The 72089-nt window shown below is 34.4% G+C and overlaps 3 protein-coding genes across 4 annotated transcripts; 1 reads left to right on the forward strand and 2 right to left on the reverse strand.

Annotated features, from left to right (window-relative positions):
* The first annotated feature begins 4961 nt into the window (after window positions 1–4961).
* Window positions 4962–31189, forward strand: LOC144433330 (uncharacterized). Its single transcript, XM_078121639.1, has 6 exons — window positions 4962–4985; window positions 5292–5474; window positions 9471–9647; window positions 12906–13077; window positions 29912–30171; window positions 30795–31189. The coding sequence occupies exons 1-6, from the start codon at window positions 4962–4964 to the stop codon at window positions 31089–31091; spliced, it is 1113 nt and encodes a 370-aa protein (XP_077977765.1). The 3' UTR covers window positions 31092–31189.
* LOC144438943 (uncharacterized) lies at window positions 14609–20510 on the reverse strand. Of its 2 annotated transcripts, XM_078128184.1 has the most exons (6): window positions 20331–20510; window positions 19565–19744; window positions 17317–18724; window positions 16979–17141; window positions 16129–16308; window positions 14609–15954 (listed from the first exon to the last, which is right to left on the reverse strand). In XM_078128184.1, the coding sequence occupies exons 2-6, from the start codon at window positions 19740–19742 to the stop codon at window positions 15703–15705; spliced, it is 2181 nt and encodes a 726-aa protein (XP_077984310.1). In that variant the 5' UTR covers window positions 19743–19744; window positions 20331–20510; the 3' UTR covers window positions 14609–15702. The 2 variants fall into 2 exon arrangements, with proteins under 2 accessions (XP_077984310.1, XP_077984301.1); XM_078128175.1 differs by lacking the exon at window positions 20331–20510 and having other exon boundaries at window positions 19565–19892.
* Window positions 31190–40034: 8845 nt separating the features above from the next.
* On the reverse strand, window positions 40035–69507 carry LOC144433340 (uncharacterized). The gene is made up of 39 exons (XM_078121649.1): window positions 69404–69507; window positions 69197–69289; window positions 65893–66027; window positions 64453–64457; window positions 64110–64167; window positions 63630–63728; window positions 63321–63387; window positions 62480–62586; window positions 62128–62214; window positions 61350–61408; window positions 60976–61116; window positions 60180–60248; window positions 59816–59921; window positions 59352–59489; window positions 58695–58832; window positions 58163–58332; window positions 57508–57601; window positions 56939–56992; window positions 56637–56738; window positions 55822–55950; window positions 55267–55401; window positions 54526–54654; window positions 53807–53941; window positions 52993–53160; window positions 52597–52695; window positions 52154–52273; window positions 51641–51748; window positions 50062–50226; window positions 49258–49335; window positions 48829–48912; window positions 48422–48559; window positions 47723–47812; window positions 47126–47257; window positions 46600–46785; window positions 45692–45875; window positions 44993–45047; window positions 44045–44264; window positions 43146–43266; window positions 40035–40548 (listed from the first exon to the last, which is right to left on the reverse strand). Exons 1-39 carry the CDS (start codon window positions 69443–69445, stop codon window positions 40523–40525), a joined length of 4266 nt encoding a protein of 1421 aa, XP_077977775.1. The 5' UTR covers window positions 69446–69507; the 3' UTR covers window positions 40035–40522.
* Between the last annotated feature and the right edge of the window lie 2582 nt (window positions 69508–72089).

The raw sequence follows: 72089 nt of genomic DNA on the forward strand, positions 1-72089 counted from the left end.
AGTTTGTTCAACAGAATGTAATGCAAAATGGTATAGCCATAGTGTTTAGAATGCCTCTTTTGTAAACTACATAAAAACCTGTAATTAATCAAATCATTTAAGATGTATCAACCTTTATGCTGTCCATAAAAGCTTTGGAAGTTTACCATTGTAAATGTACGTTGAGATACGAAAAGAAGATTTTGGAATGGGTTTATCTGGATATAGTCATGGTAACTATCTCAACAGCTTGCTTTGTTACAGAGGGTTCCATTATTGAATTGGGGGTTTATTATTTGAATTGAATTATGTGGAAGTTGTAAATACTGTCAGCTAATCACTCAAAGGGATATTAAAACCTATAGGTACATTGCCATCTGGTGGCACACATGAGTACTGATCAAACTGTGTGATGTGTTTCTATCTGTCCAAATCACATGTTTGTGCATGGCCATTTGATGTGTTGTTATCTGGATCCTGTCCAAATCACATGTGTTTGCATGGCCATTTGATGTGTTTCTATCTGGTTCCTGTTCAAATCACATGCATTTGAATGGCCATTTGATGTGTTATTATCGGGATCCTGTTCAAATCACATGTTTGCCAGGCCATTTGATGCATTGTTATCTGGATTCTGTTCAAAGTAAATGTCTTACATATCCAGGTAATGTACAAATTGTGTGTTTCTATCTGGACCCTGTCCAAACTATGTGTCATACACATCCATGTAATGTACTTCCTGGTGGATCCTGTTCAACTTGTGTGTGCATATAGCCATCTAAATGTGTTTTCATCTGAACCCTGTCCAGACTGTATCATACACATTGGTATAATGAAATTCCAGATGAATCTTGTTCAAATTGTGTGTACACATCCATGTGATGTTTTTACTGATTGATCCTGTTCAGATTGTTATTGTACACATAATTTGGTATGTTTTTCTAACTAGATCAGTCCAACATGTGTGTTCCACACACACACACACACACACACGCGCACACACACACACACACACACACACACACACACACACACACAAAACACACACACACACAGACACACACACCATGTAATGTAATTCCAAATGAATACTGAACAAATTTGCAATCCTGAATGAATCCTGCGTTTTCATGGCTGTGTGTGTGTGTGTGTGTGTGTGTGTGTGTGTGTGTGTGTGTGTGTGTGTGTATGTGTGTGTGTGTGTGTGTGTGTGTATGTGTGTGTGTGTGTGTGTGTGTGTGTGTGTGTGTGTGTGTGTGTGTGTGTGTGTGTGTGTAAACCGCCATGCCATATAATATTTCCATTGTATTATTGTTCTTGAGAATTATTAGTGTTACATCAGAATATATTAATAATTGACTACTTTTAATTAATAACAACATTATCACATTAACAATACTATAAATAATTTATACATATAGTTGAATATAAAAATCAGACAGACTTGTTGGTTGGTAAATATTTGTATAGTGGCTATATTGTAGTTGGTGTACTTCAAGGTACTTCAATCTATGTCATCCTTTAAGCTTAATTATGCAAACTTTTTGATGTTGTTTGTCCTGTTTCTATGTAATGATGTAAACATTAGATGAACAAATTATTCAGAGAAGATAGTCTTTGATGTTGTGGCCTTAAGTTTGCTGCCTACATCTTCTGATACAACAATAGTGTGTATATGTTACACCCCATCTGTGAAATTGCCCAATTCATGAAATGGGTAGGTAACTTTGCCCAATTCATGAAATAGTCAATCGTGTTGCCCAGGTTATGAAGTGGGTATGGTAAGGTATGCCTAGTACATGAAATGAGCATCTTATATAGGACACACACAAAATAGAATAAGAATCAAACAACTTTATTATCATGTATTTACAAACTCATCACTTCACAATTCTTATTTTATTATAATTCAGTGTAGCTTGTGTTTTAATACAGGTCGATAATCAACACCCCAGTTCCAAACTCTTGCCCCAAAATTTAATTTGGCCCCCTTTAAATCGTAATCTATACTCTCATTTGCATAAGGTTGACCATTCCATGAACTGGGCAAAGTTACATGCACATTTCATGAATTGGGCGGTTTCACAGATTGGGTGTAACATATACATGTCTTACACTTAAAGAAATTTTTTTTACATATATTTCATGAAAGTTTTATATCTTTTCTGCGAATGTTCTAGTAGCTATAGCCTGTAGAGACATTTTGAGAGTGGAACAATCTAACTGATGCACCCTTTTAGTAGACAGTGAAAATGTCTCTTGTAAGCCACGCGTCTGTTATCACAAATTAATCTTTTAGATCCACAGGGAACAATATTTTCTGTGCTTCTCTAATACCTTCTGTTATTTTCCAATTCCCTAAGGAGATAATGTCTTCTTTCCCCCCAGGAAAAGTACCCTAGTTCCCTTATCTTTTTTTTTAGTGTAAACATCATACGGAATCAGACATTTGTCTGATTTGTGCTGCGATGGATTATACATGTGGCCTTTGCCTAGCTCTTGCAACATTGGCGTCATTAATTTCCATCAGAAGCTGACACTCTCTTCATAGTGCTGTGGCTGTAAATTTACAATGTTCATTATTTCAGGACTTTAAGCTTAAGGAAGATCAAGCAAGGCTTGTCCTCGATTTGGTACGGAAACTCGGTTTTTTAGTTGCCAACTCAAGCAAAGTAAAATCGTCAGATTATGGACCATTAGCTCTACCAGAATTTCCAAGTCTGTCCACAAACCAGCAGTATCATCTACCACTCCTACAGCGACTGCCAGAAAACGAACCAGTAAGTTTGAATCCATGTATTTTTTGACTAGTTTTGGCTGTAGATTCTTCAAAATGAAAATAAGGACATGTAATTTCAGTGTTAGGGGCATTTAGAGTACACTTTCCCTTACCTGTGATGAAAATAAAAAACAGAATTGTATATACGACTCCGTATTACAGAAAAGCAAACAACGGCGTTACCGATACTTCTGAATTTGTTCAGAAAATTATAATTTGTTGTCACACACATTAAACGACTATTCACCATTAGGCATACTAAATTCAACAAATTTTAACAGTAATGGGGAGTAATGGTGAATAATTAGGGCATTGTAAAGTCAATGTATAGTTTACAGCACAATAAAAATAATTTGAATGTAAAACGCAACACTACTCTGAATACTTAAATTCAACTATACTTTAAAAGGTGATAAATCATTGAATGCATATATCTGTATAAACTGCTAAATTTATATCTACCTGAGTTGTCGTCATCCGCCATAAAATCTGAAGTTGTTTCTCAGTTTAATCAATGCATTCTTGTGTATCTATTAAAACTAGATGAATAATGTCACATTTTACAAGAATTTACTTTGGGAAATAGCTGTTATTGATTAGGGAATTGTGCTGTCATACTCTTGAGAGTTTGAATAACAATTTGACAAGCGTCATCAGCAATTAAATTGTACGTTAATGTACAATTACAACTAAACAAGGTCAAAGGTCAAAGCTTCCTGTCAGTGTAGTTCAAGAGACATAAAAACAGAAACCTGACATAAATACTAAATAAACGGATAAAAAAATAATGAAAATGAAAAAACTCACTGAGAAGTGACATACTTTGATGAAATATTGAAAACATAATTTTTAATAAACACATTACTTAAATTAATTCTTTGCTTATTACTAGGACTTACTGTATTAGCAACATTTAATTATTAATGGCTTGAGATGGGATGATTTAACTTTATATTCCTGTACAAGAGTCCTTTAGGATGTCCTGTTTCAGGCAATGAAGCCAAGAGTAAAAGGAAATGCAAGTACACATAAATAGACATTTTTCATAAGTTTTATGACACAGTGAACATATACTTGTAAATTATCAATCAGTTAGCATTTGGTTGATCATTTATTTTTGCCTGAAGGATCAGTATGGGTTTGGAAAGTTTGAAAATCTCTATAATGTCAAAAAGAGCAAAGTTGGCTTAGTATAAGCTAATGCTTAAGGAAATGTTTGCAAATAATTTGACGATTTTGTTACTGTTAAACTTAAGCTGGAAAGATGACGGTATTAACTGCATAAACACCATTAGGTTGAGTTGGGATGAGTGGGAGCATTTGTTATCTTTTGAGGATTTGGTGGCGCATTAGAAGTGAAAGCAAGATATTTTAATAAGTTGCAGTGTTGCTAAATTAGGACAAAACAGCATTATGATGTATGCCATAATGGAATTGCCAGACTGTAATAATCTGGCTGACACTCCATCATATTCCATTTCACCCCTATAATTACGCTGTAAAAAAAATAAATTACCTAACTTAGGAACTGGATGAAATGAACCAAATTGTCTCAATCTAAACTGTTAGTTTAGACTATTCCATTATGATGCGGGGGTGGGGTTGGGGGTTTAAAAACTACTTTGTATCAAACGCATTGTCAGTCACTAATTAGTAGTTGCCATGTAACAGATATAGAGTATACATTTGAACAATTACTTGGGATTAGTTTTGTGAAGGACATTAATTGATAGTTTTGAATACAAATTGAAATAAGACTAATATTAGAGCAAAAATAAAACATTGACGTCTGTGTAATATGCATATTGCATGCAAATTATTGTAACTGCTTTTTTGAGGCCTTGAGGCATTTCATTACGCCACTACATGTCATCAACGAAATTGAGATGATGAAGTAAGTCAATTTCTCTGTTAATTTCTTTTCAATGCACACCTGAGAAGTCCTTTTTTTCCTGCCACACGTAATACTAATCTGTTCAATTGACATGCAGTATGTTATATCCCTTCATAATATAGACATTTCAGTTTCAATCATGTTTTGGAATGAATTCAAAGCTTTTTTTATAATTCCGTTCACATGGAAATGTGAATGCTCAAAATCATTTTTAATAAAGTTCTAACTTTATTGCTGCAATAATGCCTTGAGATAGCTAATCTTTTATTAATTCTATTATTCAAATATTTCAATAATGGAAAATTGAACATGTACGGGTATAGTAGTCGTTGGGTAATTAAGGCTATTTCTGATGCCTGTCAAGAAGATATTAATCACACTGTTCAAGCAAATTATGCAAGCTCTGCAGGGGGTTGAATTGTTATTGAACCTAGCAGCAGCAGGTGTTTGTGATAATTGTCTGCTTTGTGAGAGACTTTTCACACAATTTCTAATGACTTTCATTCAAGCAGACAAACAAATTTATATCTATAAATATGTCACCATAGTTACCGAATGCTTTGTTGATGAATGTTGGGGCTACAGAAACATTCGCTGGATCAAGTAATTGTTTCTGTTCATCTAACCCGTTATTTGTAGAAGTTAAATTGGATGCCAAAACCGTTTAAGGGAGACCTGCAGATTGGTTGGCGATACGAGTTCGAGAACAGTGGTGTTAACGCGTTAATCACAAGACTTATTGCGTACTGCAGGAAGACTTATAGTCAAAGTGACAGTTACCAGTATTACTGGAAGCATGGAGTTCTGCTAAAAGTAAAACAGGTAAATATTACGTGTATGTAAATATAATATTAATTTGTACATATAAAATAAGGCTATTATAACAGTTGTTATCAAGGTGTCCTGCTACAAGTGAAAGGGATAAACATTATAGGAATGTGTTCTGTTTGGTAAACACAGCATAAGGCTATATGGGGAAGGCATAGCGAAACAGGTATATTCAATTTGATAAACTCAGTCTAAGGCTATATGGGTAGGCATGGCGAAACAGGTATATTCAATTTGATAAACTCAGTCTAAGGCTATATGGGTAGGCATGGCGAAACAGGTATATTCAATTTGATAAACTCAGTCTAAGGCTATATGGGTAGGCATGGTGAAACAGGTATATTCAATTTGATAAACTCAGTCTAAGGCTATATGGGTAGGCATGGCGAAACAGGTATATTCAATTTGATAAACTCAGTCTAAGGCTATATGGGTAGGCATGGCGAAACAGGTATATTCAATTTGATAAACTCAGTCTAAGGCTATATGGGTAGGCATGGTGAAAGAGGTATATTCAATTTGATAAATACAACACAAGACTTATATACTTACGTTGTTCTGCTAAAGGTTATACAGGATGATTTTTGCCTGTATATAAAATTATCATTTTTTTCTAAAATGACGTCTAAGATATCAAATTCAAACTTTTACAACTTACACCGTACGATTACCGTTATCAAACACACATGTACAGGAACTATGGATGACTACTGTGTATGTAATACTATTTATTAAATTACAAATTAAGGTTGCTTTAACTTGTTATGGTTCTTAATAATTAGATAAACATTTTTAGTTTACTATTAAAATTAAAGGATTTGTTCTGCTATTGCAATCTTTCTAAAGGCAAGAACAGTGATGTGTGAATTAACAAAAAATTGTTTATATGTGTTTGGCAGGAAAGCGATTCACATAGAGTGGTATATTAAAAAAGTGAGGATATACAACTGCAGACATCAGACCGTGGACAAACGGAACCTGTTACAAACAGGGAAAGTAAACAACTGAATTGGATTAATAACACTTGGCACAGCATGTTGGAAGTTACAGAGACTTGTATTACATTTCATGCTTTGATAAGAATGGTATGGATTAATGGCCACTTTACATAATAGTTCACATTCACAAACAAATTTGAAGTCCCCCTGGCATTTCATGTACACAAAGAGAAGCCATAAAACTGTTATTATCAAACCATGGTGTGTAACTCTGCTGTTCCAACATGAAAAGCCAAGTGTTATTAATCCAATTCATGTATTCACTTACCCTGTTTGTAGCAGGTTACGGTCGTCCATGGTTTGATGTCAGCAGTTGTAACTTAACTTCATTGTTATGGAAGAGTGCTTTGGAGTTGTACATATCCTCAGAGTGCATTCAACTTGTTTTCACATGTTAGAATGTCATTAAGTACCAGCTTATATTGGTATGTATTATTAATAGCATGGTTTAATGAATTCTTAAGTACTTTGGGGTATGTGTGGTATTAATTTATGATGTATAAATATACAATTTATTATCCCTGAGCATCATTCTATGAATTAAGGTTCACTGGGCATTAGAAGAGAGTTCATTTGTTGTGATGTCATTAAATTAGGATTTTACAAAATATAATGTACACTAGGGAGTCTAACTCCTAACTCTAATCCCAAAGCCCTACTAAGACTCCCTAGCTTGATAATGGATTTATACTGTACGGTTGGTAGAGCATTCTTATCTATAATTAAATTGTGAAAGAAAAATTACCAGGGTCATGAACTTTTTTCTTAATTTGGACTCAATAACAACACATATGTATTAAAGTTATGATACAGGTCTTACGTTAGTGTAGACACCATTTGTGGGGGATTTTTTTGGCAAATGGGGAATTTTTTTGGCTGTCCCCCTTCCAGTAGCTGTCAGCATTTCACTAATTGTCTTTTAGTGAAATTAATGTAGCTTTAGCCAGAAAGTATGCGCACATTTTTATTGGGTTTTAAATTTTTCCCACTGTGAGATGATGTCAGTGGCATCAACATGTGATTAGAACCAAATCGGATAGATTTCATGATGGACATCTGAGACACATTTTTGAACGTTGCAGTGGGAAGTTTATAATTTGAGTTTAGGTTTGAATACAATACCATTAGCAATATGCTAGGCAGGTAGGGGAAGGATGAGAGCTAATAATACCCACACGACTAGACTCTAAGCTAGTCTTACATGTGAAAGATATTAGATCTAAAAGATTTGATGAGTGATAGCACTAGACTACATCCAACCTAGTCTGGATGCCAATACAGTTTCTAAACCATGTAAAATCTAAATGATATAAATGATTTGAGTACTAGACTACATCCAACCAGGTTTTGCATTGAAATTGTGGGATAAAAAATAATCAAATAGCTAGAAAAATTAACTTTCTTATGAATGAATATGAATGAATGAACATCTCACTTTAGGTAGATTTAAAACGGTTGTTCATAATTTTTGTATTTCAACATATTTTATTCCCTGTATTATTGTTATTGTTTTTTGATAACAATAATTCTGTTGTTGTTGTAGTTGATATTAATTCACTTTACTAACCCTCTGAAGGTAGACTTGACTAGTAAATTTCATGCAAAATAGATTTAACAAAATAATAAATTGAAAGAAAACTAAAATATAATAATTTGTTGCAAAAAGCAGTCCGTCCTCAGGTTGTTTTGAACCGAATACTACAGGCACTAAATCATGCTGTTACCATAATGTATTACTTTTATGGTGTTATCAAATGGCACTTTGCTTTCTATACCATCACTGTTGCCATGCACTGGATGTTTAGTTAACATGTATCAATTTCATGCCGTATCTAGGGAATACATCACACTTAGATATATTAATGTCACTGAATTCTGCTCTACATGTATTTTATTATGAGAGTGGATATAAGTGATCTAATCTGCCGACAGCATTCTCTCCAAAGAATTTACAATTATAGAGGAAATGTGAGGTGATTTTTTATGTCTTGTTTAAGGATTCAAATATTGTAAAGATGAAGTAAGAATGATGCTTTAGTAGTCTGAACTGTAATGTTTAATAGGATTAGGCTGTGATATGCAGTGTTTGTGTTAGGGGCGATAGGATTAGGCTGTGATATGCAGTGTTTGTGTTAGGGGCGATAGGATTAGGCTGTGATATGCAGTGTTTGTGTTAGGGGCGATAGGATTAGGCTGTGATATGCAGTATTTGTGTTAGGGGCGATAGGATTAGGCTGTGATGTGCAGTATTTGTGTTAGGGGCGATAGGATTAGGCTGTGATATGCAGTATTTGTGTTAGGGGCGATAGGATTAGGCTGTGATATGCAGTGTTTGTGTTAGGGGCGGTTAGTAGGTGAGGACTTAATTCCCGTGTATGTTCATGTACACATGGTCATAATACGTTTGTTTTATGAAAATAAAAATGCAATCAATTTGATATGCTGTGCTACAGTGTTTGTGTTGGGGGGGGGGGGAGAATACTAAATGTCCATCTAAAGATATCAAGATGATGATGATGATGATGATGATGATGATGATGATGATGATGATGATGATGATGATGATGATGATGATGATGATGACAAATATATAATTTTTTATACTATTTTTACTGGTGTTCAAATTTGGGATAATTATAAGTGATACAGCAGAATTATTAACCAGACTTCTCCATTTCTGTTTAATACTGGGATTATGAAATTGTAGCAAAAATATGAATTCCAAGTATTAAAATGATGTTATGCATGTGTTAATTAGGATATAGGGTGATCCAGTATACTTGTATTGGGTAATATGACAAATTGTAGTACTTTCACTATGATTTCCATCACATGCAACAGAGACTGCAGTAAAGGTCTACACTCGCTACAAGTGATAAAAAGGATTACGGTTTCATTCACTTTCACAGTGATTTCCATGATATGCAACAGAGACTGTGAAAGTCTACACTCTCAACAAGTGATAAAAAGGGTATATTGGTTTCATTGACAGGTGCATGTTAACATAGTAAGAGATCCTGAACGTACTAATTCTCTGTATCTACTGGGCCGCATCACTGTAGATGAAGAAGGTGAAGAGAAGGCTACGGAAGTACTCTGGGTTGTTTTAGCAAGATTTCTGTATGTAACTGAGACTTATTTAGCTGATTGGAAAGGACTCGTCACCAAGGTAAGCTAAACGGTTCGTAGGAAGAAAGATGCAATTTATAGGTAAGAAATAGATCAACATTTATAGATAATAGTATTGGTGGCCATGGAGTTTTATTGCCTTCATCATCATTGAATATACTAATACTCATATTTCATCTGGAAAATATCCTGCCACACCTATTTCGAAATACATGATTCATTGATGATTAATTTTCAAACTGGATCAGAATCAAAATATATGCCAGAGGGGAAGTTGTTCATTACTTTCTTGATATTTAATAAAATTGGGGTAAGAATACTAAGTAGGTAGAGCTCATATTCTTTTCTCAGAATCGTATAGTTTAGCACAGTTTAAACAAGGCAAATTTTAGGAAATATTGAATTACTATATATCCACTTTAATATGTAATGTTTTGTTTTTTACATGTGTCATCTATATACCTATTAAATTATTATAATAGTGTATATATGTTATGAAACTAATAGGGAACTTACAAACCCACCATGTTGAATGTTGCATCATGGGAAATGTGGTAATAAATACTAATGAATTAGTATTGTAAACAATGTTGTTAAATTGTTTATACCACAAATAATCAATTCATATTTAGCTTGACTAGTGTGGGAGGTTTATTTCATCGGTAGCTCCAGATTAGGTATTACGATAACCACAGATAATCCCATAGTCCTTTGCATCTGAGCATGCTCAGTCTATATTGTAAGTTCCCTATTAAATTGCTTTTATAATTGAAATTGTCAACATGAATTGCAGTCATTAGAGGATCATGAAACAAGTTGTCTCATTGTGTAATGTGATATAGTCATCAAACGATTTTAGCTACAGTGTTTTGCAACATGATTTACTAGTTAAGTGCAGTGGTTGTCTTAAATTCACACACGCATAATTCTTATGGTCCCACGCTACTACGACAGCCTAGCCAAGAACTGCAAGATAATGAAAACAACACTTTATGTTGCTGAGCTGAATTTGGTTTTGGGTGGGTAAAATCTGGCTTTATACATCATGATTGCGACGTGACATGATGTTTGTCAACAAATAAAAAAAAAACCTCACCCAGAAATATATATCAACCTCTGAGCTTTAATACCCAAAATTGTATCTAAATTACCTCTAGCAAAACAGTCATATGACATTGTAAAACTAAAAGCAGCTTAGATAATCTAGTAATGCTCTTTGATACACAACCAAGTTACCCTTGTTCATGTCTATATTTCTATATTATCGAGGTTCCAACCTCTTTACTGTCAAAAGCAGCTTAATGCTACTTTTGTTGGGATGGTCGATGAATTATGAACAAGCTGTTTGTTGCAAAGTATCTGGGTAGACTAAAAGAAATCCTGGCTTTAAGGCAAAGAAATGCTGACTTCTGATTGTAACATCTATTAAACTTAAAGGTACCATATTACTTTACAGCCGTATAGGTTTGTTGATGAATTATAGAAACAAAATCTAACTGTTCTTAAGGTATTGGCTCAGAGTTAATAGTCTTAAACTGGAAGTTCATTAATTTTGTATTTTCATATAACCCGACTCTGGTCAGCAGGTAGTACCTTTTTTTTTTATAATTAATATACATTTCAGCTAGGCTCTCTTTTAAACCTGTGACCGAGGTATAGTCAGCTTTGAAGTAATTGAGTAAATTAGTAGTGAATTTAGGGGTGAAATCGTACATAAATCACAGTTGCCTGAAATAGTAGTTTACCTGGTGCAAGGGGGCTTCCATAAGACCTGAACTAACACTTTGCAATGTGCTAGGGGGGGTTCAATCATAGCCCATCACATGACCTGACTAACAGTTTACATTGTGCTAGGGGGTTTAAATCATAGCCCATCACATGACCTAAAATAAAACTTTACTTTGTGCTAAGGGGTTAAATTGTAGAACGTCACATGACCTGAAATTGCATTATCCACAAAAAATTATTTCAGATATAACACTAATTTGTTTAATCAAGCAATTCACCAGCTTGTTGACCAAAACTGTGAAGGTTTAACTTTACACTCGCCTAGATGGCCACAAAAAGTGAGTCCTGATTTTTTGTGACTTCCCTGGGTGTCTCAACCACTTTATAACGAGATGTGCTTTTATGACTTTCCTAGGTGGTCTCAAACAGTACAAAGTTGTGTTTCTGTGACTTACCTAGATGGTCTCTAATGTTAACAGTTGTGATTTTTTTATGTGTGTGTGAAAATGCACTTTTAACAGCTTGTGTGTATGTAGTCATAGAAATTTAGTGAGAAGTAACCAAGGTGCGGAATTTCATCCTGCTCAAGAGATTTGTAACTGTCCAAATTGTCTACCACATATGTGAAGTTCAGCAACACAGAGATTGAGTATATTGACAGTGTTACATGTAGAGCATTTTAGAAATGAAGTAATTACTTAGCCAACTGTGTAATATATTTAATGGATGCATTCAGTAGTTTCTGCCTGACAACAAAACATTTGTGATTTGGAAAGACATGCAGTAATTATATGGTTGACAAGGAGAAATCAGACTCTATAGGATGTTACAAAGTTGAAATTTGTGAATTTTAACTATCAAATTTATATCTGATGATTAAGTAGATTTGTATGAAGGCCAGCATAATCCCATAATAGTAATCGTATTATGTCATTGTAATTCATTTCATTGCTGTCAGTTCTCATATGTTTTTTTTTTTTTCAATCAGTTATAAGGCACAGCCGTGAGTTATTATATGTTGACAACAAGTAATGGATAGGTTATCACTCTATTCCTGTTGTATTGTTCTTTAGGGTCGATCGCACAATGTTGCACAAGCTTAATTAACGAACTTTGTTCAGTTAGGACAAAAAACCCTCCCCTAAACGAATGTTCGCAAGTGTAACATATATGAAACCATGACCATGATGAAACTTAGTATTGAATTTAACTTTTGTTGCAAATACAATTTGAAAATTTTACCTGAAATTTTCGACTGCACATGAGGAAACTTGTGGTTGTCACATCACTACAATCAATGCAGTGTAAAAACATGATGGTAAACACATTAACACACTACCAGAAACCCAGCACTGTATATCATATTAGCAGTACATTATAATCAACTTAATCTCTCTCTCTCTCTCTCTCTCTCTCTCTCTCTCTCTCTCTCTCTCTCTCTCTCTCTCTCTCTCTCTCTCTCTCTCTCTCTCTCTCTCTCTCTCTCTCTCTCTCTCTCTCTCTCTCTCTCTCTCTCTCACTCTCTCTCTCTCTCTCTCATAAAACTGCTTTGTTTTTCATCTATATTCAGGTATATATCCAATCATCTCCATACTACTTTGGTGGTGATGATGTAGATGCATGTTTTGAAGTACCTTTACTGGACTGTCTTCAAATACTTGATTCAGGAGATACAAGATTGACTGCAAGTAATGGAACTAGAAATTATGAACTCAAACTAGATCTCCTACTACCACTTCAATGTAAGTCTTTCTCTCGTAGTATTATCTTAGAAGTACTCAGAGATAGTGATGTAACTTTTACAATGAGTAACACTGAAGTATTAAGCACTTTGTCTATGTGCTCCACTAGTTTATAGCTTTCATATCAAGTGTGAAAGTATACTGTTTCAATTGGTTTATTTTTAAGCCTAGCATGTGGCCTTTCTAATGTGGTCAATTAGCAAATGAAACAGTATACTTTTACACTTGATATGGATGCTATAAATGATTGTGGTACATACAGAAAACACTTTACTTTGGTGTTATGGGTTGTATTGGTCTTAGTTTATTTAATCTATAAACTTTAAAGTTCAGATCAGATATGAGACATGCACTTTTACACAGTGAGAAGATGTAACTACCACTTCAATATAAGTCTGAAATTATCTTAGAAGTACTCAGAGATAGTGATGAAACTTTTATTGGTTTTAGTTAACTAATGATCTTTAAACTTTAAAGTTCAGATCAGATATGAGACATTGTGCACTTTTACACAGTGAGAAGATATGGCTTTGATGAATGTCTCAATGTCAAATGAGATTACAGTGATTTACATTCAATTTTATGGGTCATAAACTCTAATCTGTTGATACTTGTTATTTTAATGCCTGTTTTATTAGGATAGGACATGTATTGTTCACAGATTACACATGGCCTTGTAATGGCCTTTTTAGACATTTAGAAACCATAAACATTGATTGCAGTAATATTGGATTATGGGGTGGAAAAAACAGATACGTTATTTTGAAAGGTTTGAAATCAAAACTAAAATAAGAACATTTTTGACTAACCAAACTTCAAACATTTTTGCATTTTGTGTGAAAGAACCAAAATTGAACATCTTTGAAATATGGAATAATAACCAAAATTGTAAAAAATTTTGAAATGTGTTGAAATTAGAACAACAATCATAATATTTTATTTTTGAAAGGTACAAAATTAGAACCATAATTTTTACAAATTTATTTGGCCTTTATCCATGGAGTTTCCTTTTATTTTATCACCTTAATGTCACAAATATGAAGTGTATCTATAATCAATGCCTTCAGTAAATATAATTGGGTCACCCACAAGTAGAAATCAGATATTATGTTGAAAAATCACTTTTTGGGTTTTCTTCACAATTTCGAAGTAGGACACCTATATTGTTTGTTGATGAAATTTGACATCCGAAATCAAACAAGAAATTGGAGTAAATTGGCAACAAACACACATATGCATGGAACCATTGTAAACAGCTGAAGTGGCCTGTCAACTATTATAATAACTATCAATTTTGATTGGCACTGCTCAAAAATGGTCATGGTTACCATACAAAATGTGGTTAAGGTTACTATACAAGACATTATGGTCGTCATGGTTACAAGGAACGTTACCATGGTAACAGGAAACAACAAATCTGACACTGGGAAACATGTGAAACACACCTGCACATCCCTTCCTCTACACACAACTACGTACATACACGGGATACTATTATAACACAGAATGTTAAAATTTGAAAGTACTTCTTTTATTTATAGTTACATGTACATATATATCATACATATTGACATGAATTCAATAAATTAATTTTGTATTGTACATTTTTCGATTTCAGTTACCATAATAATGATAACAGCAATACTAGCAATATTACACACACATATACCATTTGGTATTATTAAAGTAGTGCTCAAAGCACTGTATAATTATTATCCCTACATGTACCAGAGACTTGTTATGGTACAACCTCTTATACCCCTAGCAGAGACAAGTTGTGGTATAACCACTTATACCCCTAGCAGAGACATGGCATGGTACAACCATTTATACCCCTCACAGAGACATGTCATGGTACAACCACTTATACCCCTAGCACAGAGACATGTTATGGTATAACCACTTATACCCCTAGCAGAGACAAGTTATGGTATAACCACTTATACCCCTAGCACATACAGAGACGTGTTATGGTATAACCACTTATACTTCTATCACATAGACATGTTATGGTATAACCACTTATACCCCTAGCACAGAGACATGTTATGGTACAACCATTTATACCCCTAGCAGAGACATATTATGGTACAACCATTTATAACCCTACCAGAGACATGTTATGGTACAACCATTTATAACCCTACCAGAGACATGTTATGGTACAACCATTTATACCCCTAGCACATAGACATGTTATGGTACAACCATTCATACCCCTAGCACAGAGACATGTTATGGTACAACCATTTATACCCCTAGCAGAGACATATTATGGTATAACCATGTATACCCCTAGCACAGAGACATGTTATGGGACAACCATTGTACTTCTTCAACTCCCCTGAGAGCACATAATCCATTCTACCACTGACAACAGTCAGGATTAAATCCTTCACATTAAAATCTCTATCCTACCAGGTGAGGTCCTTATTCATGTAGCTTGGATGACTTAGACAAAATGACTGAAATCTAATGATTTTTAAAATGGTAAATTACAATATAGTATCACTTATTACAATTGACGAGAACACACTTTAAGCGTTTCAGTTGTATCAAAGCTTCAAAAAGATATTTTCTTCCACTCTTTCAGGGAAACACAATATTAGGTGAAATTAAAATGAACTATTTCTTTCTTCTTGCCATCTTTAGAGCATCCATGTGTTGCTTGCCTAATGCTGCTGATGGATCTTGTTGCTGTTGTGTTTCAGTTGCAGGGGGTATTATATAAATGTGAACTGGTGCTGGAAGGAAGTCAAGCCTTTTATCATCAGGAATGAAACGATCATACATTTCATGAAGTTGTTTTACCTTTTCAGGTTTAAGAGCTCTTGGTGTGATGTTTTCAGATGGGTAGGCTGTCCCCTCAATTGTCATCTACAAAATGAATTAAGATATTTTTAATTATGAAGTACATGTCATTCTAAAATAAAATTCTATTCTTGTAAACATCACATAAATGTAAAATGAATGTAAAGCTGGTACTGTACATAAAGTAAAGAATTGTAATAGAGATATAAACCATAATACACTAAAGTGCCAGTATATTACCTGTGGTGTTATATTCTTCCATGGACCACTGTCTAAGTTATCTCTTGCCAAGACAACAACTGCACCATCTTGTCTTTCTCCCATGATATCGTGATAGCTACCAATACCATGAACCACTAAGCTACCATAGTGGAACCGTAATGATGTACGCCAGTCAGCAAAGTCAGTCTCAGAAAGGATCTACTCAATAACGATAACAAAAGTATACAAATTCAATCATAAAATGATAAAGCTCAAATCTATTTTCCTTAAGATTGTTTTATCATAATTTCTACTTTAAAGAGCACTGTTATATCAATGAGAACACTACCCTAATGTCTTAGAATAGATCACTTAAAGCTGTAACTCAATCTTTCATGAAACCTAGCTTTTGATTTAGTTCCCATATAATCTTCAGACAGAGAAGATAATCATGTAATTGTCATCGTTAGGCCAGGTATAGCCCAGAGATGTCTTTGTGTTACTATGGTATATCCCTACACGAAGCAAAGGCATATGTACTTAAAATAAATAAAATGTATTTTGAATTTGAAATTACTACCAACTGCTCTGCTTGAGCTAAATGGATCCTAAATGATGCAATCATCACCACATATGTGGCAAGATGGTGTATAACAAGTGCCTGAACTAATGTGAGCTTGACTTGGATTTTAACAGTGCTGTTGATAGTAATTTCAAAACACATCCCTGTGCTTCAATGTGCATGTGAATTGGTTTAGTGTAGATAGCTATTATAATAACACCAACAGAAGTCTCTGGGCTAGTCCATTTACAGCTATTTCAGACTTACTGTGCCAATGTCATGTGTTAAAAACAAAATAACAATGATACATATACTAGTAAACAATACCTTTGCTTCACTGTATGTTGATGCCACAGTTTCAATGTCATGGGTATTGAAGATATCACATTTCTTCATTGATGATGACATGCATGCAAATATCCAGTCAGGCATAAACTTTGAATGTCCAGCAAGCAAAAAACAGATTCTGATATACTGCAGAGTTTCATGTCTGAAAATAAAGAAAGTAAATGCTATGGTGTTACAAACATGCATAGTTGAACATTGATAAATGTGCACTAAAATCATCAATACTGAATACATTTTGATATTAATTTCGTGTATCAGTTTAGTTTATTGAACAAGACAATTAGTGTGTACAAATACATGATATCAAACTGACTAACCTTTCCATCATTTCTTTAATCCAGCAAACTAGCCATGTGTTTTTGTTAGTACTTGGAGCATTATCCATGAATACCATGGCCTTTGTTGTCCAGGATAGATCCAAACTCCTCATGTGCTTGTCTAAAATTGATAATGTGTGGTTGCTATTTTTTGGTCCACACCTTTCATCAAATATGTAGGAATATGCCTTGCCAAAATTATGATGAACAATGACTGCTTCATCAACACAAAGCTTCATCTTGTAATATGATATGGCTGGTTGTGGTGTCAAATGCCATTGTGGTACAGTGACAACCATTTTGTAGTCAATGCTAAAGCAAGCAACATAATTTGTTTTCTCTTCAAGGAGTGTTATTTCTTCCTCATCAGTTCTTACATCTTTACTTTCCAAATCTTCAATCATTTGCTGACTTTGCCATGCTGTATTGCAAGACTGTTTATAGAAGTGCTGTGCTATAGTTGCCTTTTCTTTATGTTCTGCTATATGCAACTTTAGACTGTCTATGGTTGTTTTTATCCTCAGTAATTCTCCCTCATCAGTATCACCACACTCTGTCATTCTCTGTACTATTGTGGATTTAGTACAGATTTCTTTGCTGACCTCTTTGCAAGTATTGCAGTAGTCTGATTTGTGTGGGTGAATTGAATGACGGCTTCTGTACTGAGATAACCAGCCCTCTGCTGCACTGCTACTTACAGTTTCTCTTCCAAGCTGTTGCTGATTGGAGTTGAAGACACCAATGAAAGAATGCTTCAGTTTAGTTTCATAGTTATTCTCTGAAATCCTGGGAATAGACAATCGGGTAAATACTGGTAAAAAGTAGAACAAAGGACCCTTGTGTTCTTCATGACGACCTGTTGGATAGGAGTTTGCATCAGCAAATGTTAGGAATTGTTCCTTCAGAACAGTTTTATTGTTGTTTGACAATCTCCCTTCCAGACCATGTCGGGCTGAAAACTGTCTGACCTCCACTTCATCCTCTTCACAGACACCGGTCCACCAGTCATTCCAGTCTACAGTTGGGTCTGGAATAAGAACGTACTTCTCCAGTTTCTGAAGGAGGACATCTTTCTTTTTTAATGACACCACTGGATTTAGGAATTCTTGTTGTTTGATATTTCTTTGGCTGGCCAATCGCTGGCGTGATACACCAAGCACACTGACAATACACTCTTGGCAGAATAAATAATTTCCTGCAGGGTCAAATAAACTTCCTCTAATCCATTTATTTTCTTCTATGATGTTCCTCCATTGTCTGTTGTCTGTTTTAAGGGGTTCCAGGTGTGCTTTTTTTCTTTTTTTGAGTGTACTGCAACAATGTTGGATGGTAAAGAATCCAACAGCTGCTTGTGTTAATATGGGTTCACAAACTGGACATACTCCAACTTTAAAAGTAAAAGAATCATCTGAATGAAAAAAAGATGAAAATGATAACTAGTTTGATAATAAATATAATGATATCAACACTTTGAGGACTTGGTTTCTAATACATCTATACATGTAAAAACATCCTAAAGTAGGGTGTCTGTCTTTAAAGGATGAAACAAGTTGACAAAGATAACTTATGTGAAATTACAAAGGTTACAAGACACAAGGAGCTGAACTTTTTAGTACAAATGTATTTAGCTTTCAATCTGTCTTGTCAACAATTGTCATCAGATCAACATAGTTCCAGAGTTACTACAGAGGTTAACTATGGAATTTGTGCTACTGATGAAAATTTATCAATGAAAGACAGATTGAAACCTCATAGTAAAATGCTTGTGCATTACATTTACCTTTGTAATTGATCTATCAATGTGATGAACATTTTCTGTCAATAACTTTACTTCAAATGTAAAAACAAAACAAAACATAAAACTGGGGGACTGGGAGTTACAACTAGATTTAAAATTATAGTACTGTAATACAGGAATTTTGAAGTGTGTCATGTACTCAATATTCTGATTGTAGTTTTATACTAAAACCAATGCTATCATCCATAACGGTACACAAGTTCAACACGGTGACATTTTTCAGACATTAGCAAATTATGGACTTTGTTTACATCATAAATCTACCGTATGTTTACATCCCCTATCAAGTTCAAGAGGTTTTTTTCTATTCAAAGATACTGATGACACCGTATTAATGTAGTACTACACATTAAAAAACGAATACAGCCAAAACTATACTAATAGAATCATGACAGGATCGACAATCAACTTTTGTAACAGCTACACAAACTTTTTTAGACCTGGACTTACCAACATGTTTGGTTAAATCCCGTGTGAGGTCAGGTCGGAGAGTGTAACTCGAACGAGAAACTCCTCGCAAATACCCACCAAGTCGGTCTGGTGACTCAGTCTCCTCGGGTACATAGTCTGGGTCCTGACTAGATGTCTGTGATGACGCCAAACTGGATGTTGGATCCAGGTTCTCCATTTCTGTTGACGGCGAAAGTGCACAAAATGAGTGGGCGCCATGATTACTGTGAGGTCAGGGGTCACCTTGTGTGTCAACAAAAGTTTACAGGGCAAAGGTGAACGATTAGCGTAATTCATTCACACATCAATTTCCACTGTGACTCAAGAACAACGCAAGGAACATGAGGAACGTAGTTGTTGCTTGTGGTCTGAGGCTTTGCCTACTTTAACATATTTAATACGGACAATACCATTAAACCGGAAATGTGTGGAAGATGAGATAACCGTCAATGCATCGTGTACATCGATATATACAGTAAAACTATCGATAATTCAATGATTCATCAATCAGGAAAGATTGTAGCCACCCTTGAAAAAACAGTTTTCATGAACATTCGTAGGAATTATAGGTTAGGGTGTTATTTACGACATATCTAAACGTTTTCAAAGTTGACGATAACAAATATTCATGGCGGGAAAATACATCGTTCATCTGAACTAAGAATAGATCGTTTATTTTTTACGAAGTTTTCTAAATAGTCTAAAAAGTGTCATTTTATGTAATACCATTCATAAAAATTATCAAAGAGTGGTATAAAGCACTTACCTCAATGATAGTTTGAACTATTGATTCGATATTGTTGTACTAATAACAAGTAGCAAAGAAACAGTTTCGTTAGTTCAGCTCCAAAGCTTCGGTCATCAAGTCCTGTCACTCAGTGAGCGAGGCGCGCGTCGTTTCGTCTTATTTGCATAACAATACAGAGAAACTAATATCTGATTTCTACTTGTGTGTGACCCATATGGTAATAACACTTTCCTGTCACATTGTGCACAATAAATGGTTGTTTGTCTTCCTGCAAAACATCATTGACATTTGTATGTCTAATTCAGCATCCAAATACAATAAAATTGTAGTCTGATAGTGAAAGATTTTGTCATAGGAAAACTGGATATTTATTGATGAAAATCTTTGTTTATAGTCATTCTGAACATGATGAAATGACAATTTTGATTTGTGTCTAGAGAATATGATTCAGAAATTAATGAGAAATAATCAAAAATTCATATTGATGATATTCAAAGAAATAAGTAACATCATTACATTTCTCAATTGTCTCATGAAAGTTTATATATTAAGGAAGTCATGTGGGTGGTAGCAGAGGATATATTGACTCAGTTGATGATGAGTGTAGATCACATTTTATGACAAGTAGACAAGACAATGTGTATTGTTCTACTGCTTTGGTGTAATATATAGTAGCAATACCAGATATCACAAAATATTAGTTGACAGTTAAATTGTCTCATAATGGAACTTTTGTTTTGAAAAACATGTTTTTAAAAATCTATAAATCTATGATTTTCTGTTCTACATTTTGGCAATATATGAAAATGTCCTGTAGCTCTACAACACTAGTGATGAATTTGTATAGTCTATGTGCTATCCTCCATCCAATCTTAAAAAAAAGGGGTTTTAGAGATGATTCCATACCATGTTGGCATCTAGATGAATGAGTCCTAGACTGGGTGCTACTACAAATTGATTTCATAAGATGTATACCTGTATTAGTTCCGAGCGAATAGACATTGTGTAGTTAAAATGAGTAGATAAATTCTGAATTCTGAAATGTTCAAAGCTATAAAACACATAATATAGGCCTTGGTATGATGTATCCACACTCATTTCTCTCAGTAAAATAACAAAGATTATTAGAAAAATATCGATCCAAGCACAGACATTCAGAAATTTAAAATTCTGTTTTGCTCAACTTGTAGTTAGTACTTGTGTACCCCTCCTCCCCAGAGGAATATTACTATAAAAATCTAACAAAACACACAATAAAAATAGATGAAATGACAAGATAATGATTAGATAGTATATGATAACTGTAAAAAGTGACACTTATATGTTTTTTAGTACCTCACTTATAGTACGTGCCACACACACTTTGAAGAAGCAAGACGTGAGATTGAGAAACTTTTATAAATGCGTATATAACAAAATTACCTCTCTTGATAATTTACTGACAGTCCTTGCAGGAAATATGTGACTGAAGGGGCAGGGAGAGTTCAAACTTTTTGTTGTAAAGTTAAAGGGTGAAGTACCTTTAGAGAAGCAATATGCTTAGCAACCCAGACTGGTGATAAAACCATCCTAGTCAGAACCATGTCAATGAGTCTCCTAGCAACCGTATCAGTAAAGGGACAATCAAAAATATTGAACAGTTTGATGAGTAGTAGTCTGATAGCAGATAAGGACACAGCTTCAAGACACTTGTACAGCTACAAATAATTAAAATAATTGTTGTGAAATTCTATAGATTTTTAATTTCAAATTGACCAACATACAACATTTATGACATACCAATCTGAAATGTATTTTGTCCTGCCTGATTTAAAGAAGAGTAATAGCACTAAATACTGATTGTTTATTGCTGCCACTGTAATTCTGATCTGTTTCCATGGTAACAAGAGAGCTGAAAGGTCATTTGACCTCTACACAGTCAAGGTATCCCGGTGACAGCGATACTAAATTTTCCCTTCAGTTGAGTAAATCTGATTAGCAGTCTGCAGCTTGTTCCATTTGTGTAGTTAATTCCATGAATCTGTATACTGCTAAAAATGACCCATACATGATAGCTATAGACAAGGTGGAATAATGGAACACTGCAATGGAATGTGACTTGAAAAGAACAGGATACCCAGAGTGCCAAACATGGAACTGTTGTCATGGCAACCGGAATCAGAAGCAAACAGGAGTCCAGTGATTGTAACAAGTTCTGGAACACTGTAACCATGACAACCTATTGTTAATACATTTATGACATCACATGTATGTTTTCCATGGTCAGTGACTCATAAAAAGAACACATCAGCTACTAATGTGTGATTTTACACAGCCCAGTGTGGTTTAAAGACAGGTAGGTGCACAGTCCTCTCTGGTTCTACTAGCTTTTATCAACTTATACCATACACTATAAATGCTGTCATGCATTCAGGTTGGAAACACAAAGTCAAAAGATTTCAGTCATTGATATTTCAAAAATAATCTATTGTTTTCTCTCGTATTTTTTTTTGGGGGAAAAAAGTATAGGTAGTGTAGTTAGTTTTACTATACATTCTGTCAAATTCTGTCAAATTTCTCTCTCCAAATTTCAAATATTAACTACATGTACATGTATATAAGAAAACTGACTACTTCTAGGTGGGTGAGGTGTATCCATATTGACAATTTTGAAGTGTTTGTGTTTGAAATATTGTAGCTGCCAAGCTGATACTCATTTACAGAAACTGTACCCAACAGCTGTTCACGTTTTAAATATAAAACTTTGAAATCAAATAAGTAATGTACGTATATGTAGGTATTAATAATTTATATGATAACCCATAAATTCTGGTTATGTCATAAACTCATGATATATATATATTCACAAGGTCACATAGAACTAGTAACTTGATGTGTATTAGAATGGATTAGGCCAAAAAAGAAAAGAAAAAAAGAATAGTTTCTGGTCAGGTCAGTTTGTCTAAAATGGTGCGATGATGCATTTTTTAAAAATTATTTTTTTTATTATTATTCTCAACAAACCTGTCACTCAGTCTACTATTTATGACAGTTACTGTTCTTTTTATTTAGTACTTTAGAGCAAGTGTGTATGTGGGGCAGATGACACTTGCTTGTTCATGATTGGCTCTGCAGTTGTCTTCACTGAAGTAGGGAAGGTTATTTTGGTGTTTCCCCATGGATCTGCAGACTGCATGGACTAGACAAACACACACACAAAAAAAGAACTGATGTGCAGGGGTATTTAAGTGATGCGCATGCTGACCAGAAACAATTTTTTTTTTGGCCTTTATACTTTGTCGTGTTTCATCATTAGTTGTCTGAACCTGTGATCTAAATTACTACTACTACTACTAGTATCTTTTAAAAGGCCAAATAAAAAATAGTGCATGTTTAAGTTCTGATAACCCGACTGTTCCTGGTTTAAGCTGCCGACCCTAAACGTTTTTTTTAAACATTTAAAACAAAAAGTTTAAGAAATTCTTTGTCTTCTTGACCTTCATGTATATCTGTTTTCTTTCCCCAGTCATGTCTGTGTACATATTTCATCAAACTATTACAGGAGGGGTATTCTGACCAAAACTTTGTTTGTTTATCGGTCGAAGTAATATTTTTTTAGTAATATAAACAATTACAAGTTAAAGATAAAAAATATAAAAATTTTCGCCTTAGATGTAAACGTATTGTTATTAATAGAAATGAATGCTAAGAACAAGCTTAGTAGTAATAGTAAACACATATGTTCTGATCATAATTCTGAAAATATTTACTGTGTTATGAATCATAAATCATCACTCTGTTATGCTTAATCTTTATATTGATGGTCTGCAGTGTTAGAATTGATGTAATCTCTTAGTCTAATTCCTATACAGTATCGTTACCATTTATTGCTTCACCAAACAAAATTGGTCAGAATACCCCTTCTGTGATAGTTTGATGAAATATGTACAGGCATCACTGAGGAAAGAAAACAGACATAATCCTTAGGATCGGTTTAAACTAGGGTCGATCAGGTTATGGGAAGCACACATTTTTGTTTTTCCTTGAATGCTGAAAAATATCAAAATACATTATTTTGAATTGGATGGGGTTAGGGTGGTGTTTTATATTACCAGTATAGTAATGTACATTAACCATATATAAACTATACGTGCAAAAAGAATTACTTTAGTTTGGTGTTTGAATTGCCATTTTCAGAGATTTTCGTTTCTGTGAAACTGCATTTTGATGTCCTTTTCATTGCTGAAAACACTGAGGTGTTCTTTTTTGACCAAACTGATAAATGAAATCATTTCTAGTCATTCATTTTGTAACAACAAATTTTATATATACGCAGTGAACTTTGTGTTGTATTACTATCATTACATTCACCTTTTGTTTTGCTTTTAATTTCTTTGGGAACAATTTTTTTTTTAAAGGGCAATACATTAGGTCTTACCAGGTCATTTTGCATGTTATTGTCAGCTAGGTGATGCAAGGACATAAAGCTGATGAGTGTTTATATTTAAAATCCTTGGATTTTTATGACATTTATACCTACTATTAAACTAACTACTTTTAAAGTAATGGGACATAGTTTCAGTACTATGGTGTATAGTGCCTATCTATCAAACACAACACACTTCAGCAAATCTCATTACAAATACATACTTGAAACAAAAATTACATTGCCCTAATTGAAGCTCTTCCCTCATACCCAGACCAAATGCATGGTGAAAGGAGCAAAGCTCCCCCTCCCCCTGCTATATGAAATCAGTGGTGAGAGGAGAAAAGACCACACTGTGGGGTGAATTTACTCCAATTCAATTTCATTGTATAGATATTCTTCAAAGGAAATCATTGGTGCTGGAAGCCCCCACTTTCAGTGTCTTTAAGACATTTGAGATTTTTACCTCTCTTAAAAGGAGGTTGTGTTATGCTTAGAAGTCTGTCTGTCTGTCTGTCTGTCTGTCTGTCTGTCTGTCTGTGAACATGATATCTCAAAAACTACTGCTTCATTGATTCTAATGAAACTTGCTATACATCTTCCATATGGTAATGACAATAACTGATTAGATTTTGGTACACATCTAAGAAACACATGCATTAATTAGTCATTTGCATAATTAATAGTTTTTAGTAATTAGGCCATATCTTTGGAATGCACACTTCAAAATCAATGTAATTTGGTACACATTAACAACAACAAAACGCATAATATCCTATAATGTTGATTTAGCTTAAAGCTTTAATGAATAATTTGCATAATTAATTATTTTTGGTAATTAGGCTATATCTTAAGAATGCAAGCTTCAAATTTTGTATAATTTGGTTTTGCCATTATGGGATGCATTCAGTTATTTACATGTATTTCCATGAAGCAAAAAAAATCCCACATTATAGTAATATGAGTATTGTATCAGATATGGAAGCCACTGCTGTTCAACAGTATGTATTAAAGTGGGATCTATTGTTGGATCCAACTATTTTATTTACTCAAATAAAATCATGATAATATGTTTTATATCAATTTCCAACGTTTAACCATACAGCCACATTAATCCAAACCAAAACAAAGAACCTGTCACAACTGATAAATCGTGTTGTTATTTATGTTCACAAGCTGCTTGATTCAAGTGGTTTTTTTGGGGTTTTTTTTTGTACAAATTACAGCAGCTGGGTGTCCTTGAAAAAGCCCACATTGGTACCACACATAGATTTGCATGTAGTTATATTGTTTGTTCAAAAGAATACAAATAATGTTACAGTGTTACAATATGCTACTAGTATTTGCTTTGTATAGAATGACATATTTGGCCAAAAAAAAAAATTGTTTGCTTTCGGTTACCCAACCCCACCTAGTTTTTCACTGCCGACCCTAAACTTTTTTTTACGTATTCAAGAAAAAATTAATAAAATTGCGAAAATTATACAGTCTCACAAGAAATAGTGGATGCAAGAACTAATATCAGCTTAAAAAGACACTATATAACTGTTCTTCCAATCTGTAATGGCTGTACATCTGATGAGAAGAAGCCAATAACACAGAGACCATATGAAAAACAACAGAAAACATAACTACCCAAACTAGATATATGAAAACAAATATATACAAAAAATAAAAATAAAAAAAGCTACCTACCCCACCCTTTTCGAAAATTGAATGTAATCGAATCGGACCCCTCACTATTTTTTTAGGCCTTAGTAACCATCTGTGTCATACAATAATTGTGTTTGTATATTAATTATTAATATGATATTTTTATTTTGTTTGTAAATCAATTAATTATGGAACATTCATTATAATATCACTCATCAAAGTGGTTATTCTAAACAAAATATTTCATCCTGTATCACTCCTACACAAGTACATTCATGTCATATTGATGAGACTTATATTAGATATATGATGTGTTTACTTGGTGTCCCAGTGTGAAATTAGATGACATCAAATATTGATCTTGGTAAATGTGCTATAGTCACAGCATGAGGACATTAAAAGCTTTCTGCTTTGATAAGTACAGGTGTGATAACAATCATTCAAACTGATAACCTTTTCGGCTTTTTGTTTTTGTTGGAAAGTATCAACCACTTTCATGATTTCATTCTTTATTCTAAATCCGTTTTTACGTATCCATGGCTAAGGTGTGTGTCCATTTGACATATTAAAGTGTTCCTTGTTAGGATCAATGTACCATTCAGCTTACTTTTGTCATCGTTTTTTTCTTCACATTTTAATTCAAGTTTTGATATCCCCTGCCCCTACTTTAATTCACAACTTTTATGATGCAATTATGCTACAATATTTAGGATATCAAATCGTGATTTGAAATAATTTTTATGAGCCAATATTCTCATGATTGTTTTTTTTTTATTCTTTTTTTTTACCTTTCTTAGATTTATCTTTACCTCATGTATTGTATGCATTCACTCAATAGATGACAAACCCACAATGCACATACCACTGTGATCATACAGTTACTTTTGATACAAATATTTCACTATAATTAATTGTACCAGTAATTGCCTGTGTGAAGAATGCACATATCTCACTAAGTTATATGTTGCTGAGGCTTAGCAAACTTAACTCTGAACTTAAACATTTCCTGTTGATGGTGTAAGCATCCAGCGAGTTTTCAAATATATGATTTTGTACATCATTAAGTACATTAATTTGAAAAGATAAAAGATACATCTGTTATTCGCTCACTTTGTCTTTCAATAATTTTTATTTATCGGAAGAGAATCTGAGAATAGTAGTTATTTTTGACGTGACATGTTTGTTTATTTTTTCAAAATCAATAAGATGTATATATGCCATATTTTTGATTAGTTATTAATCCATAGTTCTCCAATAGCGTACAGAAAGTGATTGCAGGGTTAGACGATCCTACTAAGAAAAATTGCCATGACAAATTCTAAGAAAATATACATTCACTCAAATAGAAGAACATGCTCTACAACATCTTGAATATAGAATGTTGGAAAGTTGCCAAAAAGTGGATGATCTATTTCCTGTGTAATTTGAATTTCCTTGGAATTGACACAATAGTACTGTACAATGTGATTTGAAACTTGTTCCTCGTTACATTTCAATGTCCTGAGTTATGAATCAAATCAATGACAAAACGTTACAACCAACAACATTGTTACTTTACTCTGGAATCATATGTACCATGAGTAGTGGTTCTGAACTCAAAGCGTAAATAATTCACCTAGTATATTTCGGCTAAAATCACTCAGCCTTCTACAAAATATAGATCATGTTATCCATATAGGGTTCGTCAATTAACAGATATGAGATATAAAACACAAAAAAGTATTTGTGAATGCAACATTATTGTTCATGATCTTTATAGTTGCTGCAGTATAGAAAATGTGTCATTCCCAGATAAACGATGATTGTCGGTCGTCAAAATATTGAAACCTGATACTTCGCCACACTGTTCATTGATGAAATTAACTTCCGTGGAGAAGTCTATATACACTGAGTGAAATTATTTGAACTATATATTTACACTAACTTGTGATAATCCAATTATAAACTACATCTTACATGTACCGTTATTGTTCCTGTACAGACTGTTGTATATGTGATAGTAATACAACCAGGTTATATCTTTCAATCTATTGAAATATTAGATTATGTACAAACAGGAATATAATAACAAACTACATTACTTTGTTAATTGAAACTGTTAACTCTCAGGGTAACTGTTATGTTACAGACTGAGATAGTATCAATGGATACATGTAAACTCTAAACACAACTTCAATTGAGAATTGTGCCAATGAATTGTGATAATTGATGAACAAAGTCGATTGCTTTCATGAGGTTAAATAGATGCCGACATTACTGTAGTGGCCTAGATAGAAATAAGAATATGGTACAGCTTTCACTGAATACATCAATCATTGTGAGATTGTACTTGATATGTCAAGGAAATAACATGATGCCAATCTATTATAAATAGTGCATGTGTTTTTAGCTTTACTGTAATCTGAGAGCAACGTATATTCATGCTGCACCTCTATCTAACTAATACAAGTTATTATTTATTAGAAATGAAAAAAATTAATATGACAAATGTACAGGTTGTTTGAGTATTTGTCCTGTGATATTGTGTTCGAAAATGTTTTTAGGAAATTCATTTTGAATAGACAGTATATTACACTGTGAAGAAAGTATGAAGCTATGAATAGGGAGTGGTATTTTTCTTTAAAGTATCGATGCAAGTATTGTCGATAGGATGGTATGTACATTGCATCTCCGAATGTGTAGTTGACTGGATTTATGCAGTTTAATACCAGGCTGCATACTAATGTCTCCAGAAGGGATATGATGAACTGCTTCAGGAAAACTTTCAGGATTTCAGAGAGTGTGCTCTGAATTCATACAATCAAATATTCAGCTAGATCGGGATTTCAGACACTGTGCTCTGAATACAATCAAATATTCAGCTGCAATCATGATTTTCAGTCTTTACCCCACAGTAATTTCCATTTCTCCCATTACAATATTACACATAAAACAAAGTCCATTTTTTTATCAGAAAACAAGAAATTGTCCACAAATGACCGTTTTACTTTGATCCATAATATGTGATAAGTTTTAGCCTAGAAGGTACGCATTATCTCTGCTTGCTATGTTTCCTGATAAAACGTTGGTATAAATGTATGAATTTCACTCAGCTATCAAACAGAGTATGGCATATACCCGTAGTATAAAATAATCAATTTGTTACTGACAAGACTTAGTTTTCTCTATGTTTATTATACATAATTATTAGTATCCTGTCTCGTATCTTACGCTGTAGTTATTCTCTCTTTTTTTTGTTTCAAATTTTACTCTAGCCCAAAAACTGCAAATAAAATATTGATATTACAAGGTATTAAATTAATATCAACCATCGTGGATATAGTTCCAATCTGACTGTTCTCGCTTCAGTGTTATCTTACTAGTATCTGCTCAGAGTGAAGCCATATAGGATTGAATGCATAGGATTGGTCTTTTGTACTGGATCAACAATTTTTTTGCAGCTTTTCTAGACAACTGTTTATCACGCTACAAAATTTAGTCCTGATCTGAACTGGGCCTTTAAACACACATAATCTCCAAAATAAGTGTAATTGGTTGCTAGGTGACAAGACAAAGGATCTGCTGTCATGGTTACAATGGATGGCAATACAGGGGATTCAACTGAGTGATGCCATGAATTCTGTACCGGATAATGGTGACAATTTGCCGGCTAGTCCACCCATTCCCAACAACCAGGACAATGAGGCCAGTCTTGCCACAAAAATAGAGAAGCCGGCTAAAAGGAAAGGGGATATCAAATGGGATCTCAATGAGGATAAGAAGAAGATAAGTGAGGAGGATGAACTCAAAGAAGCAAACAGGGTGAGTGTTCCATGACTTACTTTCATTCTTGAAGATTTGTTTTATAAGATTTATATCTGCTTGATATATTCATAATTTTTGCTACTTTGGACTAACCAGCTTTGCCATGGTTTACAATCTGTAAAGATTACTACACTGTCCATACCAAGACTAGTTGGCACCTCTCAGACTGTACAGCTAAGATTAGGTTAATAAATCGAGAACATGTACATTTGTATACTAGTTCAACTTGTATTGGATAATTGGTGCAGGTTTATAACAAAAAAGTAATGAAAAAAAAATTGACAAATGATAGAAAAGTAAGAATTTCATTTTTGATGAGGAAAGTGATAGCATCTGTGTAACAAAGTAAATGTCCTGCAGTAACAGTAATATACTGCAGTAATAAAATGATGTCCTGTGGTAACAGTAATATGCTGCAGTATTAAACTAATGCACTGCAGTAACAGTAATATACTGCAGTAATAAACTAATGCACTGCAGTAACAGTAATATACTGCAGTAACAAACAAATCACTGCAGTAACAAAGAAATGTGTGACAAAAATATTCTCAATTATACATCTTCCATGTTTAAATATCGTCTCATTTTTCAATTTTGTTTGTTGGTTAATATTACTGTAGGTGGCAGCAGGATTTGTGGCTGCAATACTGGCAGGTGCTATGGCCCAGTATGTGGCAGAACAGTATGATAAAAACAATAGAGGATACAGTCCAACAGTAACAACAGCACGGGAATCTGCTTTGAAAGCTTCGGCCAGCGCTGCTAAAGCTGCGCAACAAGGAGATGCACAGGCTGCAGCTAATGCAGTTGTTGCTGCAGCAAACGCTGTGGACAAAGCTGCAACTAAAGAAAGTAAACCAATGAGTAATGGTACTGCTACAAGTATGAAAAGTAGTAAGATGTGTCAATTACTTTGATGAGTGGGGAATATGACACACAGTTGATGCACTACAAGGACCTAATACATGATATTGTGCCAGGCTTCAATTCGGATGTTTAATCAAACCACTTTGTAAATCCATTATTTTTATGAAATCAATATTTATATACAATTGATGTATTATGATATTTCAATTGTAGATGACAGTTTTCAAAGAAAGTAATCATCAATATATAGTTTAGCACTTTTAAGACACACTTCTTTATTTCTCCAGGGCATTATTGAATCGTATTGTAGGCATTTCATGTCAGTCCACACGTAATTGCTTCAAAATAAATCATTATTTTGACTGTACATCTTAGTATTGAAACTGAATGTTGCTGTAACTTTGATGCCTGAGACACATACATGACAATGCCATCTTTGGTTATCGATGGCTGTTTTAAATTACCACCATCTGTAACATTTTTAATCATGTTGTTACATTCTGGTAGATTGTTTTTTTTTTTCGTACAGCCATCACAAGTCATTGGTTGGTTCTTTCAAAAGATAAAAAGAAAATATTTGAAAAAATCAAGGAATCATGACTTAAAAGTCAATTGCCATGACATTTTGGTGAGATCAGTAAGAAGAAGAGTTTATCATAACTGGTTGTGTAGTTATTTCTCATGACTGGAAAACATTATACATGTTATAGGAAAGGAATATTATTAGGTTGACCCTATTTTTTGTTTGGTTCTCATTACTTTTTTATGCCAATGGTTGATCGATTTAAGTAAAAAAAAAAGCCATCTTCTTCATGTTTCTCTGCCTCTCTTTTTTTTCCGCTCCATCTCCTTTTTTTGGATTCCTGGTTAAATAGGCCCTTTCCCAGCTTCTCTAAAACCCCACCCACTACTTGAATAACTTCTGTCATGAAAGAAATGCTTTGTTTGTGAACAAGTGTTGTCGCTGCTGCCATGACTGTAAATGACGTCGACAATCCAGACACTTGCTTATTCTTGCCAGAGAGGGCACTGTTCCACAAAATATTAGTGGTGGGTCGAAAGTTTTTTTTAAAATTTTGGTGTTAGATCTGAAAATTTGGGTCGGTTGGGTAATGAGAAACAGAATAAAAAGTAGGGTCATCCTGATTTATCTACATGTTGTCTCATTATCATTGACTAGATTATATTTTATATGTATTAAAAATACAAAGTACAGATTCATATCCAATTCTAATGACACAACCAAAAGTTATATAACATAACTTCAAGTAAAGTTTCACCTGTTCTGATTCACAGGCTTTGTCAAACTGTTTGTTTGATCCACTGTTATATAGGTGTCACTACTGGCACATACTTTTGGTCAGTGCCATCATAGGTGAGATTACATGTCTGATACTTGCCTGACAAACACATATAACATATTAACTGTTATTTACAGTATTTGCTCAACTGTTTAATAATGAACACAAAATAAAATAGACTTCTATGAAAGCTACAACGAGCGAGTGAGAGAGAGAGAGAGCAGCCATGGTGAGTGGTTGTCATGGCAACATCTACATGCTGTAGATTCCTTAAAAGTTGATGGCAAAAAACTGCATAGTGTAATACATTATTATACATCACTCAGTCTGGTAGATCTGCATGATTCTGTACTACCGGTACATCACCTTACACGTGAATTACGTGATGAGTTTTTGAAAATCTCTGATTTAAAAGCGTTGTACAAAATACTTATAAAGTCATCTTTTGTTGGTTTACGTGAGTAATAGTGTACTCACATCGATGAGTTATTCATGACATTTTCAATGAGGTAATAAGAGTGAAATTATGTAGGTAGTAGGAGTTTGTAAATTAATTTACATCATTCACAACAAAAGAACAAAATCATGGTTTTTTCAAATGATTTACTTCTAGTGAGTCACTGAATGACAGCTCCTGGAAGTGATAGTAAATGACAGCTCTGTCATTATGAGTTACTTGACAAGTGGTAATAAAACCCTTAGGTCGTGAGTATTTTCTGGCTGATTGAAGAAAAATATTGGAGAATAACATAATTATACCCGTGCCAGTAATGTCAAAGAAAAATTGGGGAAAGTAATGGCAATTTTGAACATTTTGACTAATATTTCGAACACAGCAGAACCACTGACATAGACATGTGTTGTTGTGACGATGTAGAATGACCAGGGTGTAAATTCCATATTTTTTTTTGTTCAATGTGGCTTGTGCATGGTACACACACACACACACACACACACACACACACACACACACACACACACACACACACACACACACACACACACACACACACACACACACATTCCTCAACATTTGTCTTCATTCAGCAGAAAATACTCTTGACGTAAGAGTGTGTCACTTCTACTCAATTGACATATTTCAACTCATAGTGACAAGGCACCCATATTTTCCTTGACTAAACGAAAAAAAAAAAACATTTAGGAATAATATCTCAAAAAGTGTTTGGTATTCTATCTTCTGAAAACTGACAAAATAAAAGTTGTGAGAATTTGTTTGAATATGTATATTAAAAGTGTTCTCATGATGAAATGTTAGGTGTAAAAATTTTGCTGACAAAAATTTTGAAAATATTTTATAGGTATATGTATATAAAGAACTATGTTGATGATGGCACAAAACACACAGCACAAATGTGGACAAAATTATTGGTAGTATTTTATGATTTGTAAATCGTGTGAAGTCAAGAGTTGTAAATATTTAAGATTTTGAGAACTTGCAGAAGTACAAAGTTTGTAATCTTGTGCCAGGTGGAAAATTCATTGACGTGAACATCGTTCGTGTTTCAAGAGGAAGGAGTGTAGGATTTTGACAGTATAGATTTCTTACATAGAAATATTAAGTATTGATTACAAAGTTATACCATACATGCACACAGTGGATCTAAAATTTAGACTGGATTTTATGTATGTGACAAAGTTAGCACACACCGCATATGCACGTAGAATCTAAAATTACAAACGTAACATAGTCACAGCATCTCTACATTCTGTCATGGTTAACCATAATAATTAAAGTACAATGCAATCAATGTCTCATTAGAATGAAAACAGTGGGATGTATTGGAAAGCTGCTGTATAGAGAAATCAGGCAAATTTATGTTTGTGATGGTTTAACGTTTGTATTGACCTATTAGCACACTGTACATTTTTATACATGCAAGATGCATCTTTGAAGCCACCGATAATAAATAACCTTGTATAGGGAGTATCTGCGATAGTAATCTAATTTGAAACTTTCACCTAGAGTCTTCTAATTTACCATTACAACATGGTTTCTTGGGTGGAAGATATACTAGAAGGTTTCAGAATTAATTTGTTCTCGTTGTTAGAATACAAAATACTGTATCACATGTACGTGTAACAGTACACACAGTGTATTTCATTATTTGAGACAATTATGTAGATTTGCCATGTCATTATGTAGATTTGCATGTGTAGTTAGTGATTGATACTGCTGCCTGTGATAAATCGTTGAATATAAAATAACAACAGGGTTGACCCTGTATAAAGGTGATAGAAGGCCAGTAATGTCATAGCTAGAGATTATTACCTTGTTTTCCCTCAAAAATATCCCTAAAAAATATCCTGGTAGAAATAATTACTTTTGTCTGATATTTTAGTAAAGAAATTTGATAATTTATACACTGTTGCAATGTTATTGCACCTTAATGTTGTTTTTCAGTGCATTGGTAGATAGAGGGTAAATGTATGATATCCAAATGTTGTATTGGTTTGTAATTTGCATGAATACAGTAGCATATCTTTTACAAATATAGAACTTGAATGGGTGGGTGAAATGGCTGTAGGGGTGGGGTGGGTTGGGGGGTGGGGTGTTTTGAAGAATAGTTCTGAACTATTTACAGTATTATAAATAATATAATATAACTTGTGACTTTTGAAGCAATCCTGTAGCAATCAGTTGTCATCCCGTCTACTGACGTTTATAATGGACATATATTTATATTACACATGTAGTATCATACGTAATTATTTTATGTGACTTTGTAAAAAAATATCAGATGTTAAGACCTAATAAAAAAAATTGTGTGGTTCTGATTACGCTCAATTTTAGAATAGGTGGGGAAGGTTGATCTTTTAATTTATTTTATTTTATTTTTCTGTGTGGGTGTCTAGTTCAGGTTTTCCATCGTTTTCCAAATGGTCTCTGTTGTTTATTTCTTCCTATCAGATGTACAGCCATTACAGATTGGAAGAATAGTTTATTTTGTCATTTTATGTTGATGTCAGTTTCTGCATCCGCTATTTCTCATGAGACTTCACAATTTTTGCGATTTTATTATTTTCTCTCTCGCATACGTAAAAAAAAGGTTAGGGTCGGCAGTGAAAAGCTAGGTGGGGTCGGGTAACCGGAACCAAACAATTATTTTTTTTTAGGCCTAAGTTTCATCTCACGGAGCATTTTACAAGTCAAAGATCAATACATCCACGGATTAGAGTGGGTAAACTTAGGATTTTGAATGCATATTTATTTGTATTTAAATAAAAATTTAATAGGATTTGACATAAGCTGATGTATGTCCAAAATATTGTAGAACAGGTACAAAGATACGATAGACAAGAGACGTGAAAAAAAGTGAACATGAGTGTTAGCGAAGCATACTGGTTTATAGAGTTTTACTTATTGTAATACAGAACCGATTTTATGCTTGAGGGATTTATATGATTGTAAATATTTTGCTAAGGATTTTAATTTGTAATATGAGATGGACAAGAAAAATGAACTATAGTTTAAATATTTACACATTTATGTATATATAAATAACGTAGTAGTGATAGATCTTATAATGTCTACAGACTTGTACATATTAACTATTTCATACAAAATTCTCATCCTTTGACTAGTTTGGCAATAGCGCCATCTAGAGTTCAATAAAGGAAAACATGTTGGTACATGGTAGTCAAGTGATTATACAGGAGTATTATTCATTTCACTGAATGTATGGTATAGTGTCATTTTATCAAGAAAAGAGAGACAGAAATTTAAAATAGAATTTAATTGGAACGTTGTGACTTTTATCAGATGTTTCGAAGAGATGACCAAAGACATGTACATGTACACTAAATTTACATTTGACCACTTATTTTGTCATCAATATTTCATATTATTAAAAATACTTTATAATTGGACATGTTTGTGTGCTTTATCATTTATATTTGTAGCGTCTTACTTCAAAGTATTTTTTGTTCTTTTCTCCTGTAAAAATAAAATGTTTATGATTGAGACATGTCTGTTCGGAGTGGCAGTAACATCACTTTATGAGATACCCACGCTAAGAGACTGCCTTGTGAAAAGTTATCCTGCCAGTCAAGTCCTCTTTCTGCCTTGTCATTTCTAAGCAATCATAAAAAAATTAAATGGATAAAATACACAGACTATTCGAAATATTTCTAGTGTTGCAGCCAGCCTTTTGAAAGATTAGGACATAGTGTCCCGAGACTTTTATTTTTCTGGGTCATCATAAATTTTTCTTGGGACATTATAAAAAAAAGTGCCAATCACATTGGCATTGTAGCACAGCTGTATAGTTTTTAAAAAATATTTACCCACATGCTGATCCATGCTAGATATTTGCTGAATGATTATGCAGTTGCCTATCCAACCCTGTTGTTATCTATGCAATATACGCGACCATTTGGCTGTTGCTATAGGCATGGTCATGTTGCTAAACATATTTGCATACAATTTTAGTGTGGGTCATCTATGACTCGTCACTTCCAAAATTGTGCGTCAGGTCCAAAAAATGTGTCAAATGACCCAAAAAAACCCTCTGGCTGCAACACTGAATTTTCTACATCTCAGATAGACAATGCTTTCTGTACCCAATGTCTACAACAATGACATGTTAATACCGATGACCTCCATGACATACTAGAAATAGGAGACTTTTACGTAGAATTGTTATTTGACATATAACACTATCAAGGACAGACAGACAGACAGATGGACATACAGACGGATATGGGTCATTCCTATAGCCCCCTCCAGGCTAGGCCTGTTAGGGGTTAATAAAATACTCAACAAACACTGTCCAAGGAGTCAATATTTTTTTCATTTTATTTCGCAGCTTGAATGTTATAAACAAAATCTGTGATATTTGAAATCAAAATTTCTTATATTAAATATGACAAGACAGACACAGAACACATCTCATCATCCAAGGAAAAGCACATCATCAAATGTTAGCTAGCTAGGTTTGCATTGCATATTGCACATCAAAAATAACACATAAAGCATACAGTGTAGCAAAATTGGAGAATTTTAACAATATTTCACAACATATACAGCATAAAATGGATACAACAAGATATTTTTATATGAGGTTGTTTGTGGAAATCAGTGCAATTATAGTTAATTTAAGATAGACCTGCCCTTAAAATAAATTCAAACAAAATGACTGATGTTCTTCAAATTTCTAGAATGAAATTCGTTACAAAATACATGTATTAAAATAAATGTCTAACTTGATCACATATTATAGTATAGTCTATTTCTACAGCCATCTCTATTTGTGGTATAACAAACTCAAACCCTCAGACTTAAAGAGTAACTGAGAACATTTTGAGAGCTGGTAACGATGTTACTATATTATACAGTGTCATGGTGTTGATGATTACAGACCACTTTGACGTCCACACTACAAAACTACCACACTGAAAGGACAAGGTCTGTATCAGAAAGACATGTTGTGTGGAGCATGTTTCATCCTAGCCTAGCCTGTCTATTGGCTAAATCTGTGACTCAATTACACTGGTCTGTGACAGTGGACACACTGTGTGGTGGGGTCACAGTTTCATGCAGTAGACAGGCTAGCTTCATTTATATGGTAACTCCTAACAGTTGACTACCCTACTCATAAAGAACACTGCCACGACGACACACAATAGAATCAAGGTAGTCTTGTGTACATAGATCTTTGAGCACAGACCTTGGATATTAAACTATAAATTGATGCATACTGGTGAAAGTCATTTGGTATGTAATGATAAACATGGAATTACAGCACAGACATCACATTTGAAAGACTGATATGCACTCCATATAGTTTCTATCTGTCCTCTCAGAACATTTTTCAAAGAGCACATAATTCATGTTGCAAACTATCACACTGCTATACACCTGCTGATATGCCAGAAAGTATGCAAAATAGACTTAACATGCAAATGTATCAAAATACATCCAAATTGAAATGAAAGGTGAAAATACATGTGAGGGTACGATAAATGTTTTACTTGACATAAAGATTGATCCATGACAACACTACATACACACATTTGTACGTATCTACTCACTACCTTGACTGTAAGATACCGTCATGTCACTTCGTTCTCCTCGATGTGTGAGGGCGCCCCGTCATGACATACCTTTTACAGACTACTCACTACCTACATTGGTGCCACATGTATCGGGACAGCCATGGCAAGAATTATCACTTGGATGAAATAGTTGCATAACTTATCAAGTTTGATTTGTTATAAAAGTAATACTGTCAGAAGAGAAAGACACAGACTGACTCTCTACCTAGGTACAGTGGCTGGCTGGTCGGTCAGTCAGTCAGTCACTCACACTACAAACAAATTACAATTTTATAGCCATTTTTAGCCAACCTCTTTGATTTACCTAGCCATTGCCCGTGTCCAGGGGGAACTACAACACAAGGTACGACTTTTGAATTTCTACCATCCCAAGTTTACAGATGTTACTATGGGTTTTACTAAAAGTGGAATTTGTCTCATGTTAACCACTTTTACACTATCTCTGTACTATATAGGTTTTACCTGGGGGTGGGTGGTGTTGTGGTGCCAAATTTGGCTTTTTGTTTTTTGTATAAAAAGTTACTTTTTATAAGTTATAGCGAGTCACTGACTCCATTATGGCAAGTTGTGAACATGTAGATGTGACGTCTTTCTGTTTATCTATAAAAGTCTACTTGCAATACACACACTAGTACTAGTATAGTAATGCCCTTCAAACATAATGACTACTATAGAAGTAAAGACAACATGCTGGTTTGATCAATCTGAAAAAAAAATCTGACTTGTCTCTTTCAGAAAAGACCTAGGAGGAGAGCAAAAATGAAGTTACTTAAACTCCTTGTCATTTGATCTTAGATGGTTTGTTTTATATCTTTCAGTAGGAAGAGACACTTGAAGAAATCAAGGCCGCATTAATAAAATAAAATCATAGAGTTGAGACTTGAATTTTGCTTTTGAACTTGTAGTTGGCCTTTAGACGTCATTATTAAAACAAAGACTATAGTCTGAGGTGTTTTTCGGTACCTGTAGACATATTTTACCTAGCCGAAATAAAATGAGTTGAAAATCTTTGAAAACAGTGGAAAAATGTAGCAGTAGTTGAAGAGTCTGAAGTAATACCCCTACATTCACCTTTGCTAGAGAATCTTACTCTAAACATTACCTAGAGAAGTTATACTGTTAGTCATTCAATCTTAGCCATTTAGTTTTTCTTATCGTATCACTTTTGGTACGATGTCAGATACACTGTACTCCTCAAAAGTTCATGACTATTTAGTATACAGCTTATGGTACTTGGAACACACCCAAGTACATAGTTTTAATGTTTCTACACGACTCTCTCAAAAGTCAAACTTATACTGCGGTGGGATTTGAAACTTTCTCATGTCTCAGAGTCACTTTATGCAAAACATATGTTGCATGAGAGATATGGTGATCAATATATCTGCATATAAATCAAAAATTTGATTTTTTTAAATTCTTAATTTCTATTCCAATAATTGTTGGTTATTTAGAAATATTTCAATAAATATACCAGTATGATTCAAATGTGAAGTTAGCGCCCTCAATCAAGTATCAGCAGATTTGAAATTATCAACAAATTTTTTTATTTTCAACCATGTCTTTTTAAGCAGAAGGGAATCAGGACACCATTATTACTGCACTTGAGTGTGATACAGGTGATCAATGGGGATGTATGGTACTTATATATTCATACACATTGCAAAAAAGTCAGTTTGTACTTAACTCTATAAAAATATAAATATGCAAATGATGCTAAGGTTTCTAGAGCCATTTATTTAGGCTGGTCAAATTTTAAACTTATCATGCGATATCTTAAGTTTATGATTTATAGATAGCTTTCATCTTGATAATAATAATACTGTTGGATAATACAACAGTGTGGTGTCAATTTAGAGACAATGTCGACGCTGCAATGATCACACAACTGAGGCATTGTGTTGAGCACAATGACTTTCACGATGGCACACAAATGCAGCGCCCTCTGTGGTCAATATTGAACATGCATGTTCATTTGAACTGGGACACTTCCCTTTTGCATTTCATCTGAAAACAATGATGTTCGGGAGTGTGTTTAGCACTGTCTATGGTTACACTCAAATTAACCACCCTCCCTTAGACTCTATTACCATCACCACTTTCATTTATGCATTCTGCATTGAGCCACTACCTGCAATGTTAATATGGAAAGGATAAAATTACATATAGACAGTCACAATTTTGACATTATCACATAAAAACTGGTTATTTTGCACTGGAATTAAAGTATTAAAACATGAAATTACCATATTATTAGTATAACGAGTTGTAAAATATTGATAATTTTGCATAAATATTTCAAACTTGATTAGTCTTTGAGAAGAGTTTCAAAGTATGATGTGAGTTGAGGAAAAATTATCATCAGAGAATATAATTTCAGTAGAGATTAGAATTAGATGGGAAAATTGCTAAACAGTGAGGAGATTATTGATTGTGTAAAGAACACATTGTGAGGTTCCAAACTAGACATTACTTTTGTCTTGTATGAATTGCATCCACTGACAAACATGGTGGCTGTAGCATACTAGTCCGGCAATCGAGGTCTCTCGGTTTACTAAGATAGACATAAACTAAAACTGTTGTTGTTCGATGTGGTAGTGCTAACAAGTGGATGATTGCTGTGTCTTTGCTGTGATGTAATCACCCAGTAATCAAGATAATATAAACACTGGAAGTCCTCAAAAACTGTACACTACAAGATCATGGAAGTCATCAGAAATGCTACCCTACTGTGAGTGAGTAAAATTAGCCCCTTCAATAGCTTATATCAACATGTTGCAACACAGTTTTAGTTTGTTTCTATCTTAATTGTAAGACCTCAATTGCCAGAGTTGTGCATACAGTCTTCTGCATAGGACTTTGCAGCAACCAGGCTGTAGGGACAGTAACTATTTCAGCGCTTACAAGTTGGGGCTATGTGGTAACACATACTTTCTGATGACTAAAAATTTTCCTTCTTCAAAAATCCCATTATACATACAAGTGGTGTAAAGATTGCTTTGTTTTTGATGTCAAAAGGATACACCAAAACAATACTGACCCACACCCTTGTCCCTCTCTAGTCAGATCAAAATCACATTGCTGTAGTTCTTGTGTTTATATGAGAATACTGAGTTCTCAGTAATGTCCCTGAACATGTATTAAGTAAATCCACTTTGTAGAGTTGGAATTGAGGAAAAATGAAGTGTAGTATGATGGTGGTTTTTATGATCTTATTTCAATTTTAACAACTTGTATGTGCTAGTTACTGCTCATGGTGTTTGTGTCACTATCAAAAGTTTATTTTTCTATTAAAATCTGCTGTATGGCACATTTTCAAATTTATAAACAAAACAAAAAATAGTGTCAAGAATATCCAACAATTTGCAAATAGAAAACAAAACATTATCAAGAATATCAACATTCAATGTCCCTTGATTATAATTACAATCGTGATATGCGAAAGGAAATTTCATTTGCACTTTTGAATGAATGATGTAATAAGACCTGTAGGAAATCAACTATCGGTATAGCTGAAATCTATGTTCAGATATTGTCTATGGTACAGGGTTGTCCAAACTCATGTTGTCTGGCACAGACAACCTGCTTCTTGGAAGATGTCGAAGTACAAATGAAATTCCCTTGCATTTAAAAACCAAGTGAAAATACAATTATGGAAAGGCAGAGGGGAAAAAATAATGTCACAAATTAGGTTTGTTTAGTCATGCATTGTGCTAATAAAACAAAACTTTTGCAAAAAAATGAAGAGAATATCACACTGCTAGTAGCACTAATTTGAAATTAAAAGTATTCAGTGGAAAATAAAACTTAGAAAATTCACTGCCAGATACATCGATTCAAATTACAGCATGTGAAAAAAGAAAAAATAGCAACAAACATAAACAAACTGCCATTTTAATAATTATATTATATTTCATAGAAGAGAGCAGCTCCTATGAATCATAAATACTACATGATTCTGCATCATAACATAACATGCCACAGATAACAATTACATTTTAAAAGTGATAATTCTAAGCAAAACGAAAAATACTACTTCATCTACAGAAATATTGAAAATATACAGAGGTTGAAATTGAAGTATTTTTAGTATATATGTTAGTAGAATGTGTGTTTATGGTTATATTGATATCAAGAACTGAGACAAGATAGGATAAATAAAGGGTACAGTGGCTGAGTAGGAAAACATTGAATGACAGTGTGCTTGTATTTTTACAATACACAGGTCATTTTCATAATTAAATTTTCATAATTTTTGAATTTCACGCTATTGAATCTTCACAATATATTCATTGATCAATGTTACTTTTTGAATGAAAGTTATTACGTCTCACATCATGTCTAATTCTCAGAATCATGTTTTCCTCTTTCGATACTCATGAAAACTTTTTTTTTTGTATTTTATAATATAAGTTTGTAAACATTATAAATATTTGAGCGATTCGATGATATTGAAATATTAGTAAAAATTATCAATAAGCACATTCAGTTAAAAAAAAATCAAAACAAACATTCCAAATAAATAAATAATCATAACATGCCACTGTGCCTAAAATATTTACACAAGAGTATTTTAAGCTATTTTTACACACTGTATTTAGAAGTGGTGTTAGTAGCTAAGGGCAAGGTATGCATGCAATGGAATAGGGTGGTTGCCATGGTATTGGTGTTAGTACAAGTACTGTGCATTGTCTTGTAGTTAACTGTACACAATTGCTCCTCATCTACCTGTGGTGACTTCTACGTAACACGTATCACACACTCTGACTGGTTTCTTTGACGACGCAATGGTGGCTGACTTGGCCGAGCACTCGTTACAGAAGATCATACCACAGTTACGGCAGTGATGCTGTGAATCAAAATATACAATACAGCGTTTAAATTCATTTGCGACACTGCTGACACTACTGAAGTTTGGCTGTGGTAGTGTCGGCTGTAACATTAGATTGAAATTGTACACACATTTACCAATTGTAATCAGTTATCTCAGACACAAACTACAGGTACAGTTAGAGTTACACTGAGTTAGTCTAGTTCCTTTACAGTATCATTACGATTTACACCTCTACTCATTTACACCTCTACTCACAGTATAGTCAAAGTCGTTACTCTAGAGTCCTCAGATGCAATTTAAAATTCATCCACAGCCACCCACACAGTCATTAACACCATGTCTTTGTTAATCAATCACAAAATTCTAACCAATAACACAGTCCCTCATAAAATTAGTGTTTATTGGGGCAGTTATGTAATGTCCAAATATGGTATATTTGTCAGCTCAGGATGCTACTTATACACTGTTTACGTCACTCTGATCTAACAGTTGGGGTTCACTGATTGGATGAACAACTTTTTGTGCTGATTGAGGGGCTTTGACCAGACGTGGTTTTGTTAGAGACCACGTTGGCATCCAGAGTAACACAAAGTCTGCTGTGATGACAAACAGAATACATGTTTGGTACATCATTACTCCAACAACTGGTATTTGATCAAAACATTTCAGTATTAGGAGATGTACATGTAATTCTTCAACATCGTGATAAGCTTACATTCTGAGAGAAGGAGGAAAAAAGTGAAAAAGAGAGAAGTAAAAGAAAGGAGACACACATATGAGCACTAAGTTTTACCTTTCTGACTGTTACTGAGAAGCTTTTGCCACATGCTTGGCAGTCAATAATTTCACTATCTTGTTGCCATTTTCGACTCATTTTCTGTGTATTAACAATCTGTAAGTTCTGATTTTCTCTGCCTAGTTCATGCATTGCAGCCTGGGCATCGTCTAGTTTTCTACGCAGGTCTGCTGATTTGTTCTGAAGTTTTTCTACTTCATTCTCACTCTGTAGACACCTGGAATGATAAAATGTACATGTAGTTGAAAGAGGCATGTAAACATGATGGTACAACATCAGACCATGGCTGAACAAAACTTGTTACAACCTGGGAAAGTAAATAAATGAATTTGATTAATAACACAGGGCATGCACAGCATGTTGGAACAGCAGAGAGTTGTATTACATTTCATGGTTTGATAAGAACAGTTTTATGGCCTCTTTGCATGTACATGAATTGCCAGGGGAACTTGAAATTTGTCTGTGAATGTGAATTATTATGTAAAGAGGCCATATAACTGTTCTTATGATGTAATACAGGTCTCTCTGTATTTCCAACATGCTGTGCAAAGAGTTATTAATCCAATTTCATTTGTGTATTTATCCTGTTTGTAAAAGGTTTCTTTCGGCCACAGTCAGAGATCAGCAATTGTGTGCACATATCACAAACTAGTACATCTTAATACAATCTGGGAAGATTTCTCATTCTCCCAAAGTTGATTGTTCATAGCAGTTTTGATTCAATTACGTTTTATATTTCATGTTAGCTTGATGGCTGCAAATATATGAATCATTCCCTCCCCCATCCACCCCCCCCACCCCCACACACACACAGAATTCAAAATTTGCAATCTCACAGTAAATGATTGATACCAACTGCAATGGTATAAAACAGTGCTCTGTGACTGCTGAAACAATAAAACTTCTGCGCACAGTTGAACACAACAATAGTATTTGTATTTTTACCTTTCTAACAGAACTCTCCTTTCATCTTGATTGTTCTGAATGGTGGCTTCTAACACTGAAACGAAGAAAAAACTAATTTGAATATATTTGGGTTTAATTTGACTGTAACAGTATGTATGAAGAATGTCACAGAACATTTCAAACTACCTTTCAAAGAATGTAGATTTCATAGGAACTCAAAATTTACTATGTCTGGTTTCATGAAGTATCCATCTCTAGTCCCACACATCTAGTCTCTACTGCTTCTTACCTGCCATATCACCCCTGAATTCATCATTACCCTTCTCTAGTTTATTCCCCCTAGTCTCTGCTGTTACCACTCCTTACCTGCCATATCACCCGAGTTCATCGTTACCCTTCCCTAGTCTCTGCTGTTACCACTCCTTACCTGCCATATCACCCCTGAGTTTATTGTTACCCTTCTCTAGTTTATTCCCCGTAGTCTCTGCTGTTACCACTCCTTACCTGCCATATCACCCCTGAGTTCATCGTTACCCTTCTCTAGTTCACTACATCTAGTCTCTGCTGTTACCACTTCTTACCTGTCATATCACCCCTGAGTTCATCGTTATTACCCTTCTCTAGTTCACTCTCCCTAGTCTCTGCTGTTACCACTCCTTACCTGCCATATCACCCCTGAGTTCATCGTTACCCTTCTCTAGTTCACTACATCTAGTCTCTGCTGTTACCACTCCTTACCTGCCATATCACCCCTGAGTTCATCGTTACCCTTCTCTAGTTCACTACATCTAGTCTCTGCTCTTAACAACTCTCCTCTCACTGTGCCCAGGTTTTCGTTCAGTGCCGTGATTTGCATAGTCAGTTTAGCTTCTGTTTCTTCCTTTTCTCTCTGTAAGTCATTCTTGGCTTGTACTTCACCAGCCTGTTGATGGATTGATAACACCATGGGTTTGATGAGTTTCATCTTTACACATTAGTGTATTTCATCCTACAATTCTTAGTTTTTAGTACATGTGTATAAATTATGTTTGGGTTCAAGGTATTTGAAAATTATAACCTGTGTTAATCCTCTTTCTATGGGGGTGGGGTGGGGTGGTGGTATTTGTTTGTATGCAAAAAATACAAGTTGGGAAAGGCAGGATTTACTTATTTAGAAACTGGTGTGGTGTTCTCATTTTTGTCTCACTCTTACTGTATCTATTGTTAGCAAAGTATATTTTCAAAAAAAAATCTTAAATGAACAAAAAGTACATGTCACAATTTAGTTAGTACTTGTCATGACACTGTAAGCTGTTAAACCTATTCTGGAGCTGTGAACACAGTCATGGCAAATTATGAACAGTAGACTACAACTACACCTGGATGTTTACAGTTTTAGAGGCCTGGTAGGAGGTGATGTCACTTACATTCTATACCTGTTTTGTACCAACTACACATCACCTGTGCTGTTGTCAGAATGTGTCAATGAAAGTGAACGTAATTGAATGGACACTGTGACAATCTGTTAATGTTATCAATATTTCACTACAGAGCATTAGAATTCAGATAGTCGATTCTCTTTAGGTAATCTTGTTTCTGACAGTTTCATTCCTACGTACCATCACAGACTCTACATTCAGAGAGAAATCAACTGATTTTAATCTTACCAGTTTTGTTTGTAACGCAGCACTCTCATCTCGTAGCATAGTTTGTACTCTCTGAGCCACCTCCTTGGTCTCCTCGTGTTGGGATTCTACCTGGGCTAACTGGTTTTCAACATCAGAAATCTGGGATTGCAGGTCTAGTTTCTGCTTTATCAATAACTGCTTGGCATCTTGCAGACCACTGATTTCCTGGTGAAATACATTGAAAGTTTTTTGTTCAAAGATAGTCGATGTATTCAGTCTAGAGTATCAGTCACCAGCGAGTTGTCATGACAACATGGCAAATGTTCAACATGTATACTGAAACATGCATGCAAAAATCTCATATGGTAGACTTTGGGACTGAGTGATAATATGGGGGGGGGGGGGGGGGGTAGAGATTCAATTTGAATAGACAGCATTCCCCTTCCTTGGCAGACGTGAGGTTGGTGTTAAAAGACTGCCCTCAACTGAGCAAAGTGAACTTCCCAGGGTTACATTGTGTATTGTCCAATCCACCAGTTGTTGCCATGGTGATGTTTAAACTCACCTTTGCTCTCTCTGTCTTTTCTTTCTCTAGCAGGTCTCGTACATCAGAGAGGTCTTTCTCAAGAACTTCCCTAGTTTCTGTTAGTTCCCTTGTCTTGCTTTTCTCCGCTTCCAACAACTCCTGAAGTGTAGTCTGCAATAACAAATACATTATTATAGGATGAATTGCAAGCTTGGTTGGTATCAATCAATCTACTACTTGTTAACCTCAAAGATATGAAGTTTACACTTGCCATCTACGTATGAAGTCACAGTCTTCTGTTTGCAAAATGACGTTAGGTACATGAAATCAAAAGTACATGAATGATTTTGCTTTTCACACTACTAAGCAGCTGTCTAATACAATTATTACTTCAAATACAAAACTGTCTTGGAAAAAAGACAGATAGCATGATGTCTTACAAACAACCATTAAGTGCTTGTTCAACCTAACACCACATTTGTACACATGAAATGTAAATGTTATAAATTACAATATAGTCAATACAAACAAAATTGACGTATTTCTGTTCTGTTACATTTCATCTTTTATGACTCACTTTCCTTCTTAATGATGGCGTACTTTTAAAAAGAGCTGTTTCCCTGTCAATTGACTGACCTTTTCTTGTTCCATAGAGTACTGTAGTTCAGCAGCTTCTTTCAGTTCTTTGTCTAACTGGGCCAATCTACCATCAAGTATATTCTTCACCTGTGTACAAACATTACCAAGTCATTTTTTTTTTATTTATTTATTTATTTGTATACCATCCAACAGGCATTGCCCAATAACAGGAGGAGGGTTCAGAGTTAGTGCAGGAGAACCTGCATTGTCTGGTTGAGTCAAACTGAACGACACTCTTCTTACTTACAGCGTGGTAAATTTAATCGAATTAAGAATGAGTTCGAACCCCGACCGCAGTGGTAAGAGGGCAAGTGGTTTAACCTCTCGGCCATCAACAACCCTGTTCATGACTTTCTATCAGAGTGCAGGGTAAGCACTACTGACAGCAGAGATTACTATGTGGGTAGAGGGTAGGGCGTAAAGGATAGGGGTGCATTACTTAATACTACCAAGTAGAATCCTGAAGGTCAGTGCAAGTTTTGAACTAGACAGCTGACAAATGATTGACAGTTGTTCATCCTTGTCATTCTACTTTTTACCCACGGTACAACTATCATTTTTAAAGTGAGTTATTAAAATATTCTCATCATCTTTTTTACTTCATTAACCACAGACTCTAAAAACACTCTAACAATGCCTCGATTCAACATCAAACTATGACACTACAGCTAACACTATTATACAAGATATTTTTACCTCCGTCACTTCTTGTAAACTAGTCTTGAGAGATGACTCACTATCCCTGACAGTGACCAGCTCTTTCTCTGTTTGTATCAAAGTAGCATGGACATTGTGCAGATCAGACTCCAAGGCTGAACCCTTCTCTTGAGTGTCCTGTAGAAATGAAAGACATCTTGCTGACTGTTCATTGGCATTTTAAAATTGATAAACTATTTTGTATAGTGTTATTTGTTTATTCAAATATGTAATATACATGTACATGTTAACTTATCAAAGAGAGGGGGGGAGACAGACAGAGTCAGACAGACAAAGAAACAAAGAAACAGACAGACAGACAGACAGACAGACAGACAGACAGACAGACAGACAGACAGACAGACAGACAAAAAAAAGACACCGTGTAAGAAGTTGAGTACACTTACCCTCAGCTGTGACTGTAACTTGACAACTTGTGCTTCATAATTGTGACATTGTTCACATGACTTTGCAATTTCTTGTTCCAGAAGCTAGAGGGAGACATAACACAGGATGGAGACATAACACTGGTTCTTCTTTCTAAACATTGCCAATTCTTTAATCAATACAATCCTGTCTACAATTCTTCTATTTAATCTTATCTTCCTCATAATGCAATGAAAACTATACAATGTGTTAAAGAAGACTTATTTGTCAGTAAAACAGACTTACACACCCCAACTTGAAGACTTGCAACTGTAATTTTTTCTTTGAGATTTGGAAGGAAAATATTGATATAATAAAATCTTAATTCTTCAACTGGGCAAGAATTGAATTGAATGTTGTAAAAGAGTAGAGTTACTGGTTGGTAACTTTTAAAATTATCTCATTTTTACCTCAATCTTTTTCTGCATTTCTTCTTGGATCTTTTCTTTTTGTTCAATTTGTTGGCCAAGCTCTGCACAATTGTTGACCTAGTAACAACAACAACATCATCAACTAAACCATCATGGTGAATGTAATCAGTTATGGATGTACATGACAATACTACTGGCAATACACACACAATTTTTCTTTCTATTGCAGATTTTCTTGTCATTCTACAATATTATCATTAAACTTTTAGCCACAGTAAGTTAGTTTTAATTTTTTCTCTTTTTCAAAGTTTTATCAAAGACCCATGTCAGATTAGGTTGAAATATGAGGATAAGTTGTCTTGATGGGTAAAATAAAAAGATGGTCTTCCACAGAAGAATGATTTGGCCTTACTCTTGATATGAAAGACCTTTATTATGCAAGAACTTGGGATTGAATTGTGGGCCTTTAACATGGAAGATGGTTAAAATCTCTTCCTTTTGTTTAGTTTTTTTTTTTACATTTGTGAAACAATGAAAGTGTATACATTGTAAGTGTGATCATTCTTGTGACGGTTGTAATGTCTTCACTTCTATTTATGGTGCATCCAAAGTGCACAGTAGAGATTGTTGCCGTGAGAGATACTTTCACAGCTTAATACTGAGTCTAAATATCTGTTCAATTAATCCACCTGTAGAGACATTTCGTTGCGTCAGTGCAGTAAGGTCGTATCTGCTATGCAATTGTATAGGCCAGATACGACCTCACTGCACTGATGCGATGATTTATGTAAGAACCAGGAATTAATTATAATTACTCTACAAGGAAAGTAACCATTTTCTCACCTGCTTAGCTAAATTTTCATCCTGTTCTGTAATTTGTTGTTGCATAGCTTTCAATTGTTGTTCTTTACTCTTGACTTTTTCCTGTAACTCATGTCTTTCTGTCTGTAACTCTCCAACCCTAGCACTCAACTCTGTCTCTACCTGGATCTTCTCTTCCAATGAAGACTACAATCAAGGCATCAATTATGACTGTCTTAGAGGGGCTCTTACCAAGCTGTGATTGGTTGGTTAAGGTCATGTGAATGCAACTTCACCAGACCCTCTAGCACAGTCATACTGAATAGCAGCACATCCTGGTGCATATGTAGTCACATTGCAATTCTCAATTTAGATTAAACATAATTTATAAGTATAATTCTAGATTTTAAGAAAGAATTTTATCTGAGTTTATGGCTTAATTTTTCATGTATCACTTGATGAACTGTTATTGAACTTAAATTTTCTTAAACACCGATGATGATCAAGTCATTGGATAGTAGAAATTACAAGCGAGCTCATTAGCTATTTGTCAGGAAAACACAGAATTATTATAAGGTTGTCGCGTATCCTATAACCTTGTGTGGGCAGAACATCATGAGAATCAATTTAAATATATTTTAATATGAGGGAAAAATTGTAGAAATCTCAGAGAATTCATACGGTATAGGGTAGGTGAAGGTGAAAGGATTTTATAGGCTTATTATCTCAGGATATGGTGAATTCAGATAAGCTTTAAAGTTAGCATTATTTCCATTATTGTTATTCATGGTTCTTTATTATTAAGCATGTTGCAGTATAACTATTGGTGGTAATATATATGGTATGATAATGCTAGCACATGCACCTAAATTTACTCTCATAAAAATGTATCCCTTAATTAAGAAAACATCATTTTCCAAAAATATGTATGCTGTGTTGTTCTCAATTGTTTTTAAATGGATTGATGTTGACACATGCCCCTATCTTTACTCTATTCAAACTGTATCCCTCACAAATACTGAGATGTCTGATTTGATGTTTTCCTACCTACATGTCCTTTGACAAATGCTTGTAATCTTTAGTTACTGTTGCCTTACTTTGAGATCTACAGTTCAAAGTAAATGATATACCTTGCCAGTAAATGGCAGCCTCTAGCAGTAACATAAGAAAGGTGCTGTTTGCAGACTCAGTACAACTGGTCACTAGAGGGCGCTATTTATTGGCAAGGTATCTCATTCATAGCTATGTCTCAGTCATGGATGTGTCCATGCATTGCAGGTTAAGACACCTTTGCTGTGCCCACATTAGCAGAGAGGGACCATGCAGAGACAAGATGAGTGCATTAACTGTTTTGCTAGGCTGCTGTAAATATCAAATGAAGTAGTCATGGCTGGAAAATGTTTTAAAAACCTGGAAAGAAAGCTTAATATGGAAATGAAGTCAGTGAGCGATTGATTAACTATAAATGTGACAAGTGCACTTTGTTTAAGTTTGTGTACAGCATTTGCATTCAGCATTTGGTTAACTTACACACCATCAAAATTATAGCCCTGTTTTGAATAACACTTTCAGCATTTCAATTCTATATGGATTAGTAGATTAACCCATCATGACAATATACCTTGGCTTCCTTCAGATGTGTTTGTGTTTTTGCCAATACTGTGTTCAGTTCAGCTACTTGCTTCTGTCTCTCTTCAACCTTCCGACTGGATTCAGACTGCAGTCGGTGCTAAAATGGAAAGTATTAATTGTGATTTACATGCAAGTGATTTCACTGAGAAGTATGATGACCATTTCTATACTGTGTCACTGACATAACATTTGAAGTACATATTTTCTACAATATGCTAGGAAAGAAACATCTGGTTGCTTTCCTTCCTCACTGCATAAAATATTATTTTTCGTTCACATTTGGCATTTTTTGTTATGAAGACTTTGAAGTTATTTTGAAGCAGCACTTTACATAAATTTTTTCTGTTTCTTTTTAGTAACTTTCAAAAGAGTTTTGAAGTACTCTACTCTTGTCCAAAGTATCAACATGCTAGCACAACAAGTTGTAGAATATTGGTTGTTTATCGTGATTGGATATCAAAAACAATACTAAGTTTGAGACAAAAACTTTTATTGTACATACCATCTCATTTTCATAGTGTTTCTGTTTTTCTTCAAAATCTTTTGTTCTCTCCACCATGGACTTGTTAGCTTTGTCCAGAGTCTCTTGCAAGGCAGCCTTTTCTGTGCTGAGGTTGCTTATCTGATAAGATCAACAATACAACAATAACATGACAACAGATTCATCTTATAAAACTTGTAGTACTAATTTAGAAAAGACATCCCTACTTCTAAATCGCATAGACTGTGTCATACATGTGCAATATTCAATTCAATCAACCAACCAAATAACCAACCAACCAACCAACCAACCAACCAACCAACCAACCCAACTCAAATGCCATTTACCATAACATCTAAACCTAGATGGAAAAAGGACAGAAAAATTAACCCAACATTGTGTTCAGTTAAGATGTCATCATTCTAAACTGTATTTCATAAAAGTTTGTCAGTATCCATGCCTACCTTTTCTTCTACTTCTCTTTGATTCTTTGCTGACGCTTCGTTTATCTTTGTCTGTTCTTCTTCCATCGTCTTCAACTGATTTGTGTATTCACCAGTCACCTATCAGTCAAACGAGAATTATCTTAAACCTCTCAATGGGAAATCACCAATTACATAAAATATCCACAAATGTAAGTGTTGTCATATTAACCACACATGGCTGTGGAGAAACATGTTACTGACACTTTTATTTTTTACTTCACACACCAAGTTATGGCTACAGTGGCATGAATTATTGTCACCTACATGTAGGAGCTACCTTTATACCCCGTATTTGTTCGAAAGGAAACTAGACTTTTTTCTCTTGTCACAAGATTTATTTGATGGCTATCTTGCCATCTTTAAGTACACCCTTACCCTTTGAACCTCCTGTTCTAATGCATTAAACTGCATGGTTTTCTGTTGCAAGGTGTTCTGTGCATTTTTGTGCTGTTCTGATAAACTGATGTTTTTATCCATTTCATTGTTTAGTTTCTCTTCAAGGTCGTTTAGTTTTGTCTTCAAGGTATTCAGCTCAGAGGATGTCTGAAAGTAACGATAGGAAAGTTGTCATCTCTGTAGAACAGATGTCTGGAAAGCAATAACATCGGTGTTTTTTGCTAAGGGCTGGGAACCCTGGTAACTTGAAGGGAGAAATCTGGTAAAACTGGCATAGTTTCTCATACAACAACATACACTAATTTGGGTGGGGAAACCCAGTAAAATGACTGGGAGCTCAGGTACATTTTACCTGCTTACAACCCTTAACAAAAACACTGAATTCTATGAATGATGTCATCTAATAAGGATTTAATCTCCATAAATTCAATAATTTAAATAATTTTAGGTTGAAACAAAAACTTGTTTCTGGAGACAATATTTCTACATACATTTATAAAGCATTCATGACAGTGTTCCCCATCAGATATTTTTACTGGACGATTCAAAGCCTGAGTCAACTTTCTGTAGTTGCCAGTTTAGACAACAGAAACTACAGGAGAATCTTCGGTCTTGTGGTTTTTTTGATACCATTTTTGCCAACAATGATGGAATTTGGAATAATACTTTTAATTTAATATTTTCATTATATCAAGAGGGTGCTCATGAGGGCCTAACTATATTGTTGAGATATACATGTTCACCACATAACATTACATGGAAACATTACACCACATAACAAATGCTCACTTACCTCCTGGTTAGTTTTCATCATATTTTCTAATTCTGTTTCATTTTCTGTCAGTGATGTCTGTAGTATTTGTATTTGATTTTCTAGTTCTGTCTTCATAGCTTCTTTAGTTTCTTCTATATTCTTCACTTGCATCACCTGAATACAAACACAAATATTGTCAGTTGTTGTGAGATTTATTTGGTAACTTGTAATAATCCACTATATGTACAGTAACAACTATTTCAGCTAAATATCAGATTAGTTTACTTGTTAACATTATCTTCCAATTAAATGAAAATGAGAGAGAGAGAGAGAGAGAGAGAGAGAGAGAGAGAGAGAGAGAGAGAGAGAGAGAGAGAGAGAGAGAGAGAGAGAGAGAGAGAGAGAGAGAGAGAGAGAGAGAGAGAGAGAGAGAGAGAGAGAGAGAGAGAGAGAGAGAGAGAGAGAGAGAGAGAGGGGGGGAGGGGGGCAGACTGACAGACAGAGACAGACAGACAGACAGACAGACAGAAAGAGAGAGAATAGAAGACAGACAAGACACACACACAGATAACACATGCATATACACATATACAAGCAAACATGCATGCACAAACAGACATAGACAGACAGACAGACAGACAGACAGACAGACAGCCAGACATGGACACAGACACAGACACAGACACAGACACAGACACAGACACACACACACACACACACACAGACAGGGGCTGGAATAGTCTTTCCCTTCACTGTACCTTTTCTTGCAAGTCTGTTTCCAATGATGACTTGGTACCTTCTAATGACGCATAGTTCTCCTGTAATTCTTTTTGACTAGACTCTAACTGACTGTACTTGTCTTTCTTACTTTCCAAATCACTGGAAATCTAGCAGCAAAGAACAAATGATACACAGAAATCACCATATAGACTTTGACTGTCCAAGTTTTACAGAGTGAGTGTACTGTTGTTTATGCTGAGATACAATCCACTGTATAGCTCTAACAGTGTTTTAAAATGTATCATTATTATACTCTGGGTATAAATTTAAAGCAAATATCAATACTTCAGGTATTAGACACAACAACCATTATTTTCATCATATTGATACAATATACTCACAAACAAAAAATACCATACATCAACACTGTCTTTGTTAAGGTTGACGGGCAGACGAAATCTACCTAAGTTCCCATTTTCTTTTACCGATGTTTCCTATCACAGGTATGGTACAAGGTCTAGAAGTATATGCAAATTTGACAAGATTTCAACTACGACTTCCCAAACTATAGCAAAACCACAATATCATCTTCATACTTCATTCTTTCTTTGTTTTTTTTTTGTTTTGTTCATTTTTCATAAAAAGTATGAAAAATTCAATGAATTTACATGAAGTTGATATTCTTATTAAGCTGAGTTAGGCATGCAAACTACTACTATACAGATAGAATAATTGGTCTGCTGTGAAGGTTTCCGTACACGACTCTATCAAATCATTACCTGTTGTAACTGTTGTTGTGTTTTATTTAGTTCTGCTTGTTTATCCTCCAAGGCATTCTCTGTTGTCTTTATTTCATTCTCTAACTCAGATTTCTGTGACACACTGGCAGCTTCTGCAGCCATAAGTGATTCACTCTGTAAAAGTCATATCAGTGGTAGTTTTAATCTACTAGCTGTTCTCTCTTTGTGTCCTGTTCTTTTATTTCAATGGAAATAAATGTACAGCCATACATTTACTCCAAATTTAATTTACATTTGGAATAATAGTATAAAATTACATGTAAAGTGTGTCAGATATAGGTATAGAAATATGGACAAATTTATCACTCTTTTAACAATAATTTCATTTTTTCAGATTTTTTTTGAGCACAGAATTTTAACAATTTTGTTACACAAAGTAGGTAATCATTGTTTTTTCAAAAACATGTGTATTTTCTTGATAGCCTTTGATAAATTAAAAATAAAACAAACTCTGATGAAATGTTCATACGCTCCGATAACATTGAGAGCTCATGTCATAATTATACACAAGATACTACAAGTTGTCCAGCTTACCTTTGTCTTGAGATCCGATTCAAGCATGGCTACTTTTTCCTGTGAGGAAGTCAGTTTGTTGGTTTGATCGTTGAGATTGGCTTCTGATTTGGTGAGTTTGTCTGTCATTTCATCTAACTTAGACTTAGTCTGTCGGGTATTAAAAAGTAGATCAAAGACAATGAAAGTTTAACAGTTTGCTACAGAAAGACAGTTACTGGCAATTAACTGTATCTCCACCCTTCATTGATCACAGAGATTTATAACAAATGGGGGGGGGGGGGGGGGTCTAAATAATTCTTGGTACCTGAAATAAATAGGATGCATAATAAAAATAACACAAAATATTCAATCTACTGTGACATCATCACAGAAGGTGGACAGTTAGATGTACATAAACTGACAAGTACTTTCACACCTCAATTTACATATATTGAAGCTAACCTTTTTCACACCTTTGGTTACTCAACACCTCCAGCAATATTTGAATCATTCTGTCAGATCCAGTTAGACAGTTAAAAGAAGGACAAGTGATTTGTTCGAAACATGTCTGTTTCTCAATCAAAAGTGAAGAAGAGAACTTGTGTATGAATTCAATTTTTGGTTGACACCATAACGCATTTCACATGCATTACTACAGACGCATATGAGAACAAGTCCATGTTCATGTTCTATTTTGATCCACTAGCATATAAGGTAAAATACTATTGTAGGTAGTGAGCATTGGATGTGTACCAACAATAGTTGACAGCAATAACCTACATGGCTACCTCTACTTCAAACTGTAGCTTTTTTAAAACATAAACAGAGGAGAATTTTACTAACTCGTTGCTTACCTCTTGGAGTTGTTTATGAATATTCTCAATCTTATCACTGTGTTCTTGAGATTGCTGCTCTAGGCTCTGTTCTGTACTCACTAACTTCTCTTGTAATGTAGCCTGTTTGGAAAATCACAAATGAAAGATGTAGAGAGGTGGCACATTCAAAGATTATGTAATACATACTTCAGAATTTATGGCATAGATACATAATAACAACAGGTTCAAAAGTTACCAAGAAAACATTAAGCCTTTAATATATAATTCTACTTTTTCTCCAAAAAGATAAATTATCCATTAGATCAACTCATAGTTCTTACGTTTTCCTGCTTTAGTTGGTGAATGGCTGTTTCCACTCCTTCTCCAGCTTCAATCTGCAAGTAAAGTAACATCATTTTGAAGCTTAATTTAAAGGCAGGATGTGTATTATTAATATCATTCCCATGACTTCACTAAGTTACCACTGGTATACAGACCAACACATGAATGAAGTTGAGAACAAACAAATGGACAAATCAACAAATTATCATCCAATCAATCAGTCAGTCAGTCAATCAATCAATCAATCTATCAATCAACCAATTAAATCAATAATCAATCAATCAACTAAACTGATAAATCAATCAACTAGCTGATCAATCAATAAATCAATCAATCAATCAATCAATCAAATCAATCAATCAATCAATTAATTAATCAATCAATTAATCAATCAGTCAGTCAGTCAGTCAATCAATCAATCAATCAATTAATCCAAGGCATTGCAGAGCATGAGAATATCAAAAACTGTGATTTATACAATTTTATACCGCCAACCCACACACACATTCACACACAGCTCTCCTGAAAACTGTCTTTTCAGTGTAAGCATACTGGTGTTTATATTTACCTTTCCTATGAGTTCTGTTCTTTCCTCTTCTAACTTGCTGCAAGATTCTTTACTCTTCCTTAAAGCTTCTTGCATCTCTTTTATTTTGCCATCCCTGAAAGTTAAACAAGGGTAGCAACAGTCTCAATCTTACTTTTAAATGATAAAAACATCATGATAGATACAAAAAAAGTACAGTTCTTTAATTTTTGGGTTCATAAAATATTGTGCACAATTCCACATCCACATTTTGGAAAATACATATGTACAATTACAAGTTGTGTATATAACACATCACATTTTAGCTATTGATTGATTTTTGTTCTGTTCATTCTTATGTCTATGGCTACTATCTATCAAACGAGGGCAGTAGAAGTGCTGGACATCAGAATAGTTAATAAAGATCTAAAAATATACAGTTTAGAACTAAATGTTCAAACTACAGAAACAAGCTGATTACACAGCAATTTCACCTATCTCTATTTCTCAATCTGTCAAAGACTCAAAAAGTATTACATTTGGAATAAACCCTGGAACTAAGGAAATTCCTTGATTGTAAATCCATTTTTACCTGTTTTCAATCTGTCAATCTGTTAAAGACCTAGAAATGATAAAGTTTGGAACTAAAATGCTGGAACTAAAAAACTCCCTGATCAGATTAAAAATCCATTTTTACCTGTTTTCAATCTGTCTTGTATCTTCCTCATTTTGACTTTGTTTTTCCCTGAGTTGTAGTTTGAGTTCATCATTGTTGGAGATTGTATTATCAAGGTTTAATTTAATCTCACTTATTTGTTTCTGTAAGTCTTCAATAACAGACTCTTTGTCTTTCACTTCATTTTGAGCCTAGAAAAAAGATTGGAAGTAAGGCCAATGTTAATAAGTTGACTTCATTTTCAGCCTTAGCCAAGATTTGATTATTAAGGCCAATGTGATTAAGTTGACTTCATATCCATTCATGGCAATGATAGACAGACAAGAAAAAGTTAATAGGATAACATTTGACTGACAATGACTTTGACTTCATTTTGAGCCTTGATAATCGATTGGAAGTAAGGAGTAAAGTCAATTGCGTGTCATCTGACCGATAGACATAAACTGAATATAGAAATCTTTAGTTCAAAACCAGGTTTGAATCATCACAAAGTATTACACCACGTTCCTCATTTACTTTTCATTGTAAGATATTTACATACTTTCAACTTTACCTTATTGACTTCATGTTGAAGCCCATTTATCTGCTGTGTTTTCTCATGGATTACTTCCTGTGTAGCTTGTTTGGACTCTCCCATCTCTTTCTCTAATGCTTCAAGATTATCTTCTCTCTCAGACATTAGTTTCTTTAGCTATTGGGTGAGAAAAGATAAGACTTGGTCAATCAATCAATCAATCAATCAACCAACTAACCAACCAACCATACAACCAACCAACCAACCAACCAACCAATCAATACTGTTTAAACCAAAATAAATCTACAAATACTTCATGATCACCAACCTGCATTATCTCCAACCTCCCCCCCCCCCCCCCCACCCCCTCCATTTCCCTATGAGCACAGATAACAGACGATCCAACTCATCAAACATCATGGCAAATCTTTTCAGCAAAAGCTTTAGCCAGACTGCTCTTTCAACTCAATCTCACATCTTCAACACATTTTACTTGAGAAGAGCTATTACAATGTGATATATAACATTACAAAATTGAATTGTAGTTTTCTATAGATTGTGTTTTATTCTATGCAGTCCATTGCTTGGTGTATACCTACCATTCTGTCATAATACGTGTCATTGAAAACATTCCATACAGTGAGGCCATTGTTTCGTATAATTGTAAGTGAAACATTTAAACATGACATCACATACCGTTTCTAGTTGTTCCTGAAATACAATAACTTGTTGGTTTTTCTCTTTGACCTGCTGTTCATGCTGCTGCCTGGCATACTCAAGATCTTTGTGAAGTCCTTGAAAGGATGTCTCTCTCTCTGTCAGCTGCTCTTGAACCTAGAGTGCGAAATCAAAATCACAGAGGAATTAAAATTAATGATACACTAAAATCTATCCGTTCGCTTGCAACAGATTGTACAAACAACACTACCGATAGCGAAATCTACATTGTAGTAGAAGCGAAATGCACAATATTTACACTAGCTTGATAATCTAAAATTGATTCTGTATTGGAACATACAGGACCCAAAGCTAACTCTGATTATTTGCACATGATTAATTCAACAACTGCCATGCCAACAAATACCATGCCAACAGCTACCATGCCAACAACTACCGTAACATGCCAACAAATAATGCCAACAAATACCATGCCATCATACCTTGGTCATTTCTTCTTGTAGGGTGGCAAATTCTTGACTCTTGTGTTGCAGCTTACTTTGTATCTCTTTAGCACTGCTACTACTCTCAGATAAGGACGTCTGTAGACTGTAACATTTATACAAAGACATTGCTAGATTTCTTTACATAGCTAATTTATCAATAAGTTATAATGAACTAATCATATAATAATTGAAATTATAAATCATTATGATAATTGTGCTGATAACGTAATCTTGGTAGACTTATTTCTTGTCTTTCCTCTTTTTTCATCCTTTAGATAATAAACTTTTGGTGATTGCTTCCCTTCTAATAATTTTAGAAATTCTAACAAAATAATAAACTGATAAAAGAAGACTTTCTAACCTTTCAATGTCTTGAGTCTTAGGAGCAATGTCTAGTTCACTTCTCAGCTTGGCCAGTGATTCCTCTAATCTGGGTACAAATTGGCAAAACAGTATTTATGAAACTTGAAAAAAATGAATATTTTATTGCACACTACACCATGTGTCTGAAATGATGTTATGATCACTTTGTTGTGGTGAGTTGGACACTAACCTGACAGAATACCTTTGCTGTAAACTTGTAGCAAAACCGGTACTATGTCACCTGCACACAATGGCTCCCTGTACCATAGACCCTACATGCAATTTCATGTCTATTATATGTAATTACAAGCAAATATGCCTGCACTATAATAGCAAATTCTGTTTCCTGTATAGGTTCTGGTATCCAACCAACTGGTCTTGGCTGTAGAGGGAGGACTTCCCCAGGCCATCACTATGGCTATCATTTATCTGGGCAGGGGGTTACACCACTATACCATTAGGGAAGGGTCCCAGTGTCTTCACTACATGTCTGTTAGACACACAAGCTTTCATTGTTCAACCTCTCCCCAATTAGTTTTGATATTAAAATGTGCCTTCTCATGACAGGAAACATGATTGTATATTTTCATATCTTGTACCACATCAAAGGAAACTTTATGGCGATTTGGTTTTGTTTTGTTTTAGATAACAAAACATTGGTTCTTATCACGATAATCATTTACATTTATGTAAATCTCACCTATTACTGTACATGGTAATTCATACCGAGGTATCTTTTTTCTTGTGACCACAGATTACATTTACAAATCCTGACTTATCTATATTGTACTTACTCTTGTAACTTCTCCTTCAATGCTTCATTTTCAGTTGATAAATCTTCTTTAGCACTTTCCCCTTCTAATGTTAATTTGTCCATCATGTGTTGTACTGAGACTAATTCTTTCTTGAGTACAATCACGTCATCAGCTCCAGGCCTGTACAACAAGAAGACAACATTAATAACTTAGTAGGAAGGTAAATATGATATGGAGTCTGATTCTTCTTTTTCAATTTAGCAATTGTAGCATGTGAAAACACACTATTACCATACTGTACTTGATATATCTCCTACTTTTTTGAAGGTTATATCTGTGTAATGTTCTGTTGAATTATTAATGACGTAAAAGTTTCAAAGAGAGAGAGGAGATCTTCTATTTTGCACAAATACCTTTGTAGTAATTCAGATTCCAACTCATTGGTCCTGTTCCTTGTAAAATTCAGTTCTTCCTGTAATAAACAGACAACAATAGATATTATATAACCAGTGGTCACCGGTATGTTTTGTGAAAAGGTTATTTCTATCTTCACGTGTACAAACAGACATGAATTTGTAGTGATACAGAGAGAAAACAGCTGTCCGTAATGCACCATACAAAATACATGTATCATATTAAGTAACTATCATCAAATCTACCAGTAAATAAACATGTAACACGTTTCACTTACAGTGTTTTTGCTAAGGTCTAGGAACCCTACCCTGGTAACAGAGGAGGGAAATCTGGTCAAATTTGCAAAGTTTTTATACCGTGTACCATAATTTTGATAGGGAACCCCATTAAAATGCCTTGGGAACTCAGGTAGATTTTTCATTCATTCATTCATTCATTGCCAATTTGAAAGTCAATATATGTACATGTCAATGATGACCACATAAGACAAAAGGAGAAAACAAAATGGCAGTTTGGAGTCCAAAAACTAGCTTTCTGCCAATCGAGTTTGGCTCCACCGCTAATGGGAATAATAAGTTAATATTACGGGCTTAATTAAACAAACGTATAGATTTTACCTGCTTACCACCCATAACAAAAACACTGTTACATTAAATATTTCCATACAGGTCAACACTGGGACTGGGACACCTCTAGCAGAATTCTCAAGGTGTATCTTATATTTCATATTCTGATGACTAGGTATGTAAATAATGTTTTATAACTGTATTTGTCTACCTGTAATTGCTGCATTCTTTCTTCTGTACCAACTCTGTGTCCCCTGTCTTCATCTGACTGGGCTTTTATTCCAGCTATTTCTGATGCCTACAATCAGAAGACAACATCAGAGACTGATACAAGACACATTCTACTACAATACCACATGATTCACATACTGTCAAGCCACCCTTTTAGTTTTACATCCACAGAAACAAAATTAATATTGAGTGCATGTACTATGACTTCATTTGATAGTTGGAACATCTCCTCTTGGTTGTTGGTTGTCTCATCAAGTTCGATATAAAGGTATAATACACAATATTGTATTTGTAGAATAAGAATTGTAGAAATCCAATTTTACATGACATACCAATTTAGCTGCTTTTTGTGCCAGGGAGTCTTTCAGCTGTGTGATGTTTTCCAATTCTTCCTTTGAGTCACTTAACTGATCCCTTAGCATTCTCACGTCAGACGTCACTGTATGGTAACAGAATTACAATCAATTAAACTCACAGTTTTTTTCACTATAGAAAACAGCATGGTGATGTTGGTTGTGCACATTCTTTGTAAACACTTATCAAATATAACTAATGCTAAACACATCTTGTAAAACCAGTACATGTAGTCTGAACTGATATCTTCTGTAGCTCACTTGATGACAAAATTACTTTTTTAATATTCATATTTTTATCTTATTACTTATACTTTGTGCAAATGATACATTCATATTTTTTTTAGAATAAAGCCTAGCATGGTATATTATATCACACACACAACATAAGCTAGGTTGAATGTGTTCAAACAAATTATATGGGTTTTATACCCTGGTTGTTCAATGTGACAACAACTCACATCTGTGTCATTGGTCCTGTAGTGCTCAAAATTATGTGTCAAAATGTTCATAAAATTGTTTTCATTTTTACCCAATTTTTGATGAGTTATGCTTGAGGAGGCACAATTATATTAATTCCCCCATATTTGTCTTCATTCAACTGGAAAATACTTGCGATGCAAGCTTCTTTTTTTGTGGAACTTTTTTGTTATTCAAGGAGACACACGGAGAAACATAACTGGGGTGTTGTTACTAATTGTCTATCGACTCAACGTGACAAGGCCCCTTAGGTCACTTGTGTGGAAAGAACAAAGACATTGGGGAACAATATCTAATTATCTTGATAATGATAACCATTACTGTGATATTTTCAACTTACAAATTGCCCTTGCATCTTCAGACTTCTTCAATTCATCTTGGAATAACTGAAGTTGTGAATCTTCAACCTACAGGGAGATAAGACAACGAATGAATTCATCTCATATACATTATTCCTCACTATGTCCTAGTTTTAGACTAAGAAATCTCCTTGTACAATTTGGATCACATGACCTACATGTACTGCATACCAGCCAATCACATTGTTCAATTGGATCACATGACCAATGTGTCAGTGGTGCTGTTTAGAAGTTAACACTATACTTACCCCATCAGTAGTACTATGTTCAGAAGTTAACACTATACTTACCCCATCAGTAGTACTATGTTCAGACAACTGGTCTTTCATTCTACTTTCCTGTAGTCTATCAACTTCCTTCTTCAGTTCAGTAGAATACCATTTTTCTTCCTGTGTAAATTTAATATTCAATAACCAGTTATGTTGTAGTTGTTACAATAATGTACATGACAAATGCTTAGGTTGGATACACCAAGCTTTACTTGAAATGGATGTGTGTGTGTGTGTGTGTGTGTGTGTGTGTGTGTGTGTGTGTGTGTATGTGTGTATGTATGTATGTGTGTGTATGTATGTATGTGTGACAATGTGTGTGTGTGAATGTGTGTGTGCATATGTGTGTATGTATGTGTATGTGTGTGTGTGTGTATGTGTGCATATGTGTGTGTATGTATGTATGTATGTGTGTATGTGTGTGTATGTGTGTGTGTATTTATCCTATGTATCATTGTTTTATTTATAATATATATAAGTGACAATTTTAATTCTATTTACCTTTAAGGATGTCCTAAGGTCTTCCATTTCCTGTCTCAGAGCAAGAACATCTCCATCCCTGCTTCAGAACAAACCAAAACTAATTAAATTCTAATATTACAATCCAATAACTTAAACTACATGTACAAGTAAACATCAAAGTATGTGTACAATATCATAGTGCTCTAAAAAGCATGTCAATCATTTTGTTTGAGGATTACAATACTCAACACAGATAAATGAACATAAGGCAACCAGCAAACATACAACAAACGTAGGCAACAAACGTAGGCAACAAACAAACAAATCAGACAAGCAGTAAAATCCACTTGCAGATGAACAAATATATTTGAAAAATCTTTACCTGTTCTGTATTATTGATCCAATACCATTTCAATGACAGGGAAGGTGAGAAAAGATGGAGAGAGAAAATCTATGTCAGCATTCACATCAAACTTGAAATAATTGCATGCATACAAGAGTCAAGTACAAATACATATGTTGTATTAGGGCTAGTTTGTGAGTCTACTGTTGCTATCATCTTTGACTGAAATAGTATCAATCTATTAAGCTATATATATCGACAACATTAGTTGTGTAGGTGTGTGCTATCACGTATAACATCTACAACTTGGCTGTCATTTGACAGATTTTAAGTTATTGATGGATATCACAACATATCTAGATTTTCTAAGTGGTATTTATGTATGCAACACTTTTTTCTATACTTAGACATGTCAACTGTAGTACCGGTAAGACTAGTTTAGTAAGTACACAATCTCCCACAATTCAATGCATTGCAATAAACATATATCACTGCAGGTGAAATTTAAAAAAAGAAGAAATAATACGAAAAAATACAAAATACACAAGAATGATGAGCCATGCTGAAATGATGAAAGAATGCCAAAGAAAGAGAGATTAAAGAAGGACCTGTGCTTCTGCAAGACTGACTTCTTCGAAGCCCTCCTCCAAAGCCTGTGAGGTGGCAGTATGAAAATGGCGAAAGGATAGAAAGAGATAGAGGTGAAGTCAGCAAATTACATGTATGGCAGGAGTACAGAACAGTGGTCTGACTGTAGAATTGATACTCATTTGTAAGCAAGCTAGGGAGTTAAGGTTAGGGGTTGTAAGGGATAGGTATAGGATTGGACACCCTAACACTGTCTATTTTCATTGCTGACCATGAACGGATATGAATGACAACTGTTTCATACTTCATTTTGTATGTTATACACAGAGGCTTAGAAATTACCTCACACATACACAATCATCTATTCAAAGTTTAGGTATGGGGGGGGGGGGGGGGGTTTCCCGTAACTTTGCCAAAAGTCGACATTGTAAAAAAGAAAGGCCTGGGCGCTTGCCCGTGTGAGGGCGCAAACCCGAGGAATTACGGTATAGAAATGTCAGGACAGTGAATGATTGGTCAGAGATAGGTTAAAGGTCAAAGGTCTACTTTACATGACAAAAGCATATAACAGACATTGATATGACACTGTGCATTACTTTTAAGCTGTAAATGAACTGAGGGAAGGCAATGCTACACTGGTAGTTTTACTACACGTATTTCATAATCAACTTGGAGTGCATTGTGTGAACAATGCCAGTCTTGGAAGGAGTGATGTTTGAGACACTTGGGTAAAGATACTCATCTATTTAATTATTAAATAAATATACATATTGATGAAAATTTATCACAAAATACAAAAATAGAATTCATTACTGATTTTCTTCATATGGTACAAAGTTGCAGCTTACAGCACACAGACATGTGATACATCTATGTACTAATAAAACATACCTCGGTGGCTTGGCTAACAGCACTAACTGGTGCAGCAGCTGCAGCAGCAGTATCCACATTGTGAGTGGTTTCCCAGTGACTCTGCAAGGCTTCTGGCGATGATAGAACTGCCATGCATGTTGGACAAATGAACCCCTAGTATGACAGACAAAACAAACAGACAAAACAAACAGACAACAATTACAATGTATTTTCCTCTACATTTAACAATACTCCGCAAAGTACGAGTAAAATACATGCAATGGGGCACCATCATGCATTTGCAACCAGCTATATTTATACATATATATGTAAATCTGTGTAAACCACCACCCACCCACCCCCACCCCCACCCCCTACCACCACTACCACCAGGTGAACTGAAACAAATACTATCTATTCATAAAAGAAATCTATAGAAACATGGGGTGAATAAGGATTTTCAAAACAAACAACATAATTATTTGGGCTGTGATAATCTGTAAAGTAAGAATGTAAGATGAATATTTCATAAAGGAATAAGATACTAGATTTAAAGAAAGAAGCCATGAATACTTTCATTAGGCTTTGCCTTCTATGGATGTAATACGAGAGGTTTATACATTTTTTTGAAAACGTTTTTTCACTGACTGTTTTGTAAAGTATTTCAAAAGTGTCATCACTTTTAGTATTATCAATGATATTCTATATCATTATAGTATTATTTGATTTCTTTAAACATGTGTTTGAAAAAAAAGATAAAATATCATAAAGTAAATGATTGTTTGGTGTATGGACAAGAAATGAAGGGATTAGTGTCATCTGAGTGAGTGTATATGTATATGAAAATTGTAGGATGACAACAAAATGAACATTTTATGATTTACAAATTGTAAGTTATATATTCTATGTTGTGATTTTCAACATTAACTGTTTAACATCACAAATATACTTTTGTTATGGAAATTGTCAAACACACACACAGAGAGAGTGAATGTAATAAAGCAGATAGATGATGGATTCCTCTTTGGGGAGCAGGAAGGGGTGGGGTGAAATGAAGTGGTCTAGTGATTCATTTGGTCCAAAACTGGGTATGATATGTACTGTACGAAAACGACAAACAGATTAAGAACGTAAAGGTGTTCATAGTACAAATTCAGGGACGTGATTAACACTTTTTAGTTGAAAATGCCAACTTACTGCAAAATCATTCATAAATTTATTTTTTGACAAAATATGGGGTTTTCCATTTTTCATAGGTTTCACTCTACAAGAACAGAATAGCTACTTAACATGGTAGGAAACACAAGATGATGGAATAATTTGTTCAAATTAAAGAAAAAAGGAAAATTAATATAAGAAAATGACAATTTAGGAAAGGAATGAAAACGGCACATATTTGAGATAAAACAAACATTCAGTATAAGTGTTGATTTGACAAAAACTGAAGTAGTTGTACTATAACCAACCATCTGTGTAGTTCACTGGCAGTCACTCATTGCTAGAATCTGTTAATTATTTCCATAAAACTGTATACAGTACTTAAAAGACTACAATTTATTTTATCAAAATGTCACACTTGGATACATCATACTTCAAACAAAGCTGGTGAAGTTTAACCATTAATTTCTACTAGATACAGCTATTAAATTGGTTCAAGGTACATATATGGTGCACAAAAACAGACACGGCCATGATTCAAATAATTAAAGAGGTATGGTCTACAACTCCTGAGTATTTTTTTGTCATTTTCGTTTCCCAATAAAAGATTATTTATATTTTATCATTCACTTCACTTGTCTAAAAAAAAACAGCAGTCACTGCCAAAACTCCTGTCATAGAAAACTGCTAATACTGTACATAGGGTAGTCTAATATATAACAAATGACATACTATGAGAACACAGCATCACAGCTTTCATTACAGTAGGAGTTTTGCCAATGACAACTCATCACTAAATAAGTGACAGTGAAGGATAATATATAAGAAACCTTTTATTTGAAAATCACTGGGAGGAATTCCCAGCACAAAAATCTTTTTAAAAAAACACAAAAAAAACACAAAAAACCACAAAAAAAAACCCTTTTATTTGAAAACATTGTCCTTTAATATCATGAATATAAAAAATATAAAAAAAAATAAAAAATTTCCAACAAGTTTGATTAAACATAAATTATGTTAGCATAATGGAAGTGTTTTCTGAGAACAGAAATAGTCTAAATGCAGTATGAAACAGGATGCAGGATGTGGATGGACGAGTGATATGTTATCTGATTAAACATTTCTGTTATCGAATTTCAAGAAATGCTATATCTAGCATGTCGACCTTTGAATATTGTTTTATTTGAAATTCAATTCATTGAATATGTTAATATCAAATGTCACATTTCTAGCATTTAAGATATGTTGGAAATGCTGACCAGGGTGCAGCACAAAAGTATGCAAATCAAAATACTGTTTTATTAAATAATAATGACATTATAATATTATAACTGATCAATTGTATAAATCATTAAAAACTTATATTAAAAAATTTCAATATTTAAAAGTTCATGTATCATATTAAAAAATTTTGTTGAGATATTCAGCTGACTTTCTCCCAGTGTCAATCAATTTTATTCAAAGTGATGACCATTGTTATAATAAAGAGGATCACGAATCACTGACGAGACCCTGGGATGAAACATCACAAACTCTATGGTATGGACTTATATATGTTTGACCTGAAGAAGATCACTGCAGAACACAGTATTATATGGAAGTTTCCAATGCCCACTGCCTAGCTTCTGGTGTTACTTACTTACATGTAAACCCATTCCCATTCTGAACTGGGATTAGTATTAAATACGTTATATATGCAGTATTACACTATGTTATCCCAATGACGATGGCAAGAACACGTCTTTTGTTATCCACATGCTCGGATCCTCTCACAGGGTCAGTCATATCCTCTATGTCAAGGATGCCACATTACAGAGCTGAATGACATTTGGTCGAAAAATGATGTTGTAAACTACGGTTTGTGGTTTGTTTTAAAATTCTACATATTGCCAAGGTAGGAGATGTACAGTATACCATGGAGGTCTCCCCTTATACCTCCATGAGTATACAATATAGTGTCCCTTTCATCTTTTATTTTTTGGGGGCAAACCTCTCACTAGATCACTGCACTCAGAGGGATGTTACCGTATGTAGGTCAGGTGGGCGGGTCATCACAAGCGCCATATTGTTTTCAACTCCAGTAGCTCACTTTACTGTGACAGTGCCTGTGTGTTTATGGTCAATCAAAACATTACCCGAAGTGAACTCTGAAGTAATAGAGAAGCCAAGTTATAATTCTACATACCTCTTGATTTTTTGCACTTGATGCAGATCCTGTCGATGATTTAGATGGACTTCCCTGCTGCGAAGACGACGATGATGTCTGCCGAGATCGTCCCTACGAGAGTGCAAGGAATCATCGCGTTATTATATTATTCGTAAAGGGAAAATTCAAACGTGCTCCTGCACAAAAAAATGGAAAATACAAATGCAAAATATTTAATAGACTTACCGGGTCCTCTTTTTTCTGTCGAAGTCTCTTAAATACATCCATTTCTAAGGTGAATTGTCAATCATAGACAGGACTCACGCCGTGAACACGTTCATTTATGTTTGTGGAAAGTTTGATTGTTCGGGCATTCTTGTCTCCATACTCTGCTTGCACAGTGCTTATCTTTCCAGGTATAAAAACACGGTATTACTATTAATAGTACGTTACACATTTAATAGCTCTATTCGACGACAGTATCGATTGGTGGTTAATAACAAAATGGACTAATTGACAATTCCGCTTAATTCAGAACAATTAATAAATAGATTCTCTGCCCTGAGCCAAACAAGTGTTGTTTATTGGTGTCATATACTCAAAAGTTAAACAAACAAATTGAAAATATTACACATACTTCTATTAAGAAAAATTGCAATAGTTCTCTTTAAATGTTTTTAGTCAAAGAATGCAGTTGGAAAGGTATGACATATTAAAAGATCAATAACTTCAAAGAAATCTTACACTTTTTTAATCTTGTGAACTCTGATCATGTGAACAAACTGACGTTATACTATATTGTCTCAATACAGCTATTTATGTTAACCATTTAACAAAGTTTACTGTAGCATTTGAACAGTTGCATCTTGAAATATTATCCCCATCCTCTATGATGATCCCAACCCCTATATCCCTATAGGTATGGCCATAATTATGAAAAAAGGGGGAAATGTAATTTCCAAAAAAATTAAGGGTTGTTCTTGTGTTGAAATCACCTGAATCTTCACTTAGATTCGAGAGATGTATAAAAATATGACTTCATAGACCTAACGCAGTTGTAATCCACTGGACATGAAATCCCTGGAATGGTATATTTTGAGATGTAATTTTCAGAGGGTTTGATTGGTGGTTGTTGCTGCTGTGGTTTTAATTGCTAGGCATATATTTGTCAATTTTTTAATGTTTATCCACTTGCCTATCCATCCCTGTTCCCTGTGCAATTTCCAATATCATTTCACTGTCTCTATGGATGGAGGCCTTTATTTCTGGATGAATATTTGTCAGTTTTTGAACATTTGTCCACTTGCCTAACAATCCCTATGGTTATCTTGGCAACATACACCATCACCTAGCTGTTGCTATGGGAGTGGTGTTGTTGCTATGTATACATGTTCATTTTTGAATGTTTATCCACTTGCCTATCTATCCCTGTTGCTATCTATATAGTATACACTATCAATTCATTGTTCCTATGGGCATGGTCTTGTTGCTAGGCATATTTGCGTGCATTTTTGTAATATTTATTCATTTGCCTACCCAATGATGTTATCTTTGCAAACTACTATGTCATTTGGCTGTTGCTAAAGGCAAGGCCATGGTTGCCAGGGCCATCTTGTCATATGTCATGAACATCTGCAGCAGACACTTCCAGAAACACATCCAGTAAATTTTAGCCCCATCTAATTCTATATAGTAGTTTTTGAGATAGAACTTTTTGACTAAAATTTAGTTACATTGTTATACCTTATTTGCATATCAAATGATGGTATTATCATCTCCTGAATATTTCTTCATCTAGATATCTCCAGAATCATCTGAACCAAATCTGATAATGTTTGATGATAACTCATATTGCATAACCTAATTTGCATATTACAGAAATGAGCTCATCTTGTCTTACACAATTCTTCATCTAGTCCATCAACTATCAGACCAAACAATGATTTCAGAGTTCATCTGCCTTCTGCCAACTAATCATATTTACAGACCCAACTCTATCATAAACAATTGGGGAGGGTGTCCTCTTGGAACAGCACTTCATCTGAATACTCCTTGGAATAGCCCCACCTTAGTGATTTGTGAGGCTTTTATAATAGATGGAAAATCATATAGCCCTAATTTGCATAGCTCTGAAAATATCCCTACCACATTCTAAACAAGTCCTTGGCCACTCATTATTTATTGACCAAGTTTCACTCCAGTTTTGGACTGTAAGTTATTCAACTGCATGCATACATGTGTACACACACACACACACACACACACACACACACACACACACACACACACACACACACACACACACACACACACACACAAACACACAGACACACACAGACACACACACACACACACACAAACAAACACGGCACTTCACCATGCCAGCAAGCACTAGTGAACCTCATTTCAGTAGTGCTGAAAATAGACTAGACACATTAAATCTGGTTAACATGATGTCATTTAATTCTACTGACACAACATTTGTGATACCTAGCAGTATTACACAAATTAAACATTTGATAAATCACTTTCTATTTTTTTGCACTATACCTATTGCTTTCAAACTCATCGTACATTGAACATCTGAGAAGACTCTTACAAATTCTTCCTGAAATCATTAAAATGTCTTGCCACAATACAAAAAAGTGAAGTCTTTTGCCAAAAATTATAATGTGCATACTTATTACTAACTGAAAGTCGTTAAACTCTGTTGTCATATGCTCTGTGGCTTTCTATGCTTTGGCAGTGCCTTAATTTCAAAATGGCTCTGAATACTGCAGCAGTTAAGTTACTTCTGACAAAATCAACCAGACAAAATGAGTGAAATTGACTCTACAACCACAAGCTATCAAAATTACCAAATTTGTACTTAATATATGTATACTTGGGAAAATAATCCACTTGTTAACACTCAAAATATTACGGACAAGAT

This window comes from Glandiceps talaboti, chromosome 1 (assembly GCF_964340395.1).
Source record: "Glandiceps talaboti chromosome 1, keGlaTala1.1, whole genome shotgun sequence".
NCBI lineage: Eukaryota > Metazoa > Hemichordata > Enteropneusta > Spengelidae > Glandiceps > Glandiceps talaboti.

Excerpts from the sequence above, each read along its gene's own strand:
- LOC144433340 (XM_078121649.1), bottom strand. The coding sequence starts at position 69,445 with ATGGATGTATTTAAGAGACTTCGACAGAAAAAAGAGGACCCG. Across the intron at positions 50,227-51,640 it reads CACATCTGAAGGAAGCCAAG|TCTTCATTGGAAGAGAAGAT; the intron begins GTATATTGTCAT and ends CCTTGATTGTAG. Across the intron at positions 48,913-49,257 it reads AAATGCAGAAAAAGATTGAG|CTTCTGGAACAAGAAATTGC; the intron begins GTAAAAATGAGA and ends GTCTCCCTCTAG.
- LOC144433330 (XM_078121639.1), top strand. The coding sequence starts at position 4,962 with ATGTACGGGTATAGTAGTCGTTGG. Across the intron at positions 5,475-9,470 it reads TTCTGCTAAAAGTAAAACAG|GTGCATGTTAACATAGTAAG; the intron begins GTAAATATTACG and ends TTTCATTGACAG. Across the intron at positions 13,078-29,911 it reads TCTCCTACTACCACTTCAAT|GTGACAAGACAAAGGATCTG; the intron begins GTAAGTCTTTCT and ends ATTGGTTGCTAG.
- LOC144438943 (XM_078128184.1), bottom strand. The coding sequence starts at position 19,742 with ATGGAGAACCTGGATCCAACATCCAGTTTGGCGTCATCACAGACATCT. Across the intron at positions 18,725-19,564 it reads GGATTTAACCAAACATGTTG|ATGATTCTTTTACTTTTAAA; the intron begins GTAAGTCCAGGT and ends TTTTTCATTCAG. Across the intron at positions 15,955-16,128 it reads GGAAGAATATAACACCACAG|ATGACAATTGAGGGGACAGC; the intron begins GTAATATACTGG and ends TTCATTTTGTAG.